Source organism: Coloeus monedula, assembly GCF_965178545.1.
Source record: "Coloeus monedula genome assembly, chromosome: Z".
In the NCBI taxonomy this organism is placed as follows: domain Eukaryota; kingdom Metazoa; phylum Chordata; class Aves; order Passeriformes; family Corvidae; genus Coloeus; species Coloeus monedula.
Window position 1 is genome coordinate 44429798 of NC_138822.1, and position 58285 is coordinate 44488082.

The 58285-nt window shown below is 42.6% G+C and overlaps 2 protein-coding genes across 5 annotated transcripts; one reads left to right on the forward strand and one right to left on the reverse strand.

Moving 5' to 3' along the window:
* The first annotated feature begins 219 nt into the window (after positions 1-219).
* IDNK (IDNK gluconokinase) lies at positions 220-7529 on the forward strand. The gene is made up of 5 exons (XM_082301839.1): positions 220-322; positions 458-488; positions 832-918; positions 4585-4628; positions 6592-7529. The coding sequence occupies exons 1-5, from the start codon at positions 282-284 to the stop codon at positions 6950-6952; spliced, it is 564 nt and encodes a 187-aa protein (XP_082157965.1). The 5' UTR covers positions 220-281; the 3' UTR covers positions 6953-7529.
* A 17554-nt stretch (positions 7530-25083) lies between these two features.
* UBQLN1 (ubiquilin 1) lies at positions 25084-55620 on the reverse strand. Of its 4 annotated transcripts, none has more exons than XM_082301019.1 (11): positions 55255-55620; positions 40789-40940; positions 36059-36174; positions 34460-34722; positions 33501-33659; positions 32671-32914; positions 32027-32169; positions 31039-31122; positions 28477-28592; positions 27992-28160; positions 25084-26329 (listed from the first exon to the last, which is right to left on the reverse strand). In XM_082301019.1, exons 1-11 carry the CDS (start codon positions 55408-55410, stop codon positions 26177-26179), a joined length of 1755 nt encoding a protein of 584 aa, XP_082157145.1. In that variant the 5' UTR covers positions 55411-55620; the 3' UTR covers positions 25084-26176. The 4 variants fall into 4 exon arrangements, with proteins under 4 accessions (XP_082157145.1, XP_082157144.1, XP_082157147.1 ...); XM_082301018.1 differs by having other exon boundaries at positions 25084-26332; XM_082301021.1 differs by lacking the exon at positions 31039-31122.
* Between the last annotated feature and the right edge of the window lie 2665 nt (positions 55621-58285).

Genomic DNA, 58285 nt, shown 5'->3' on the forward strand with positions numbered 1-58285 from the left:
AAAAGGAGCGAGAGATAGGACACGGGTGTCCCGGGTTCCCATAGACGGGGAGGGGATGACGGCAGCGTCGGGGCAGGAGGAGGCGCTTTGGCCGCTTCCCGCACGGCGGCGCTGGGGCCGGAGCGGGCTCGCACCCGCCTCCCGCGGCCGGGGCCGGGGCCGAGGGCGGGCCGGGGCGGCGGCGCAGGAGGGCAGAGGGGCAGAGGGGCAGAAGGGCAGAAGGGCAGAAGGGCAGAAGGGCAGAAGGGCAGAAGGGCAGCGGCAGAGCGCGCCGGGCCGCCATGGTGCTGCTGGTGGTGATGGGCGTCAGCGGCTCAGGGAAGTAGGTAGCGGGCGGGGGGCGGAGCAGCGGCGGCGCTGCGGCGGTGCCCGGGCGGGGGCTCGGCGGTGCCGGAGCCCGGCGGTGCGGGTGCGGTGGGGCGCGGGTGCGTAACCGGCCCTTTGTGCTTCCCCGCAGGACCACGGTCGGGTCGCGGCTCGCAGCTAAGGTAGGAGCGTGTGGGGGCCGCCGCCTCGGAGGCGTGCCGGGGCGGGCAGGCACCTCCTTGCGCCGGGCCGACGGCTTTCGACCGGGCTGCTGGTCTCCCGAGCCGGGTTTGCCTGGCGCAGTGTCGCCTGCACCGACTTCGGCTCAGTGCCGTGATGCAACAGCTGTTGTTGTTATCAAGCTGCCCTAGTACTGTTTTGATAATCATCATGGCATAAACGGTGATTCATACTGTGGTGCAAGAAGCCTGTAATTTCTTAGGTGTCGCCTTTGTAAATTCTGAAATCATTGTTACGCCACCTGATCTAGCTGAACGATCCATAATTAATTTATTTTTTTCTTAGTTGGGATGGAAATTCTACGATGCAGATGATTATCATCCTCTAGAGAATAGAAAGAAAATGGCAGAAGGGATACCACTCACTGATGAGGTACCTTGAATAAGCCCTGAAAGAACTGTTGTCCACACATTTATCTCTGTAACTTCATGCAGCTCTTGTTAAAGTAGATTGTGGTTTATTGCGTAGACTAGTTTGACTGTAAACATAGATCTGCATTTGGCAAGGTGAGGGAGGCTTCTTGTGTCAAAAAGGATTCTGCTTATAAAAGTAGTTTATTGGATGCTTGGCAGTTCACAAGGGGTATGCTGTGGTTTCAGGATTTGTGAGAAATCTCCCCCTCTACACTCCACACACAGAGTTGCAGTTTTGGATTAGAATCATAGAATTTTAGAATATCCGGAGTTGGAAAGGACCCACAAGAACCACAGAATCCATCACATGGCCCTGCACAAGAAAACTCAAACAATTTGTTATCCTTCTCTCAAATCACTTTTCATCATTTATCACCGCACCTGGTTAACTTGGGAGGTCCCAGATGACTGGAGGTTGGCCAATGTGATGCCCATCTACAGGAAGGGTTTGGAAAGAGGATCCAGGGAGCTGCAGGCCTGTAAATCTGGCTTCACTGTCAGGGAAGGTTATGGAACAGATTGAGTACCATCACGTGGCATATGCAGGACAACCAGGGCATCAGGCCCAACCAGCAGGGGTTTGGGAAAGGCAGGTCCTGCTTGCACAACCTGACCTCCTTCTACATTCAGGTGAACTACCTAATGGATGAGGGCAAGGCTGTGGATGTCATCTTCCTGGACTTTAGTAAAGCCTTTGATGCCATTTCCCAAAGCATCCTCCTTGAGAAACTGGCTTCCCATGTCTAGGATGAGTGCACTGTTCACTGTGCAGATGGTCAGGCCCAGAGGGTGTTGGTGAATGGAGCAACAGTTGATTTTTGGTCACTGGTATATTCCCCAGGGATCAGCATCACAGCCAATCCTGGTTAACACCTTTATTGATGATATGGAGGGGACTGACTGCTTTCAGTAAGTCTGTAGGTGACACCAATTTGGATGGAAGTGTTGATATGCTGTAGGGTGGGACGGCTCTGCAGAGGGATCTGGACAGGCTGGATCAATGGGCTGAGGCCAATCACGTAAATTTCAACAAGGTGGAATGTCAGGTCCTGTCCTTGGGTCACAACAGCCCCAGGCAGGACTACAGGCTTCGGGCAGAAAAGCTGAAAGCTGCCCATCAGAAAAGGGCATGGGAGTGCTGGTTGGCAGCAGCTGAACATGAACCAGCACAAGCTCAGATGGCCAAGAAAGCCGATGGCATCCTGGCCTGTATCAGCAGTAGTGTGGCCAGCAAGACCAGGTCAGTCATTGTCCCTCTGTAGTCAGCACTGGTGAGGCTGCACCTCGAATGCTGGGCTCAGTGCTGGGCCCCTTAATTCAGGAGGGACATTGAGGTGCTGGAGCATGTCCAGAGAGGGGCAACAAGGCTGCTGAAGCATATGGAACACAAGTCTCTGAGGAGTGGCTGAGAGAGTTGGGGGTGTTTTTACCCTGGAGAAAAGGAGGCTCAGGGGAGACCTTATCAGTCTCTACAATTACCAGAAAGGAGGTTGTGCTGAAATGGGAGTCAGCCTCTTCTCCCAGGTAACAAGGAATAGGACAAGGGAAAATGGTCTCAGGTTGTGCCAGGGGAGGTTCAAGTTGGATGTTAGGAAAAGTTTCATCACTGAAAGAGTGGCTAAGCTTTGGAACTGGCTGCTCAGAAAAGTGGTGGAGTCACCATCTCTAGAAGTATTAAAAAAACCCCAAGTAGACACTTAATGCTATGGTTTAACTATCATGGTGGTATTCACTCAAAAGTTGGACTTGATGACCTTGAAGGTCTTTTCCAAGCCCAGTGATTCTATGATTCTGAATTGCAGCATGTGCCTGAGAGTGCTGCCCAAACAACTTCGGAACTCTGTCAGGCTGGTGCTGTGACCACTTCCCTGGGGAGCCTGTTCCAGTGCCCAGCCACCCTCTGGGTGAAGAGCCTTTTTCTAATACCCAACCTAAACCTCCCCTGATGCAACTTCAGGCCTTTTCCTTGGGTTCTGTCACTGGTCACCGCAGAGAAGAGATCAGTGTCTGCTCCTCCTCCTTCCCTTATGAGGAAGTTGTAACTGCAGTGAGGTCTGTCCTCAGTCTCCTCCAGGCTGAACAGAACAAGTGACCTCAGCCACTCCTCATAAGCCTTCCCCTCAAGGTCCCGCAGCATCCTCATTGGCGTCCTTTGGATGTGCTCCAATATATTTATATTCTTATATTGTGGTGCCCAAAACTGCATATGGCACTCGAGTTGAGGCTGCCCCAGTGCAGAGTGGAGCTGGACAATCCCATGGACTGGCAATGCTTGAAGTACTAATAGCTTAATGGTACAGCTTGAAAAAAAGGATTTTTCCATTTGCCATCAATTAGGACAGTGGGTTTACAGTTAAAGCCACTTGTCCTGTAAAGAACCAGGAAGAACTTAAAAAGTTAATGTCTACTGCTTCTAGAGAAATATGCACTTATAAATGTAGGTAAAGACTTTTAAATGAAGAATATAAACTAAACAATGCTGGTGAACACATGTAATCAATCTAAAAACATACCAAGCTTAGAAACAGGGCAAGAGGCAGTAACGGGATCTTTTGAAAAAGACTTTAAGGGTTTAGCTGTAATAGAAAAATCTTGCAAAGCTCCTACTTTTTTTTCTTCTTTTTTTTGCAAGACTTCCACTTTTTCTTTTTAGTCCTTCAAATATTGTGGGACAAGTCCTTAGCTAGTTTAGATTGAAAAAAATATTCTAGATTCTGGTTAAAAACTTGTATCTTTCACTAGTGGTTGGAAGCCTGTATGTTGTCTGTAGCAGCGTTGTACACTTGAATGACTAAATCACTGGTGCGTGGTGCTCGGCAAGAGGAAAGCATCTCTTCTGAAAAATGAGAGGTGCAAAATTGTGAGGGCCTTCTTGAATGCCAAGGGTAATATATTCTGTAATGACAGTAACAAGAAATTGTTGCATTTATTTGTCTATGTTATAATTTGTTGTGCTCACCCAGCAGTAACAGCACTGAAAGATTAAATGGGAGCCGTTGTTTAGTGCTCATTAGGCATGACAAAAGTTTGCAGCAGCTTAAAATTTCAGATTAAATAAGCATCTGATCAATCACTCACATTGTGTTTGCCTAAGTAATGGGTAAAAGTTTTGAGAAATTGTGGCTATGGTTACATTTATTTGTGATTGCTACTGACATAATTACTGCAGATAACTAATTTAGATCTGTCTGTTCCTGAAACCTTCAACTTGGATCCAAAACAGGGATGGAGGGGTGTGTATGACACTATATAAGGGAAAAGAATTAATAACTCAAGCTGTACATTTGAATAGTGTAGTAGAAGCGAGATAAGCTAACTGTGCTTCAGAGGTTTACAGGGTGCATGCTACATCTGCATACATATTACTTCCTTCATATACTTGTAGGTACATGTAATATAAAAAGTACTATTCCACTAAAAGCATCTTATTCATAATATGACTAGCACTTCTTAGTAGCCTTCAGGCAGTGGTTGCAAATGTATAGAGGAAGAAAGAGATTCAAAACTGAACTTGCTGTACAGTTTAATGCTAATTTTTACCACTAGTTAAATATCTGAGATGCTAGAAGCAATAGTTTCAAATTAATTTCTAAAGAATTTTTAACTAACTTGTTTTTATTTCTAGGACAGGATTCCTTGGCTTTGTGCATTGCATGACATACTAAGGAGGTAAGAGAATACGGAGTTCTAAAAATTTTTAGCTGAAGACAGAAGTACCAAAAGTATTTTTCCCTGTTGCATTGCAAAGTAGAAAAGTATGTGGTAGTGTAAAGAAATACTGCAAGTAGTAAAGTCATTCTATTTTTACTAATCTAAACTGTCATCATAATTGCTGATGGTGAGCTAATCCCTGAGAAATAAAGTGGGAATTTGTTGCAGTGATGGTTGTTTTTCTACTATCTGTGTAAAAATAATTTCAAGGATCCAGTTTATTAATAAACCTGACATTAGCTACTTACAAAGAACGTAACCACAAAATACACCAATAATAACAGTAGGATAAAATACTGTTATTTTGAATAAGATACAGTGCCAAGTTCGTTTGACACAGTTTGAGTTTGCTTGAGTGTACTTTGCTGATTTGCAGATGACACCAAAATGGGAGGAGTAACTGATGGAGAGGTACCTTGAAATGCTGTAGAAGCAGATTGGTAGGAACCTTTTAGAAAGTGCAAAATCCTGCCCCTGGGAAGGAACAACCCCAAGCACTAGTATGGACACTGAGGGGCACTCAGTTAGAAAGCAGCAGCAAAGGGCCTGAGGGAGCTGTGGGGGACAATCCAAGCTGGATATATGCCAGCAATGTGCTCTTCTGGCAAGGCGGGCCAGCAAAATCCTGGGCTATATTAGACCAAGTATTGCCAGCAGGTCAAAGGAGGTGATCCTTCCCCTCTCCTCTTGCACTGGTGAGCCACACCTCAGGTGCTGTGTCAGTTCTGGGCTCCTCATTATGAGAGGCATGGACATACTAGAGAGCATACAACGATGATGAAGGGACTGGAGCATGTTCCAAATGAGGAAAAAGGTTGGGAGGGAAGGGACTGTTCAGCCAGGCTTTACACTTGCTTGTGCACATTAGGTGAGCATACCTCATTGGAGCACAGGTTAATTCATTGAGAAATTAGACTGGATTATCTGCTGGATCCATTGCTTTATGTTATGTGATAGCTCAATGCCACTGCCCAGCTCTGGAAACTTTATAAAACTATACTTTAAAAGAGCCTAATGCCAATGTTTAATTATCAGTACTTATTAGTAGCTGAGGCTGTCACTGACCTACCTAGGTGGTAATGATAGGTATTAAAAGTTCTTACTTCCCTTTGAACCAAAGTCTGATGACCATAGTATGATTTTATCATTGAATAGGTTTATATAGATAGGTTTATACCTGATTTTAATTGTATTACAGAATATATTTTCTTAGGTAGGAATTTTACTTACTCTTCATAGAGACAACTAATTCTGGATTTGCTTTTTGGTGGAACAAGCACACCCAAAGTTAAATGCTTTATTTTAAGAAAGCTTGTCAGCAGAAAATACATGTGCAAAGCATTCACTGACCTGCAATCTCTTGTTTAATCTGAAGTAAGCATATATGCAGTGCTGCCAATGAGTTTCAGGAAACAAAATATTACAGTTAAATCTGAGACAGTGACAACAGGTATTGAAAATATGGAGTATTTAAGAACAGTGGTCTGTACTGTTTATCAGCCACTTACCTTTAGAGAGAATAGTATAGTAATTTTATAGATAATAGATAGGTGTTTCTATGGATATTTAGTTCCTGTTCTCAGCAATTAAGGAAATGATCTTGTCACTTCCTTGTGCTAGAATTGAATTTAATTTAGGAAAGAATGGTGGCTAGTATACAAGGTCCCTAAGACTGAGATTTTACCAGGAGGTTAGCTAGCCTGACCTCACTTTCAAATCATATCTTTACCTGGATTAGAAATTTGGTTTCAAACTCCTGTCAAAATTACTCAAACACCACTGTCAAAATGCCACTACTCCCATGGCTGTCGTTCTTGAGGAGCTAGGGCTTGTCTACCTTGTTCAGCAGAAGTAACAAGCCATTTTTGTTATACCACATGTAAATATGTAAAGACTTTCGCTTTTTTTTTCTTTTTCATAGAGAAGATGCATCTAGACAAGATACAATTCTGGCCTGTTCTGCACTGAAGAAGATGTACAGACGTGTGTTAATTAGTGGAGCATCTGCAACTGAAAGCAACCAGCCACAGCAACCAGGAGAAAACCCAGCACTGAAGATCCTCTTTGTTCATTTGGATGGACCTAAGGACATCATTGCTGGCCGCCTGGAGAAGCGGAGAGGTCATTTTATGCCACCTGAACTTCTCAAGTCTCAGTTTGATACTCTGGAGCCACCTAGTGCACCAGAAAACTTCATTACTGTCAGTCTAGAAAAATCTCTCCCTGAAATAGTGCTAGAGATTGAGAGTGCCATTCTTCGGGGTGAGGTTTTGCTGGAGTGATTTTCTGAATGACACATATAGAAATTCCCCGAAGGATATCAAGGCTATGAGACAGGATTTTAATTATTAAATTGATTAATTGATTATTAAATCAAACCAACTTACTTTTAAGAGCTGGTTTACTACTCGTTTTTTTTTATCATGGCTCTGAAAAAGACATATAAGATGTAATTTGCAAAAACTGTTAACTTTTTAAACCCTTCGCTCTATGAAGTTAAAATTGTCATTTTAGTAAGAGCCTGCTTTTGAAAATCCTGCCAAGGGTCACACAGAATAATTTATTTTCTTAATTTTAATACGTACCCTGTCCAACACTGAGATGGGCACGTCTGCTACTACAAGGTTAAATAATTTACAGCTTTGTTAAAAACAATATCATTTTTCTAGAAGAGGCAGAAATATACATGATGAAGTTCCGTACCTGACACTACCCCATCTCACTGCCAGATTGTCGTCAAGTTCTGTGTTTGTGTCCTTGTTGACCTCATCAGAGCACTGATGACTTCATAAGAACTTTTCTGAACTCTTACTGTATGCATTGACCACCAAGCTGAAAAATGTGTGAAAAGAAAGGTAGTGGTGGTGATGCAATATACAGAACTTGATTGAATGGAAAGTTTTTGAAATAAAGCATCATTCTGGCTCTGAACTTAGAGCTTTCATGTACAAAGCGTACACATTGTGTTCAAGTGTGAGTCAGCCAGTGATTTAAGGTACTGAATGCAAGGTTGATAGACATTTCCTTCTTTTTGAAGGCTTACTCGTTTGCAGTTGGATATTCTCCTTCGCTTCCCATTGCTGGTGGGCACCTCAGTGCATGTCTATACAACTGCTTTAAAGCTTTTGCTCAAACTATTCCTAATACATATTTTTCTCATATTTTTTGATGAAGTTGAGAAGAAAATTCCAAATACCCAATCAGTTGTCCAGCTCACAGAATTTGAGGATAAAGTCCTTTTTTACTGCCAAGGTGTTTTTCAAAAAGTACTTCATGTCATGTTACACAGACATGCCTTTTCAGCTTAGTGGTATGAAAACTTCAGATAGTTTCCGTAAGAAAGATTTGAGTCTTGTCTGAATGGAGACACCTCCATGTGCTGTCCTACATGGATTATTTTTAGTGTGTTATGCAATTTTTTTTTATTCCTGGCATGATGGATGAACTCCTGTAGAAGAACACCTCATGTTTATAAGCATCTTTAAGGTAATTTCTACCCGGGTAAGAAGTTGAAAAACATTAGTCATGGTTCTCACTATGTATGAAAATAGTAAGGGCTTTATGGTTTACTAGACAAACTACTGTGCTTAAATTAGTGCAATAAATAGGCATTAGCTTACTGAAAGCAGCAATTTTTAGACACAGAGTGGAGATTTTAGGCATTAACCTACCCAAAAGTGGTCTTTTCCTGTTTATTTGTGATGTGAAAGGAGAATAGCAGGCAGTTACCAGTTTTAGTCTGCTGCTGTACAATACAGGGTGCTCTCACCTCAGAGCCTGTTTGTTCCAAGAGCCAGGGTGCAAGTTTTAAGACACAGAGGCAGAGTTAACTGCAAGAGACAGGGATGTCTGTCTGCTTCTTAACACCCCCAAATTTCAGAGACCCCTTCAGACCAAGTGACTTGTCAGACCTGTACAGATTTAGTAGCTATGAAAATCATAGAGACAGCACCCTATTGTGGCACCTCTGCTGTTAATGAGGTCTTCATCTTTTCCAATACCCCATTTTACAAACAGTTGACTAATGTACCCATTATTAAATACAGATTTATGCTCACTTCTTTCACACACAATAAAGTCAGACCAAGACACTCTACAGCAGTTGCATCCTGTCACACACAGGATCAGACCTTTAAATAATTTAAAGGGACATTTTAAAGTGTGAGTTCTGAGAAGGCCAGACTGATTTTCAGATCTACTTGTCAGCATTTATAGGATGCTCACAAAGTGGCTTCACCAACAGAAAATTGTACTCAACAGTTAAAAAACATTCTCTTTTAGAAAATCTTATGTAAGCAGCTTGGGTTTTGGAAGGCTTCTAAACAAAGTAGCATGTTCATACTTACAGGCAGTTCATGCTTCTTCAAATTAGGATAGGGTATTTCTCACTCTTTGCTTCTATGTTGGGAGTATTTCCTTCCCTTACCCTTTTAATATATTTGCATTTTGCTTTTACTTAAAAGATACTGGGAAGAAGGTTGTTGTCAACTTAATCAGTCATCTGTTACCTGCTATTCCAAAAGACAAAGCATTACTTCTGTTACTTATATCCCATGCATGACAAATTAATAGATTAATATGTAAATTATCCAAATACTAAGCACATAAAACTACTGTCAGATTTTAATCAGGCTGTTCATGTGTGCAGTGGAAGAAAAAGGTAGCAGAACAATCCCTGCCCAAACACAATCCTACAACATTTCATTTACTTCATTTTGGTTTCATTTGGGTTTTTTGTTGAGAGGGTTTGTTCTTTGGTTTTGTTGTTGTTGTTGTTTTTAAACTAACACTACTATTCTAGGGATGTCATATTCAGGTTTGTTGGGCAGGCTATTAATATTTAGCACAAGTTATCTGGATGCAAGTGCTCTGTGTGTATTTTGAAATATATTTAGCAAATGCAGCAAAAACTGAGGGGGGAAACACCTGCAGTTAGAAATTGCTTTCTCTGTCTCTAAGCACAAATTTTCTATGCAAGGTACGTGCACTGTACATCCTCAAGAATTTGTGCTAAGCACAGTTAGTAACATGCTGTGTAAATACTGTACCTACTACAGCATAAGCATTTTTCAATGCTAAAATGAGGAAAAATGAAATGCTATCTATTCCAAACTGCACAAGTTATTTGTACAGGCAAAGGAACAGACTAGCTGCCTGCCACCTCAACTGTAAATTGAGATGGTTATTTTTTTTATTAATAATATTTATTTTATAATGCAGTATATTTGCTTTGTGTGGCCAGGTTGTGGTAGTGGGGGTTACAGGGGTAGCTTCTGTAAGAAGCTGCTGGAAGCTTCCTCCACGCCCTGTAGAACCAGTCTCAGCTGGCTCCAAGACGGATGTGCTGCTGGCAAACACTGGGCCAATCAGAAATGGTGGTAACGCTCCTGTGATAACAGATTTATGAAGGGGGGGAGAAAAAGTGATTGTGCAGATGTAATGCGGCCAGAGAAGAGAGGGTTAAGAACGTGAGAGGAACAACTCTGTAGGCATAAAGGTCAGTGGAGAAGGAGAGGGAGCTGGTGCTTCACGCACCGGAGCCAAGATTCCCCTGCCGCCCGTGGTGCAGCCCATGGTGAGGCAGCTGTGCCCCTGCAGCCCAAGCTGGTCCGTGGGGATGCAGAGATCCACCTACAGCACATGGAAGAGACCCAAACTGGAGCAGGTGCTTGCCTGAGAGGAGGCTGTGACCCCGTGGGAAACCTGTGCTGGAGCAGGTCCTGGCAGGGATGTGCACACCTGTGCAGAGAGGAGTCCATGTTGGATTAGGTTTCCTGTAGGACCCTGTAGGGGACCCACACTGGAGTAGCCTGTCCTTGGAGGACTACACCCCATGAACAGTGACCCACATTGCAGCAGTTTGTGGAGAACTGTTGCCCATAAGATGGACTCATGTTGGAGAAGTTCATGGAGAACTGTCTCCCGTGGGAGGGACCCCACACTGGAGCAGGGGAATGACTCCTCTCCCTGAGCAGCAGCAGAAACTTGTGATGAACTGACCATAACCCCATTCGGTGTCTCCCTGCACTGATGCGGGTAGGAGGTAGAGCTGGGAATGTGGGAGGAGTGGGTGGAAGGTGTTTTTAAGGTCTGTTTTTACTTCTCATTATCCTGCTCTGATTTTGTCACTAATAAATTCAACTTATATCTCTAATTCCAGCCTGTTATGCCCATGACAGTATTTGATGAGTGATCTCTCCAAGTCCTTATCTCAACCCATGGACTGTTTTTATATTTTGTCTCCCCTGTCCAGCTGCAGAAAGGAGGGATACATCGGCTTTGGTGGATGCCTGGCATCCAGCCAGGGTCAGCCCAGTACATGCAGTCACTGAACCAAGAAGAGAATTAGGCAGACCACATCCTTTACAAAACTAGCCATCTTGCAGTCATATTCCCAATAGTGAATGCACACATTTTAAGTCTTAAGTTATATCTGTCAGTTCACATTACCATAACTTTTAGATTTTTTTTGTTTTGGCATCAGTTATTTTTTCTAGCAGTCATTTGATGATCAGGCAAGGCAGTTTTGCAGACAATCCTGTCAGGTCACTTGGTCCACAGTGGAGGAAAAGAAGAAAGCAGGAAAATGAAGAGATGACGTTTCAGGCACACATGCCCTTCTGGTCCAAAATGCAAGCTGCAGATTTCAAATACAAGTTATCAAAGTGATCAGAATTAATGCTGGAGAGGATGAAAGTTTGGTAAGAAAGTTTCACAGATATGTAGGCTTGGCAGAAAGATCTCTGAATGTAGAAACTGAGGATGAGATAAAAATTAAAGCAGGTTCTGATATAAAAGATGTTTTGCTGAAACACTGACCACTGAATAACTGAGAAGGCAAAGGCTGGAGATGAGTTGGAAGGAGATTTTTATGATTAGGACAAAGGTATGTGACTAAAAACAAAGACATGTTTTTCACCAAGTAAACAAGTCTCAAGAAGAGCATAAGTAAATAGAAAACATGTTTTTACCAAAAAGAGCTATTGCAGGCAAACAAGAAATGTCGATGTAGCAAAAAGAAGAGAGATCTGAGAATTTCCCATTGTAAGCTTAAATTGTAACTTACTTACTCTTGTGATTGGAGAATAATGACCGTAATATGGTAATAGTAGTAGCTATGATAGGCTATAGGCAAATGTAAAGGTATGGTGCTGATGGGTTGTTATGTATTAAGATACTCTGCAAAGAAAAGTATAAAATGCTTTGTAACTTGAACAGAAAGTGGCTTCAGGTATGCCTACAGCTGGAGCTGACAGCTGTAGGGCTGGCTCTGGATAGCCACTCCCTGAAATGCTGTAATTTTGCCTATGCAATAAACAGCTTTCAAGAGAGCCACCTGAAGTCCAGACATCCTTCATGGACCATTCTCCTATAGTTAAGATTCCTTCTGAAAGAAGAGGTAGATGATAACTCTGAAGAGAAAATTTTAAAGAGAGATGGATAAAGGGGCAAGGAGGGGAAGTGGGGAGGGGTGTACAAACAGAAACATTGTAACATGTTCTTAAATCAGTAAGTGTGGGTTTTTTTTCATCATCACAGATGAAATAAAAAGTCTATCCTATCTATAAATCTTGTTGTGCTTGCTGTGTTTTTCAACAAAACTAAAACTTCTATTAAAAAACAGCTCAGTGTTTTTACCACTACTTATCAGGAAGTTACTTTAGCTGACAGTAGTTACTGATAAATACTGATTCTACTTCAAGAAGTAAGCTTAGCTGAAGGCTCAGCGTAGAATTCAAGTCAAACTTCATCTCTTCCTGAATTGCAATGAAATTTTACTTCAAATCTAGTGCCTCTTAGTTTGTAACATGCAACTGAAATACTTAAAAAAGGTGAGCTGAATGTTGTCTTGAGAAAGTACTTGTGCTAGTTAGATTCATTTATTTAGTGTCTTGGTAAGAACTGTTCTCTTCCCCACATCACCCTTGTCCTCCCATCTGACAGTAGACTTTTTGGATGTCATGGACTGTATTCTGAAAAAGATCTGCCTACTGAATGATGAGGGAATCTTAACTTTTTTTAACTCAAGGTCCCAGAAAGGCACACTTAAGTCGAATTAGTTTCTTTAGGGATCCTAATAGTCACTGAAAATAACTGTAAAAAAGTAGAAATTATTCTACAGAAACTAAAGGGTGCTCTCCACCCTTTCTTATCAGAGGGTCCTATAACTTCCCTCTGCCAGGCTAAAGGTCAGAAGGAAACAATGAACAGAGACAAGTCCTTGCTTGGGACAACAGGCAAGACGCCTCCTTGCCCATCTCACCCTCCCTTTATGTGCCTCCTGTGAACAATAGTTACGGATAAGGAAGTCGTGCAACAGTTGATGAGGATGAAGGTCCCTGTCCACCGGAGGTGTTATCAAGCCCAGGAAGGCCTACAGCTCATAACAAGATCAGTTCCATGAGTAGGAAAATAATGGTTGTCGTGGTAGATGGTTCCCTTCTCAGGGGAATGGAAGATACAATATGCTGGAAGGATACTCCCCTCAAGGAAGTCTGCTGTGCCCTAGGGTCAGGGTTAAGGACATGTTGGGGTTTTAGTTTAGTCTTAGGGTTTTTTTTCTGTTAAAGGAATTTTCTCCCATATGCATGTTGCTAGGGGACAAATAGCTGTACTTAAGAAAGACAAAAAGGGGAGTGGGGTGGGCCTGGCTACTCCTTTGTCTACACCTGGGTGTGGGGGCAGTTCGCTCTGAGCGTCCGGAGAGAGAAGCTGCAGAGAAAGGAGCTGCTGCTTCCTTCTTTTGGCTGTTTTTTTCTTCCTGCTGGAAACAACGCCGGGACCCCAAAAGCCGCTTTCCCTGCCCTGCTGGAGGCCGAGCTGTGGCTGCCCTGCCCCGCTGCTGCTGCTTCGAGTTTTCGCTACGCTGTAGCCCTGCTCGCCCTGCCTGCCTGGGCATCCGTGGGGTTCTCCCATCTGGATACATCTCGCCTGCCACCCGGGATTTGCGTTCGTCCCTGCCGCTCTAGCCTGCCGCTCTAGCCTGCTGCTCCCGCCTGCCGTTTCCAGCCTGCTGTTCCTGAGAGTCCGGGATCGGCTGCCCAGGGGTTTGTGAAGCCTTTGTCCCATCCCTTCCCGGGATCCCAGGGCACGGGTGCCGCGTGCTCCCCGAGCTCGCTCCGGAGCGCCCCCTGCAGCCGCGGGGGAACCATCGCACCTGCCCTGCTCACCGGGAGCCGCCAGCGCCCCTGCCGGCTGCGAGCGGAACTGCACCCGAGGGGAAAGGGCCCGACAGCCGAGAAGGCTGGCACTGGGTTTGTGTGTGCTGTTACTGCCAGAGTTGTTGTTGTTTTGTTTGACTGGTTATATACATATACATATATATATATATATATATATATAGTAAAGAACTGTTATTCCTATTTCCCACATCTTTGCCTAAAGGCCCTTGATTTCACAATATAATAACTTGGAGGGAAAAGGGGTTATATCTGCCACTTCAAGGGGGGCTTCTGCCTTCCTTAGCAGACACCTGTCTTTCAAAACCGAGACAGATCTTGGCGCTCAATGTGGGGCACGAGGGCATTAAGAGAGAGAGGTGAAAAAAAGGAATAACAGTTCTTGGATAACTTTATTTTGTGTGCCAGATATAGGAACCTTGTTAGGCTGCACTATGTGGTCTAGTTTACCCTGGTTCGGGTGGCATGTGGCCGTAGCTATATTCTTCCCCTTTGCAGCTCCTTACTTGAATATGGGTCCTCTGACTAAGGCTACCATTGCTGTTATCCAGCTTGCATTATGGGTTGAGAAGGTGAGGAATTCATGGGTTTTTAGCTTCCTCCGGAATGTGGGCACATGGATAAACGGCTATCACACACTGAGCACATGTTTTTGGGGTTATGTTAACAATGGTACCTTCTGTGAGGAAATGACACCAGGGGAAGTTTTCCCCCAACCCCTCAACCAGTTCTTCGGGCCCACCCCATCAATTTTCGAAGGGTTTAAATTCCCTCTGAATATTAACCATCTGCTGCTGATAGGCCTACTCTATTTAGCACTCAAGGATAAGTTGAGATTGGCTTGGATATCTACCCAGACACCAGCCCCAGAGACTAGAGATCCTGCCCCAGAACCTGACGTGGCCCCAGAGAGTAGAGTTCCTACCCCAGAGCCTGATCCTGCCCCAGAACCTGACACGGCCCCAGACACAAGAGATCCTACCCCAGAGCCCTATCCTGCCCCAGAACCTGGCACGGCCCCAGACACTAGAGACCCCGCCCCACAGACTGATACCGCCCAACAGTCCACCTCAGAAATGGACTACCCAAACTGGGTGGGGGTACTGGCAAAAGGGATGCAAGAGATGTGCCAGGAGATGGGTCAGGTGCGCCAGGAGATGTGCCAGGAGATGGGCCAGGTGCGCCAGGAGATGTGCCAGGAGATGGGCCAGGTGCACCAGGAGATGTGCCAGGAGATGGGCCAGGTGCACCAGGAGATATGCCAATTGCTAAGGGAATACACCTCCTCAGCTAGTGAAAAACCCTCTGCCTGCCCCAAAGAGGGTGAGTCCAATGGTGCAGCAGTAGAACCCACGGATGTTACAACCATCCAGGCTTCAGCTGAACCACAAGGACAACCACAGCCAGCAGCAGTCGCCCCTGTGCAAAGGAAGAAGTGTAAGACCAAATCAGTACGACCAGTTAATGATGATGGGCAACCAGGGCCCTCACAACCAGCAGGAGAGCCAGAGCCAGAAATCATCACTGAGTCCCTGTCGTACGACAGTCTCCGTGCTATGGGAAACGACATTGTGCGAAGGGGGCGTGAGCCTTATACCACCTGGCTGCTTCGGGTTTGGGACCTTATGGGCACAAGTGTGCAACTGGATAGTGGTGAGGCAAGGTATCTGGGATCATTGACCCAGGACCCAGGTGTGGACCAGATATTTGTGAGGGAGCCAGGGCCCCTTTCTCTCTGGGAGCGGCTCTTAATGAGTGTGAGAGAAAGGTTCATTCACAAAGAAAGAATGCAGGAGTATCATCATAGAATGCAGTGGAAGACACTCGAGCAAGGGATCCAACAGCTAAGAGAGGTGGCAATATTAGAGGTACTCTTTGGGAGGGATGGACAGCATGATAATGACCCCGATAAGGTCAGGTGCACAGGACAGATGATGTGGAACCTGGCAAGGCTAGGGCCATCGCAATACACCACCTTCATTGCAACGATTGATGCTGACAATACCCGAGAAACCGTGGGCTCTGTTGCCAGCAAGCTCAGGCATTATGACAGCATGATCAATGGCCCGCTGAAAGCTCATGTCTCTGCTGTGGTCCAGGACCTCAAAGAGGAGATGAAGGAGATAAGGAAGGAAATGAGGGAGGAGATGAGGGAGGAGATGAGGAGGGTCAGTGTGGCACCAGTGCGAGTCACAGGCCCCCAAGTCAGAGCCCGTTGTCCCCCTGCTAGAGAGAGAGGGTACACCCCATGAGCTGAGCTGTGGTTTTTCCTGTGTGAGCATGGGGAAGACATGAGAAGGTGGGATGGGAAACCCACCTCTGTCCTGGCAGCACGGGTGCGTGAACTCAAGGAGGGAGGCACTAACCGAGGGGGTTCCACTAAGGTGAAGGTAGCCTCAGCCTCCCGTGACTGAGCTGCCAGGTATTACAGAAGGGAGGATGATATGTTGGATCCCCTTGAAGGTACCTCGAGCATGTACGCCCAGGGAAAGAACGATAACCAGGGTTAGAGGGGCCCTGCCTCTAGCCAGGAAGAGGCACGGGAGAACCGAGTTTTCTGGACGGTGTGGATCCGATGGCCTGGCACATCAGAGCCACAAAAATATGATGCATTGGTTGATACTGGGGCACAGTGTACTTTAATGCCATCGGGACATGTGGGGGCAGAACCTGTATCCATCGCTGGGGTGACCGGGGGATCACAGCAGTTGACCCTTTTGGAAGCTGAGGTGAGCCTGACTGGGAAGGAGTGGCAAAAGCATCCGATTGTGACCGGCCCAGAGGCCCTGCGTATTCTGGGCATAGACTTCCTCCGGAATGGCTATTACAAAGACCCAAAAGGACTCAGGTGGGCATTTGGGATTGCTGCTGTGGAGGCAGAGGGCATTAGGCAATTGAACACCCTGTCTGGACTATCTGAGAATCCTTCTGCAGTTGGGCTCCTGAAAGTGGAAGAGCAACGAGTGCCAACCGCCACCTTGACAGTGCACCGCCGGCAGTATCGGACAAGTCGAGATGCTGTGATCCCCATCCACAAGATGATCCGCGAGCTGGAGAGCCAAGGGGTGGTCAGCAAGACCCACTCACCCTTCAACAGCCCCATCTGGCCTGTGTGCAAGTCTGGCGGGGAATGGAGACTGACTGTGGACTATCGTGCCCTGAATGAAGTGACTCCACCGCTGAGCGCCGCTGTGCCGGACATGTTGGAGCTCCAGTACGAGCTGGAGTCCAAAGCAGCGAAGTGGTACGCCACTATTGACATTGCCAATGCATTCTTCTCTATTCCTCTGGCAGCAGAGTGCAGGCCTCAGTTTGCCTTCACATGGAGGGGCGTGCAGTACACCTGGAACCGACTGCCCCAGGGGTGGAAGCACAGTCCCACCATCTGTCATGGACTGATCCAGACTGCACTAGAAAAGGGTGAGGCTCCAGAACATCTGCAGTACATTGATGACATCATTGTGTGGGGGAACACCGCGACCGAAGTGTTTGAGAAAGGAGAGAGAATAATTCAAATTCTCCTGCAAGCTGGTTTTGCCATCAAGAAGAGCAAGGTCAAGGGACCTGCCCGAGAGATCCAGTTCCTGGGAGTAAAGTGGCAAGATGGACGGCGTCAGATTCCCACTGAGGTCATCAATAAGATCACAGCAATGTCTCCACCGACCAGCAAGAAGGAAACACAAGCTTTCCTAGGCGCTATAGGTTTCTGGAGGATGCACATTCCCGAGTACAGCCAGATCGTGAGTCCTCTCTACCTGGTTACCCGCAAGAAGAATGGTTTCCACTGGGGCCCTGAACAGCAGCAAGTCTTCGCCCAGATCAAACAGGAAATTGCTCACGCCGTAGCCCTTGGCCCAGTCAGGACAGGACCAGAGGTGAAGAACGTGCTCTACTCTGCAGCTGGGAACAATGGTCTGTCCTGGAGCCTCTGGCAGAAGGTGCCTGGTGAGACTCGTGGCCGACCACTGGGATTCTGGAGCCGAAGCTACAGAGGGTCTGAAGCCAACTACACTCCCACAGAGAAGGTGTAATGGGTTGACCCTGAGTTGATGGACAGTCTTTAAGACCAATTACGCTTCTCACAATTTACATATTTAAACTGCACAGAAAGGCGGGACTTCCCCTTTTTGTCGGAGCTCGCCTGCTGGAAGGTGGGGGGGGGGGGGGCTCCGAGCCTCCCGGCCCCGCCGGGCCGGGCCGGGGCCACTGCCCCTTTCCCCCTTTCCCAACGCTGCGGCACAGTCCCTGGGTGGCTGGGGGGGACTGCCTCAGAGCCACAGGCAGCTAAAACCAGCCATGGACTGCTCACAGCTAAACCCATCCAGCGCGGCTTCTGGGACCAGCGGGTCCCTCTCCTCTCCATGCAGAGCCGGCGGAGTCAACGAGAGCCAGCAGAGCCTTCTGTCTGCAGCCAGCACACTTCGTGCTGAACTGAAGAGGACACCATGCAGCCAGCAGCACAAAGGGAGCGAGGCTTTCCCCACCGTAAAGCCTGAACAAGAACACCCTTCAGCATGGCGGCTTCAGTCAGAGAGAAAGAGAAGTGAGTCCCGTGGGACGGAGCTGGAAATGGCGACGGGAGAAAAGAGGGCGGTGCCGCGATTCTGGCGCACAGCTTTAAAGAAACCTTCTTGCATGCCGTGGTAAGAAACTGTAATACCACAAACTGTTTGTCTCTTTAATCCATTTGAAGAACATGGGGGGATGGAGGATCTTCGTGTGCCTGTGAAGATTGTGAAGAATGCCTATGCCAGGTTATATAGTAGTAAGAGGCTGCTAGAGACTTGTGGCGAAGAAAAAGCTTTTGTGTGCAGGCCAAAAGAACTTATCCTTAAAAAGATGAATAACCCCATGTGATGGCCCATGTTTTGTAGTGTGAAGGAACTGTGAGATTTTTCATGGGAGAGATGTTCTACACACAGCAGATTGTTTGTTTCCGGGCGGATCTGCTGTTAGTGGCAGTTTGGGAACCACGTGCAACTGAAGGAAAAACCCTTTTTTCCCTTAAGCATAAGAGAGAGACTTTTCAAGAACTGGAACACTGACTAACATCCCATGTTCTGTTATCCCTTGTGTGAGCTAGGTAAAAGGAGAGAAGTGCTGGGGGGGGGGGGATTTGCTTTAATTTTATTTTGTTATTGTCTCTTTACTTTTAATTCTATTAGTAATAAAACTCTTTCATTGTACTGCAACTGTTTAAGGTTTGTGCCTGCTTTGCTTTTCTCCTAATTCTTATCTCACAGAAGGAAAACAAGTAAGTAATGAATATTTTGAACCAAAACCACTACATTTAATTGGTGTTTCTGCCCGGTTTTGAACTCAACCCACTACAGAAGGAAATCCTGGCAGCTTATGAAGGAGTCCAGGCTGCCTCAGAAGTAATCAGCACAGAGGCACAACTCCTCCTGGCACCCCGACTACCGGTGCTGGGGTGGATGTTCAAAGGAAAGGTTCCCTCCACGCATCACGCCACCGACGCTACTTGGAGCAAATGGATTGCCCTCATCACGCAGCGCGCCCGAATTGGAAACCCAAGTCGCCCTGGGATCTTGGAAATAATTACGAACTGGCCGGAAGGTGAGACTTTTGGGTTATCTTCTGAAGAAGAAGAGGAGCAGGTGACACGTGCCGAAGAAGCCCCACCATATAACGAGCTACCAGAGAGTGAAAGACAATACGCCCTCTTCACTGATGGTTCCTGCTGAATTGTAGGCGCTAGCCGGAAATGGAAAGCCGCTGTATGGAGCCCCACACGACAAGTTGCACAGGCTACTGAAGGAGAAGGTGGATCGAGCCAATTTGCTGAGCTCAAAGCTGTCCAATTAGCTCTGGACATAGCTGAAAGAGAAAAGTGGCCAAAGCTCTACCTCTACACTGATTCATGGATGGTAGCCAATGCTCTGTGGGGTTGGCTGGAAAGGTGGAATAAGGCAAACTGGCAGCGCAGAGGAAAACCAATCTGGGCTGCTGAAGAGTGGAAAGACATTGCCACTCGGGTAGAGAAGCTATCCGTGAAGGTCCGTCATGTAGATGCTCACATCCCCAAGAGCTGGGCTAATGAAGAACATCGTAACAACAAACAGGTAGATCAGGCTGCGAAAATAGAGGTGTCCCAGATAGACTTGGATTGGCAACATAAAGGAGAACTGTTCCTAGCTCGATGGGCCCATGATGCCTCAGGTCATCAGGGCAGAGATGCCACCTATAAGTGGGCACGAGACCGAGGGGTGGATCTAACCATGGACAGTATCTCCCAGGTTATCCATGATTGTGAGACATGCGCTGCGATCAAGCAGGCCAAGCGGGTGAAGCCTCTGTGGTATGGTGGGCGATGGTCCAAATACAAGTATGGGGAGGCCTGGCAGATTGATTACATCACACTGCCTCAAACCCGCCAAGGCAAGCGCTATGTGCTCACAATGGTAGAAGCCACCACTGGATGGCTGGAGACCTACCCTGTGCCTCACGCTACTGCCCGGAACACCATCCTGGGCCTGGAAAAGCAAGTCCTTTGGAGGCATGGCACCCCTGAGAGAATCGAGTCTGACAATGGGACTCATTTCAAGAACAGCCTTATAAACACCTGGGCTAGAGAACATGGCATAGAGTGGGTGTACCACATCCCCTACCATGCACCAGCAGCTGGGAAGGTTGAGCGGTGTAATGGACTGCTTAAAACCACCTTGAAGGCACTGGGTGGGGGGACTTTCAAAAACTGGGAGATGCATTTAGCAAGAGCCACCTGGTTAGTTAACACCCGAGGCTCCACCAGCCAAGCAGGCCCTGCCCAATCCGAACCCCTACAAACAACAGACGGAGATAAGGTTCCAGTGGTGCACATGAGAGGTATGCTTGGAAAAACTGTTTGGGTAAAGTCTGCCTTGAGCAAAGACAAACCCATCCGTGGGGTCGTTTTTGCTCAGGGACCAGGTTGCACCTGGTGGGTGATGCAAAAGGATGGAGAGACCCGATGCTTACCTCAAGGGGACCTTGTTTTAGGGTGACTACCCATGGCTCTGTACTTGTATCACTATCAGCATGTATATTTGTATATAATTTGGGTAATGCATAGATTTATATGGTTAAGAAAAAAAAAGTTAAGTTTCATGTAACATGTTAGTATGGGAAAAAATTCGGGGTGGATAATGTTGGGGTTTTAGTTTAGTCTCAGGGTTTTTTTCTGTTAAAGGAATTTTCTCCCATATGCATGTTGCTAGGGGACAAATAGCTGTACTTAAGAAAGACAAAAAAGGGAGTGGGGCGGGCCTGGCTACTCCTTTGTCTACACCTGGGTGTGGGGTCAGTTCGCTCTGAGCGTCCGGAGAGAGAAGCTGCAGAGAAAGGAGCTGCTGCTTCTTTTTGGCCGTTCTTCTCTTCCGGCTGGAAACAACGCCGGGACCCCAAAAGCTGCTTTTCCTGCCCTGCTGGAGGCCGAGCTGTGGCTGCCCTGCCCCGCTGCTGCTGCTTCGAGTTTTCGCTACGCTGTAGCTCTGCTCGCCCTGCTCGCCCGGGCATCCGTGGGGTTCTCCCATCTGGATACATCTCGCCTGCCACCCGGGATTTGCGTTCGTCCCTGCCGCTCTAGCCTGCCGCTTTAGCCTGCTGTTCCCGCCTGCCGTTTCCAGCCTGCTGTCCCTGAGAGTCCGGGATCGGCTGCCCAGGGGTCTGTGAAGCCTTTGTCCCATCCCTTCCCGGGATCCCAGGGCACCGGTGCCGCGTGCTCCCCGAGCTCGCTCCGGAGCGCCCCCTGCAGCCGCGGGGGAACCATCGCACCTGCCCTGCTCACCGGGAGCCGCCAGCGCCCCTGCCGGCTGCGAGCGGAACTGCACCCGAGGGGAAAGGGCCCGACAGCCGAGAAGGCTGGCACTGGGTTTGTGTGTGCTGTTACTGCCAGAGTTGTTGTTGTTTTGTTTGACTGGTTATATACATATACATATATATATATATATATATATATATATATATAGTAAAGAACTGTTATTCCTATTTCCCACATCTTTGCCTAAAGGCCCTTGATTTCACAATATAATAACTTGGAGGGAAAAGGGGTTATATCTGCCACTTCAAGGGGGGCTTCTGCCTTCCTTAGCAGACACCTGTCGTTCAAAACCGAGACAGGACATCACTAGGAAATTTCCTAGCCTGGTACAGTGCTCAGACTACTACCCACTGCTGATCCTCCATGAGACTGGTGATGAAGTCACACGTAGCCAGTCCAACGGCCATCAAGAGACTTCAAGGCCTTGGGACAACTGGTGAGGGAATCAAGGGCACATGATGTGTGCACTACCAGCACACATCCATGTGCAGGTAGTGACTGAAAGAAACAGATGGATCCAGTCTATTAACATGTGGCTGTGAGACTCGTGTCACTGCCAAATTTTTGGGTTGTTTGACAACAGGATGGCTAAGATAGCACTATGCTTGCTGGTATCAGATGGGATTGGAAGTATCACCTCTCTCAAAAGGAGAAGAGGGTCTTTGGTCAAGGGTTAGCAGGAATCATTGATACAGCTTTAAATAAGACATGATTGGGAGGAGGGAGGTATCATGCTATTTAATAGTGATAAGGTGTGGGATGACTTGCCATCCTGTTTTTATCTGTTAGGTGCCAGAGCCAGCAAGAGACACCCAGAGTCTGGAGAGAGATTGCAGGTCAGCAGGAGAACACCTGGAGGCCAGCACAAAGGGATTCCAGCCACTCCAGAGAGAAAGTAATTTTCACTGGGGGCCCAACTTAAATGCCTCTATGCTAACACATCCAGCACAGGGAATATTGTAGAGACATATGCATGCCTGCAGGTCTATGATCTTACTGGCATCATGGTGGCAACTCCTATGACTGGACTGTTGGAATGGAAGGATACAGTCTCTTCAGGAAGGACAGGCATGGGGCATGAGGAAGAGGTGTCAACCTCTCTGTCAGTGACCATTTGGAGTGCATGGAACTCCACCTGGAATGGACAAGGAGCTAACTTAGAGCTTATGGGTGAGGATTAAAGGGATGGCAAGCCCAAGTAACTTTATAGTGGAGGCCTGCTACAGGCCACCCGAACAGGAAGACCAAGCCAATGAAGCCCTCTACAGAGAGGAAAAGCCTCACATTCACAAGCCCTGGTCCTCATGGGGGATTCTAACCACTGCGACAGCCATGTGGAGAACCAGGCATAAGCACCTTAAGTATGTTTTGCCTCCAGCATTCTGTTGCAACAGGAAAGTTTTGATTGGATTGAGAGGGTCCTGCAGAGGTGGGGCAGTCAGTGTTGTTCTGAGCCAACTTCCTTTTCGGTTGTTAAGCCTGCACTTCTGTCTGCCTTGAGACTTATGCTTAGTGCACCTGCATCAAGAGAACAGTCAAGTCCCAGACAGCTCACTGAAAGGGGCTCCAGGACACCACAGTCCCCTAACTCTCTCTGACTCATTTCCTGGAGGGCTCTAAAGACTGACTGTGCACATGTGAACAATACAGCATGAATGGCACCCAAAAAATCTATTTTACATGAGAGGCATATACCAGGTAAATTATAAAAGGAAGTGGATTGGTCCCCAGTGTGCTCTCTCCCTCTGTCAACCCCAGATCCAGACCATCCACAGCAGTAGGACCAACTGATCAGATCTAATGACTGACCTTTTTCTTTCTCTCTTTTCCATCTATTCTCTCCTGTTTCATCCCAGCAATCATATTTGACCACTTAACTCAATATCTGAAGTTTATTGTGAGATTTGGGAGCTAGTTTAAAAGTTTGTTGTAGAAGTTTGAGAGCTTGTCAGCCAACATTTTTACAGCTAAAACAGTGGGCTAACTGCTGGAGTTAAGGCTACTGTATAAATCAGTAAGAGCTCCCTGACAGGTGGACTTTGTTGAGACAGACAAGAATTTACAAGAACCATCACACCCACTTCCAGGTTGTGACAGCCTGCTGGAGGGACAGGACAGCAGAGCACATGTATTCCAGGAGGTTCATTGATGACAATTTCCCTCTCCAACTGATAAAGGAGCCAAAGAGGAGAGGTGATAGGCTGGACCTTGTTCTCAGCAACAAGGAGCTGGTGGGGAAGGTGGAGCCCAAGGGCAGGCTGGGCTGCAGTGACCATGAAACAGTAGAGACTGAGATCCTTGGGGCAACTAGGAGAGTGAGAAACAAGGACTTCAGAAGAGCTGAAGTTGGCCTCTTAGAGATCTCCTTGGTAGAATACCATGGGACAGAGCCCTGAGTGTAGAGGACTAGATGATATTCAAGGATTGTTTCCTCGAGGATCAAGAATAATGCATCCCAACAAAGAGAAAATTAGAAAAGAATGTCAGAGGCCTGGATGGATGAACAAGGAGCCCCCGGACAAATTTAAAACACAAACAGGTAGCTTACAGAGCACAGGAACAGGGAAAGGTAGCCTAGGAGAAACACAGAGAAATTTCCAAACAGCCAAGGAAATGGAATTGTTGTTGTTATTATTAGTATAATGAGGGAGAGAAAGAGAGAGAGGAGTAAAACCCAAGAGAAACAAATGATGCACAGTGCCCAGTGGCTCAGCACCCACTGACTGATGCTCAGGCTGTTCCCTTCACTGGCAAGTGTTCCAGCCACACTGCCCAAGTTGCAGAAGGTGAAAGCAGGACGATGGTTAGGAAAGCTAAAACACTGACAGAAGTAAATCTGGCCAAGAACATCAAGAGTAACAAAAATCTTCTTTAGGTACATTAGCAGTAAAAGACTAGGGAAAACGTGGCTCTTTTCAGGAGGGACCTGGTTATGCAGGACATGGAGAAGGCTGAGGTACTCCATGACTTTTTTGCCTCAGTCTTCACCAGCAAGTGCTCAGCCACACTGCTCAAGTCGCAGAAGTTGAGAGCAGGGACTGGGAAAATGAAGAACTGCCATCTGCAGGAGAAGATCAGGTTTGAGAATATCTAAGGAATGTGAAGGTGCACCAAGTCCAGTAAACTGACACAGAAGAGCAATAAAAAGCAGATTAATTTCATCTTTTGTTCTGCTATCCCCACTTCATCTAAGCTAGAAGTCTTCAACATCATCCATCTCTTCTCTCCTCCCTCCACCTCGTTCTGCAGTTGTTTACTAATTTTAGCACAGTGCTGGTATATATTCCCAGAGCTTGAGCTCACTCAAATGTTCTCAAGATAGGCAATAATCTTGATTTTTAGGTAATGATCAACTGCAAACACACTGAAACAAGATGCTTAAACATTTTTTTAATTCATTTATTAACTGTGCACAAGAGAAGTATCTACCAATAGAAACTCAAAAGCTATACAGTATTTTTTTACTTGGTGGTTAAACATAATTAGAGTATCACATGACCATGAATGAAAGTAATTTCTCCAATTACAAATTAGAATAAGTGTTAAAATCTCAGTGGAACAAGCCAAATAGCCATAGAAGCAATTCCAGAGCACAAGGCTATGGCTCTTTAATTTGCACAATGACAAAAGTAATTTACAGTTAACCTGTGAATATTGACATAATGTTATAATGCAAGTTTCTGTACAGTTAAATGTAAAGAGACAACCAGAACAATAATTCTAGTATATTTTAACTGAAGTTGCTTAAGCATTTTTTCTCAGATAGTTACCAAAGATCCTGGAAGATTCTACACCAAGTCCAAGTCCTATGACTTTTTTTTCCTATTTTTTTTTGTGGTTTTTTTTGGTTTTGTTTTTGGGTTTTTTATGGGTTTTGTGGGGTTTTTTTTTTTGTTTTTTTGTGGGGTTTTTTTTGGTTGGTTTTTTGGGGGTTTTTTTGTTTGTTTGTTTTTTCATTACTTACAATTTCACTCTATTGTAATGTGTAAATCTCTAGAAATGAGCTGTCTCTGTTGTATATATTGTATACAAATTAAAGCAAAATATGGTACATTACTCAAGTGGTATAAGTCTTCCAGCATTTTGCTAGTCAAGAAAAAAAAAACATGCCAAAATCACCATAAGCAGTATTGGTACCCACAGCTTCAATTAATTTGTTTCAGTTTTATTTTGTAATCTACATAAATTACTACTGAAGGATACTGTTTAAGTAGTAAATAAATTGGCCATTTGTAGGTCAGACAAAACTTGTTCAATCAACTGTGAAAGCTGATATTGTTTCCAAAAAATCACAAATAATGCAGAACAAAAGAACTGATGCACTCAAAGTGAAAATGCATTGATTCCCACTGTCTGAGGAAAATACTGCACTCCTCCTTCAAATGCATCAGACTGGTTTTAGTCATAACAAGACAATCCCAAGAGTCAGAATGAAATAAAGCAATTTGAAAGATTTAAGAGCTGTTATCAAAAATAAATTACATTTTTTCAAGTTAAAAGAAACACTGCTATGAAGGCTGAGAGCCAAGCAGCCTTTCAATAGCTGCATTGATGTCTCCTCCTGTTGCTATTAGTGCTTGTAAATTTGCTTCACGGTTCAGAAAGCCCATTGCGCTCAGCTGTTCCAGTTGCTGCTGAAATCGAACTTCTGGGTTTTGTAACTGCTAAGAACAAAATTTCAAGCTATAAAAGCATAATACATACTTAGCAAAATACAGGATTTAAACATAAGTGGGTTTCACATCACTCTGTCTTTTCCAATTTTTGACTACATCTTGTTCAAGTTCCAAAAAATATATTCAGACAAATTCAATTAACAACTGAAGCATTTTTTTTAACAAGTCAGCACCGTCAAATTATCTACACTTATATAACACTCCTGAACTCCAGGAAAAAGTGATTGTTTGATAGAGGAGGATTCAAATTAAATTGGGTACATGTATGTCCCATGAACAGTTTCTCAAAGATATGCATATAGGTGTTTTTTTAAAACAAAATAGAGCTCAACCAAGCAATGTGGAACAGCAAAGATTATGTTGTTGTCAACAATATTGAACATCACAGGCTTTATTTTCCCTCGACATAAAGATCACGTCTTTTGTAACACTCCCAAGTATTTGTTGACTGAAATTACCAAAATCCTAATTGTTAGAAAGTTTAAGGCAAACTGTTAGCTGTGCTTTATAGCAAGATTCTGTTTACACAAACTCATGGCGAAGTTCTGCATTGTCTCAATGGTATGACCTTCAGAGGCATGTTTTGAATCAGAACTATTACAGGAAAATTATATTCTGCAAAGTAACATCTTAAAATCAATGACTCAGTTTAGATTAGTACACAAAACTTTTGCCGCTACTGCTAAATTTCCTTTTGTTTTAATTCAGCAGTTTCATACATCAAGAAATTACCACCCAGATTTAAAGTTTGTATATGGTTCCATACCAATGAAACAAAACAGAATGTTGACTCAGAAGGGTAAGATTTGAAAGCCTAAGTGAAAATACATAAGAATCTGGTTTGCTACAGTAACATCCACCACTGCTTTCTCATTATTCTAAAACAAGAGAAAAAAGTCTGTCACAGCAGCAAAGCAGAACTAACTCAGCCCATGGTAAGAGAGGAGGAAAAAGCAGGACTGCCCTTTCCATGAGCAGTCTGACATTACACTGGGTATGCACCATGTGTGAAGGTGCTGTTTCACAGAGCACTCCAGAAAGCTAGCAGCATGGCTCCTTTAAAGCCAGTCTTGCTCACCACTCTATGACTACCGGCAAAGTTGCTACTGGAGCTCTCTGGAAACCCTTAATCCCACTATGGTAACAAAACACACTGCAGTCTGGACCTGCAGGATGTCAGGGAAGCCATACAAAAAATTCTGGCTCCAAATAGGCAATGTGGCTACTCTGAAGAAGGGGGACAGAGGCTTATTTATTGCTAAAGAATAACAGTCATCAATACAGGCAAAGAGCACAGAGGTAACAGTGTTCAATATGTTTAAGCTTTACTCTTGCCTGAACCCACACTACAGCTGTCAGTCAATCTTATCATCTCAGTCTGCCTCTATCTTTACCAGCATTTCAGAACTCAGTGGGATGAAGATGAGTATATAAAAATCAACTATTCAGAGGACACTTTTACTCAAACTGGATGGTTTTTCAGCATGTACTTGCACAGCTGCAATAGCACTTTTAAGCCTCCTCTACTGACCTTTGACCAGAAGCATCCAGTGGGCTGTCCCCTCAACTATCTGCCTCTTTCCAGTGCTTTATAATTAAAAATCAAGTAAAAAGTAAAAACAACTAGAATATAATTATGTACTTTACCTGAGTATTTGCACCAGCAAGTGCCTGCAACATCTGGTGGACAAACTGCTGATGACCAGGTTCAGTGGTTCCTGAAGCTGGACTTGTATTTTCAGTGGAAACAGAACTAGGTACAGTGGACGCTGTAGGAGCTCCACTACTTCCCACTCCACCCAAACCAGGATTAAATCTGTATAAATTACAGGAAAAGAAATACACCACTTGAATAATAAATACCAGTTTGTCTCTTCTCATTAATTAGTACATACAAATTCTGTCAAAGAGAGAGTAACAATTTGAGTAAAGTACAAAGACAAAGACCAGAGTTATCACTGGTTAGGATTGCACAGCAGACAAAAATGTGACAGATTCTAAACCAACTTTAATTAAACCAAAAAAGGCAAGAGGACAAATCTTTAATAAAGACTGTATAAATTTCCAAATCTAAAATGAATGAATAACACAAGGAAAGACTTCCTGTCTAAATTTGTAAGATCAATTCTTACCCTGGTATAAGCCCCGGTGCTTCTGTTGCTAATGTCTGCAAGCCCTGCTGAATCTGTAGCAGAGCCTGCATCGCTCTGGGGTTTGACATAGCTGATAACGTGTCAGGATTCTGCATCTAAGAAAAGGAAAGAAACTCTTCATTATATGTAGATGTTCCAAGGTAATTTTCATTGCTAGATGTCTTACAGAATCTGACATAATTTCAGAACTTGGCTTTCGATTTTGCAGTTGAAAATTACAGGAAATCCTTCAGTTATTTTTTCTTCTGTGAGAAAACTTCCATAGAAGATGATCAATGAACTCTCTAGATGCAGAAAAAGCCTTCCAAATGAGAATTATACAAGAAGTATTTTTCATTACAGATCTCAATTTTCCAAGGCCACAAGACTATATTAGTACATTATTCTAGAATTAGTCTCCTATATCATACTACTGGTAAGCAACAACATTGAACATGAGGAAATTTGACCAATAAATGCCAAAGAAAAAGTAGTAAGTTCTTTTCCTAGCTAATTTCAGATCACAGCAATTTGATTCTGACTATTCGTACATATCTTCTCATCTGTAGTGCCCTTACAGCCTGAAATGTAAAATAACACACTGCAAAATATACCAGCAAACAAATGTATAATATTCAAGGGTTCTCAGTCTACCGTGACTTCGATTACAAACTGGCTTTCACATCCACAAATAATTTAGAAGACAAATCCTTTTCACTTCTGAAATGAAACATCCAAAAACCTTATTTTAGACACAAACTCAAAACTAGCAGCTTATGCTCACCTTTGCACAGAGGCGGCAACAGGTAAGTGGAAAGTAATGTTTCAGTTAAAAATAGCACAGTTTTGGTAATCAGACCTACTTCAAATAGCAGATAGGCTTACTAATCTTAGCAGCTTTCCCCTGACAACTATACCGGATTACTTTTGCTGAAAGACCACATTTGATTCATGTAGAAATCACAGATTAAGGTGAAATCTCCTCTGGTGCAGAGCAGAACTGCAGAATAGGAGAACAACTCTGATCTGGAGTATGGGCGCCTAAAAAGACTTCAGAAGAGCAAGTTAATATTCTCCATTCATCTCTTGGACTTTTATCTTCATGACAGCTAGAAGTCAAAGAATAACTAAATGTATAGTAGATGGAAAAGATTACTCCAATTTTGAAGAGGTAAACATTTTGAGGTCTCCAAATAAAGCTGCTGCAACCACTTTATAAAAATATTTAAATCATGACTTACTGTCTGATATTTGAAGCTGTCTTACATAAATGGTGGCCCAACAATTCTTAGAGCCCTTAGGTGACCTGGATCTCATCTCTGTTAACTTTATTAATTCCAGTAGCAGCCATTCTTCCCTAGTTCTGCTGGGCAGGCAATTGCCCTTAATTGCAAAAGATGCCTTCCATTATGCAGATTCCATGGTTTCTATCTCCCAATCCCATAATATAAACACCAGTAGATAAGCAAGAAAACACAAACTGAAATATTACCAACACTGAGAATACCCAGATATTTCTCCACTTCACACCTCAACTGCTAATGCTGTTAATCATCTAACTTTAGACACTGAATACAACAAAGAACTATTTGTGCAGATAAACTCCAAAGCGATAGTAACATGAGATACCCAAAGGAAACAGAAATGATTCCTACTGCGCCTTCATTTATGTTTTGAAATCTGGGAGTAATTAATGTGGTACTAGTTCCTCAGATACTACGGAGTCATTATAAAGCAGGGGCAATACAAAACACCACAGCCATTCATGTGGTTCAAACAATATAAATAGTATCTTTTGAACACTGAACTTGCTACTATAATTCATGTATGTGCTCATTATTTTACTCATAAAAACTCCTGCATGCAGTCAGATCTTGGCAATGCATATTTACACTGATTTGCAAGGACTGCCTAATGACAGAACTCATGCAGTGGATTAGGCTTTCAATTCCTAAAAAAATCTTGCTTGCTACTATTTAGGGAACACAGTACTACTACACACTGTGGCAACTAATACCAAGCAGATACCTGGGCTGCAAACACAAAGCTGATATGAGTGGAAGACAATGGTAGAGCAGTCGTTACAGGAAAGACTTCAGAACCCACTTCTTTTAAATTAGCTAATGATTTGGGTCTTTCAAGGCATGCTGTAGGACCTTTTTTCCAAATATTTAAGGCAGGTTTGAAGAGGCATGAGAAAAGCATAGTGAAACGTTAACTAGTAGTGTGAAAAGTACTATTCCTTTTAATTTGTGAAACAAAACTTGTCACAAACAGGCGTTTTCCGGCTGGTGCACAGTAAGAGCATTTATTCTAAGCAAAGAAGCAATAACAAATCTTAGCGGTTGTGCTATTCATAGACAACAGTCAGGCTTAACTTTTGAAAGAGATGGAGACATTAAGCAAGAATATTATCAAGGGACAATCTAACTTAATACCTAAAGCTAATGAGAGTATATTACATAATATAGCTATTAGCCAAATCAAAGACAGGCACCAGTTTACTAAAAATATTGCTCATTGACTTGAAGACCTTTATTAAGAGCTAGTATCTCATCTTACTTGCTGAAGGAAAGTTGGAAGTTGTTGTCTCATTTGTTCCTGAAGTTGAGGATTTCCAACAAATAAAGGATTATTCAACATCATCTATAGGACAAAAATATTTAACTTCAAAGATCAAGCAGTAAAAACTACTGGAGGTTTTAAAACAACTACTGATAATACAGCAATGGTCTATGAAAATTATCTCACAGAGTAATAATCATCTACTACTTCGGCCAAAACTTTCTGGGGGTGTTTGTCTTTTTCTTTTTTTTCCAGTTTGTTTTGCTTTTGCTTGGTTGGGGTTTTTTATCTTGCAAATGAATGAATTTCCAGATACAAATGAGGTAGTCTTGCCAAGTGTTACAAGAAAGTCCTTTTCTGTTCAGCCTCCACTACAAATCTAAGTAACAGCTTTGCTGTAAATATCACCTGAAGTCAAGGATTTCCAAGTGAGTATTTAATACAGAAAAGATAGTATTTTTTCAATCTCAGTTCAAAATTTGGTTTTCAATATTACCGCTTTAAATAAAATTTGAAAGCACTTCTACAACACCATTCATAAAACAGCATCTCCATTTCTACAGTGAGCACAGGTTACAAACAAGAAGTTAAAACCAGAGTCATATCTAGATACAGCACTAAGTCTCCTCCCTTCACTTCTCCCAGACTAGTGGGGGTATTTATTTACTGTTAGCTCTACCCTAATTTATAATCAAAGCATTTTTTTTTGTCTAACTGTTTCTTATGCTGGATCACAAGTTTAGGGCTGCACAAAGGATACACAACCCTACAAGTTATTTTAGAAGCATGTCAGGCATGATATCCAACTACAAATTGAAGAAATTCACTGCAACAAATTGTTAAATGTAAGCAGGTAATAATTTCAGTGAGTTAGGAATTAACATTAAAAACTGGTCCATTCGCCACAGGCAATTGTTGAGCTTTTGGGTTTTATGTTTTTTTACTTTAATACACACAATATATTACTATACCAAATGCAATTTACCTGTACTGCAAGATCAGGATTCTGGCTTAATGACTGCATCATGCTTCTCATGTAGGGTGCAGACAACATATTCTGCATAAGTTGTGGGTTTTCTGTTATCTGCTGTAATAAGCTCTGCATTCCTGGTGTGTTGAACATACCAGCTTAAAGAAAAGATAAAAGGCACTTTAGTAAATATCCTGACTACCATAAGAGAAAGTAGACTATCTAAACCCAGAATACAGCTACTTGGTTTTCATGAGTTTAAGACACTGAAATATACCTCAGTGTGGTTCTGCTTACACAGACACATCTACCCTATAAGTTAAGAGAGACATTGTATCCAACACATACTCCCATCCAAGTACCCACATTATTAGCTGTTTTCCCATTTGCCTTAGAACAGAAAAAATACTACAATTCATCTACAGATTCATTACCTTTGTTATTTTAAGGCAGTATACAAGTATTATTATCACTCCGATTATTTTTCATATTTTTTTATTTTTCCTATTTTTTTTACAGAGGACTTCGATAATAGTAAAACATTCTACAAAAGTAAACAGCAATAAAAACTGAATCAAAAACTCTCTACCTAATGAAAGAATCCTTTCAGCAAGGTTCCAAGTATGTGCAAATATATACAGTTGCAGTAACAAACGCACCTCCAAGTCCAGGTCCCAAATTTGGTCCAGTTGAGCTCTGTCCTGTAGTGCCAGAAGTGCTATTTTCAGCATTAGTGCTGCTACTGCCCTCGCCACTAGGGCTGGTATTTCTTGTGGAAGTCTGTGAGCTGGACTGAGGAGCCCATGGATTTGGCAGAGGATCTCTATTTTCTGTACGAGACAGCTGATTGTCCCCTCCTGCTGATGCATTGCTTACTAAAGAAGCAAATGGGTTACCTCCAAACTACAGAGAAAGGAGAGGAAACACACATCATCTACAAATTTCTAAATGAGACATGCAAATAAAGGTTTATGGCTCTTAATCAGTTATACTCACCATTCTACAGTAATTAAATACAAATATTGCAAAAAGACACCAACACAGAGATACTAGGACCCCCCCAAAAAATTAAATCATGTTTCTTTTTGAAAGTAGTGCTGCTACTACATTGTATTTTGATCACAGTAATTCTGACTCTAAAGTCTTCTATTCTTCTCACCTTCAGTTAAAAGTTACTAAACACACACTTAAAAGGATTTTACTGGACCTCCAAATCTTAGGGCAATGAACTAAAGGAATTAAAAATTAAGTAATAAACAAATGTATTAACTTTAAAATAGCTTCTCATCATGCAAAGTGATAGCTGTATTTCTTCAGGCTCAGAATAACATAGTATTTTTAAGCTCTTTCCTCTCAAGAGTAAAAGGTTGCATAGCAAATTCAAGTTTCAAGAAGTGTTTTGTCAAGTAAACATCTGGAAATTTATTTAAATTCTTTTATTTCAGAAAGTAAGTATTTACTTTCCATGCCATTTGTAATCTTTTCTCACCTGCTCCTGTGCTGCATTCAATATTGGCTCCTGAATGTCTGTGTACATACGCCGCAAGGCATTGTATCCCCCTGGTATACTTTCAAGGTTGCTCAAGGCTCGGTCCTGGTTTCGCATCATTTCCTGCATCATTGCAGGGTTTCTAGCAAGTTCTAGTGTCTAGAGAAGTGGAACGTTTAATCTGTATTAATAAGAAATCCATTCTAAAGTGAAAACGTCAGCATTTGGCAGTATCTCAGTCATCCCTGTCTAACCCAGTTAAAAATTATGATTAAAGCTGAATCAACCTGTCAGCTTAGCATGAGTCAACACAATTTGGTATTTAGCCAGCATTCTACCACAACTGATTGGGTCAGGAAGACTGGCTAAATAGAAGAAAACCTCTGAACAAGCTATTCTTTTCTTTCTTCATCTTTTCCACACAACATACTCTTACCATTTCTAACATTACTACAGCCGGCAGACCATAGTATGCCATTTAAAATAAATACATACAATTTCAAAAGCACCTATTAATCTCTTTGGGTTTTAATACATTTTGCCACACAACGTATCTTATTTATCTTTTAATTTTAAAAACATTTAGAAGTACCCACAGTGAGACACAATGAAAATATGTAGTATCTTGGAGAATTACCACTTATGGTAGAATTGCTGGCTAGACAACAGGTTTCAAGGGCAGACAGGCACATCCAATTCTAGTCTCAGAAGACATGACTACACAGTATTCATTGACTTTCAAAACCATGCTGCAGATTTTCTGAATTATCAGTCTATTTTGGACATTAACAACTAGAAATGTACACCCTGGTTGTCTATGGCAACATTTTATGGATTTTGAGTAAGACTAAATACTTCAAGAAGGTTTACACGCTCCACTAAGCATGTCCAATTCCTGCTCTATTGTTAACAGTAACAGCAGAATCACAAGTCATGAACTAACAGATCTTTCTACATACCTGTCTCATTATATCTGGATTATTCAGCATGTGACTGATTTCTGGATTTCTCTGTATCAGTTGCTGCATTTGAGGGTTAGCCATAATTAACTGCCTCATCAGGTCAGGATTTGAAAGCATGCTCTGAACAAATGGATTTTCCATTATCTGAACCATCATTTCCGGGTTGGACATAAGCTGCCGTTGCATCTGACTTTGCAACTCTGAGAAGTTTGAAGTATTTAAGCCCAGGCTACTCAGGCCTGCCAAACCTCCAAGGCCACCTTTAAGAGAATGAAAAAAATGTGAGTGACTTTACTTCCAGCCACATCCAGATTCTTTCTAAATACAAAATACTTGACCATATCTCATACTTCAAAATAACAAAAAAGAATGGAAAGTCCCATCTTTGCAAGGCTGTTAAGAGCTTGCTTCCTTAAATAACAAGATACATAACTAAAAATCCAACAAACTTTATTCTTAAATAAAATTTGTTATAATTCTAACAATTTTTCTTCTTGTTTTCCAAAGCCAAGATACAAGAGATGTTTGAGTTTGGGGGCTTTAGGTCCATGTCCTACCCGCTCCAGCAACACTTAACATTTGCATTTGTAATAATCATTTATCTGTCTCCTCTTGGTTAGACTATAATCAAGAGAACTCCAATATGAGTTATATTCCCCATTCTAATTAAAAGCAGAGTTTCTCTTGGTAGCAGTGCACCAAGAGCTAATTATGTTTCGAATTCTTGTGCTTTGCCAAATCCAAATAAAAAATTTCAGAAGGTATTAGACAGACCGAAGAACCATTTAAACCTAAGAAATCATCTACTTACTATAACTGGCTTTTCCAATTCTATCTCTTCCCCCCTCCCAAATGCAAAAAAAAAGTACTAAAAAGAATGAAACAAAACCCCACCACAACTATGAAAATAGGTTATAATTTTTAAGTCAATAGACTGCAGTCTCTTCATTCATGAAAGCAAAGACTCATAATACTATCAGACTTGAAACCTGAGAAATACTTAATTGTAAGATTAACAGCAACTTTGTTGCTTTTACTGCAGATCTTGGCTTCATGTTACAGGTCCAACTTCTGTGATTCATCTATATTCAATTACAGGAACTCAGATACACTTTTAAGAAGCACAAGGACACTGGAAGGAATTTCATTATTTGTACCAAAATACAACATCAGTATCACCTTACCACTGAAGGTGAAACAGTACAAACCTGAAGTGGGTGGTGAAACACTGGCACAGTTTATCCAGGGAGGCGATGGAGGCCCCACCTCTGGAAACATTCAAAGTCAGGTTGGATGGGGCTCTGAGCAGCCTAATCTAGTTAAAGATGTCCCAGCCAATTGCAGAGAGGTTGGACTAGATCACCTTTAAAGGTATCCCTTCTAACCCAAACTGTTTTTTGATTCTATATAAAACTAACAAAACAACTTTCCTCTGGTAACTGAGTAATCAGAAACCTATCTGTAATAAGTTTTTTGGCAGGTGTTTTTGTTTGGGTTTTGTTTTTAAAGTTCTGTCTACATTGTAATAAAGCTTTGGGGACAATTACCTGAATCCAAGAGAAGATACCCACCATGCTACCTAACAAATATTCTTACCCAAGCCAAAAGGGTTACTATTTGTTGAAGCTGGTGTTGAGGTACTACTGCTTGATGTTGATGTAGTAGCAGTACTCCCAGTGGTGTTTGCCTGTTGAGCTGTGTGGTCTTGTGATCTAAAAAAGCAATTTAAAAACTTTATAGAGTGTAACAAGTTATTTTAAGTAGTGTCATTAAATGTAGGAATAGTATTATACTTGAGAATCTTAAAATACATTTTGATTCTTGGTCAAAACCCAGTTATCTCCAGACGGCTTCCTATAATAAATCTTTCTCAGATCCCTGTCATGTCACTGGAGTTTCAAACAGTAAAAAAACATATGGGTATCACTGCAGCCATTACCACCTTCTCATCCTACCCTGTGATGCCTGCCAATGAATTGTTTTCTCTGTCCTTATCTCGCTTTAAGGATGCATGCCTTATTTCACTATACTCACATACTACTGGTAACATGCCCATGCCTTGAAGAAATAAAGCCTAACAAATTTAATGCAAAATTTATTTCATGCCACATCTCTACTAGGATGCTTTACTGAACGTGAAATTCAGTTAATGTCACATTTTATTAGAAGACAAATATCAGACTCTCAATAACCTTTAAGACTTCAAGAACAGGGTGATAATGAAATTACATGAAGCTAAAGCCAGCATAATTTAGCACAGGCACTAAAGCATGTCCTGCTTGTAAAATCACCACACCCTTCTACTGCAGGCAGAAACACAGATGTTGCCATGTAGTTGTTGGGGTTTTAGTTTAGTCTTAGGGGTTTTTTTCTGTTAAAGGAATTTTCTCCCATATGCATGTTGCTAGGGGACAAATAGCTGTACTTAAGAAAGACAAAAAGGGAGTGGGGCGGGCCTGGCTACTTTTTTGTCTACACCTGGGTGTGGGGTCAGTTCGCTCTGAGCGTCCAGAGAGAGAAGCTGCAGAGAAAGGAGCTGCTGTTTCTTCTTTTTGGCTGTTCTTCTCTTCCTGCTGGAAACAACGCCGGGACCCCAAAAGCCGTTTTCCCTGCCCTGCTGGAGGCCGAGCTGTGGCTGCCCTGCCCCGCTGCTGCTGCTTCGAGTTCTCGCTACGCTGTAGCCCTGCTCGCCCTGCCTGCCTGGGCATCCCTGGGGTTCTCCCATCTGGATACATCTCGCCTGCCACCCGGGATTTGCGTTCGTCCCTGCCGCTCTAGCCTGCCGCTCTAGCCTGCTGTTCCCGCCTGCCGTTTCCAGCCTGCTGTTCCTGAGAGTCCGGGATCAGCTGCCCAGGGGTTTGTGAAGCCTTTGTCCCATCCCTTCCCGGGATCCCAGGGCACGGGTGCCGCGTGCTCCCCGAGCTCGCTCCGGAGCGCCCCCTGCAGCCGCGGGGGAACCATCGCACCTGCCCTGCTCACCGGGAGCCGCCAGCGCCCCTGCCGGCTGCGAGCGGAACTGCACCCGAGGGGAAAGGGCCCGACAGCCGAGAAGGCTGGCACTGGGTTTGTGATTGTTTGCTGTTACTGCCAGAGTTGTTGTTGTTTTGTTTGACTGGTTATATACATATACATATACATATACATATACATATATATATATATAGTAAAGAACTGTTATTCCTATTTCCCACATCTTTGCCTAAAGGCCCTTGATTTCAAAATATAATAACTTGGAGGGAAAAGGGGTTATATCTGCCACTTCAAGGGGGGCTTCTGCCTTCCTTAGCAGACACCTGTCTTTCAAAACCGAGACAGTAGTAAAAGAGATCAAGGAACTGAGCTTGAACAGAGCTAACATGGCCTCTCTGTTCTAAAGAAAAGAGACTACTTTGAAATCCAAATCAGTTCTCCACTGTGGTTCAACAATCAATAAATGCCTGTATTTGCAGTACTACAGAATAAAATAACTTTTAAAACTAAGAATTCAGACTTCACGAAAAGATTGGAGAATTTGACAGTACACTAGACTTCATACTTCAGTTCGCCTTGGAGAACCTTTCCCCCTGTAACAAAACTCTGCACTTGCCCCACTCAAGCAAACACCAGAAAAAAAACCCCAACCATACAAAAAAAATCTCAGAAAGATGCCTTAAATGCAGCAATTTTCCTGAGGTTTCTAAGAGTTCTTTAACTTCATTAACAGCAACTGCAAACTTTGAACACAAGATGACTATAATTAGCCAAGCAGCTGTAACTTGAATGAGGAAGATTATAGACTGTATCCTGATTGTGACTCTCCCACTAGAGATATTTGATTTTCTTTCATCTAGAAAACACACACATCTTTCCTCCATAAGCAAAAGAAAAATAACAAGCATATAAGCCTATTTGTATTTTCAACTGAGAAACTATTTTGAGAAGCAACTATGCTGCTTCATGTAATAAACATGAAAGGTTCTGCAATGTGTAACAGAAAAGTAGATGACACTGAAACTTGCAGTTCAACTTGCAGCTCCCATGGAAATTGGATATTCTCTGAAGATAATGGTTGGTGTGAGTGTCAACCCTGTTAGCCTCCAGTCTTCCAGTGATATTCCTGTCAAGTGCACATCATCTTTTATACCCATTTTGCCATTGCGTTTCTACCCAGCACTTGTGAACAAACGATACATGTTGACCTAGAACTCTATTCAGAAATTCAATGTATCTTCACTGCCCATGGCTAATCACTCACTTCTACTCTGACATCAGTTACAAGATTTCACTGAAAGTCTGTAACATTCAGAAAATATAGCACAGTAAAAAAAGTGATCTTTTTTTAACAAGGATTGGCTAGGGTATATGAAGACTCCTATTTTGAAGTTACACATCTAACATAGCTTAGAAGGGAAAAGATCATCTTCAGATCCAGTTTTGAAAAATAACTTTTATTTATTCAGATACATAGCAGCAACAGTCAACATAAAAGTAAATGGCACAGCGTAAAGTAGTTTTGAATGAGTCAATCTTGATACTCGTGGCCAAAAATCAGCACTTTCCAGACACTGGCAGGGTCTAAATCTTGTCTTTTGGGACAAGCATAAAATATAGATATTTTAGCAAGAATACTACTGAGATATTTCAGGACAATACTATCCTTTCTCAAAGGTGATTCTCATTATGCTGGCGATTCTCTCTAGCAGGTTTTAGTATGTTTTTAGTCTATTCAAGCAAAGCTAGTGCGTGAAAACTCTTAATACATACTTTGAGGACAGCACACGTACACGCAAAGGATCTGTAGTTTTTCATTCATACTTTGTTTTCTCAGATATGATTAAAACATTCTGCAGATAATAGAAACATACTCTTCTAAAATGATTCAAAAAAGGCAGGCCAGAGTGAAGACATGGAGTGCAATTCTGGTAAGACAGATGCAGGAACACCAAAAATTCCCCAAAAGCCACAAATGTGGCATTTGTGCTCCTGGGGGTTCCTCTGTCCAGAGGCAAAGTGCAAGCAGGGAGGCTGGCAATGGTATTTCAGTATGTATAGCTATAGTAGGTCCAAACTATAAACTCTCTGAAGACTCTGCAAGTCAAAAGCATCCTGCTAACACTACTCATGAAGCCTCTCTGCCACACTCAAGACCGCATGCAAAAAAAGCAATAAAAAAATAGCAACAGCAGAATACTCACTCAGATGCACAGAATTGCAGTATTACCTAATACTGTATTCAAGACTGGCATGGCTTGTATCAGCCTAAATTTCAGGTGGAGGAGGCACAGGGCAGGAAAGAGAGACCTCTGACAGTACAAACATGTATTTTGACTCCAGGACAGAGAACACAATCCTTTCAGGGCATGAATATGGAACAGAAGATATCAATTTCAAAAGGTAGCTACATTTAATGCTAATGCTACTAATTTCAACAAGAATTTATATTTAATGCTACTGTTACTAGCTAGCCTTTGTGTCTTGGTAAGACCTTGAAAGGGAAGGCCTATTTTTGTTCTCTCCTACACTCCATGCTCTTCAACATCTGACATTTTCACATCAGAGGTGATCCTCACCACAAACAAGAAAGACCTAAGTAGAACAGGAGCCAAAACCACTTTCAAGCTAAAATAATGAGCATGTTATTGACTAATAACAAACTGCATTCGAGGGATCTATTACTCTACTTGTTGGAAGGATTTTTGGGCACTTCACAGGAAGTGCACATGACATAGCTAACTGATACATCATTCTAATGCTTATTCACCAAAGGAAAAAACAACAAAAACAACCCACACATTAAAATCCAAAGTCTGTTTAGGCAGATAAATTCATTACACCAAAGCAGTTCTCAAAAATTTTCTTTCCTTGTTTGACCAAAACAGAGAGTCTTTACTACTGCATTGGTAAAACAAGGAAAGAAAACTCACTGCAGAAAAAGAAGAGAAAGAAAAGATTCACTGCAAGTTTTCATGTGTGAAAAGAAAATCTGCATAACATATATTAATGGAGAGTAAGAGATGGTTATCTAACAACTATGAAGCCAAAACAGCTGGAACTTAAAAAAAAAAAAAAAAAAGTTAAATAACAAAAAACCAAACCAACAAACAAAAAAACCCAAACAAACAAAAAACCCCCTCATGTATTTAGAAACATGAACCATATTAAAATAGAGGATAAATGAAAAAAACACTCTAATTTTATAATTTCACTGCTATCCTGCACCACCTGTAACTAAGGAACTGATTAAGGTGATTTAGTCAAATCTAGTTTGCCAGCAGAAAGCTATTAAAAATGCAGAGTACTTTTACTTCTCGAGAGGCAAACAGAAGACCACTCGTCATTAAGGTTACCTGTTTTGTGTTTTGATAACCAGGTGAACAGTGAGTCCATCATGAATTCCATGCTGAGTCAAAGTATCTTGATCTTTTAAAATTTTTCCAGCAAATATCAACACAAGCTGATCAGTGTGGGACTTGAAGCGCTTAGAGATTTCTTCTTTGAACTAAACAAAAAAAATTAATATACATTTATGTAATTAAATACTGAACTGTAATTTTTAGAAATCATTTAAGAACAATCTATTTTTTACATTTGCTATATTACCTCACTTGTACTGCATATTCTGTATTTCAAAAACTAGAAATAGTTTTGTTTTCTTAACTTTTTTTTGTCCATAGGAAGACGGGAAGTATTTCTTTGTCATACAGAAAAGGAAATCAGAAGAATTTCACATCTAGATCACTAGTTACGTAAGTCATGACAACAAAAATCTGATTTCTCTTGACGACTATTGTGACTTCAATCAGGCATGCATCCATGACATAAATACATGCTAGTATATATAGTACTTAACCACACCCATATGTATACACATGGTGAAGTATGCATATAATTATATACTAGCAAGTACACACATACAAATATGCACACCACTGAAGCCATCCACTGCTGAAGGAGTGATGACGCAATGTCACAAAGAGGATAAGTCTGTCTAGACTTTTGCTGGAACTACCTAACTAGAAGATAGTATCCTCTCTTCTTTGATATATTTTTGCTGCCTTCCTTCCATGTGTCAAAACCAGCATTCCTTTCCACACAGGCAAAAGTTATACCTTAGGTGGCTCTGCTTTGTCATTCAATGCACAACATAGCTACATGAAATGCATTTGCAGCCCAGGACACAGTGAATAAACACATTTTTCATTTCACTAGGAAATCATTCCCTCATTAAAACACTTGAACATGGAAGTCCACTCTATATCGTCTTGCTTTCCTAATCAAAAATAACCAAGTTATGCTTTCAATGACTTCTAATTGCAATTTATTACTCTCTGGAAAAATGCTCTCATTGAAAGCAGAATATTTACAAAATTTAAAAAGAAAGATGTCCAAAAAAAATGGTAAGAAATGACTTGGTTATAAGAATGCCAGATAAATTTATTCAACAAGACTTGTCAGCAAGCTAAGTATTTTTAAAATCTCAGGTAGTTAGAAAGTCCTTCAGAAGTTCATTGTGTTTAAAACTTTAAAATTAAGTTGACCATAATACTTTAAAAAGCATCCCAAACATATAACAGAATTCTCACTCCATATAGGAGAATAAAATATTAATCTTGCAACTAGTCATTAATAATTAGGCAGGACTAAAGAGTAAAATTCCAATGTATTATGCTTTGAAGGTGAGTTTCTGATTGCAAGGTTTTATAGCACAGGAAGAGAAAAATAAACAGGGCTTAAAAAAAAGAGAGAGTCCAAGAGACAAGAGTGTTTAAATCTCTGTGTTTGTACAGGAGGTTGCCCTTGGTTAGTTAAAAGTCTGCTCACACAGAGCTAAGTTTTGGTTGTTGCAGAAATAACTTACAAGTCAGCCTTTATACTGGCAATATTTAGACTTAAAAGCATTCCAGAAAGTCACTCAGGCCACTCCTTCCCCAAGCGTGTTACTTACCTGAATTATTTCTCTCATGTTTATCTAGTCTGTTCTCTGAGTTCCCCAGCAACTTTTTTCCAAGAAACCTGTTCCAGTGTTTCACTACCAGATGCCTTCACTGGCCTTCCCACAATGGACAACACAGATTGTTCTCTTTTGAACAAGGGACTGCAGTAAGGCTGATCTTTCCTTGACGGTTCTTCTCTAGTCCAAGCCTTCCCACCCCCCCTTTGGATTTTCAAAGCCAATTACTCTGTTATATAAGTGTGGGGATCAATGCTGGCCAAAATATTTCACACCAGCTCATCTACACTTAGTGGAAGATAAACCCCCCACCCTGCAAGCTATTTTCCAATTTGTAAGAAAAAGTGAGAAATTAATGTGAGAAAACATTAATGTAAGAGTACTGACTTATCTAATAGCTATAAACTCTAGACATTTTGTAGAATCCTAGAAGAGGTTAATGTGTACACCTCAAACACTGATACCTGGATGGCCGTGTAGCCAACCAAAGAGTGTTGGTAATAAGAGACAAGAATTTTTGGTAATAACCAAGGATTTTTGGTAATAATATGCTGTGGGAGAGAACAAGACGTGGCTGGTGAAGGTGACCATACAGAAGTAGGGCAGTACTTTCCTGGGACAAACATCCTTGCTGTAGCTTGTGGAGATAAGTTCAACACAGAACAGTGCAAGCACAGGAATGCAACCGAGAAGTGGGCATGGACTGTAGGGAGGGATGAAAACCGCCCAAGATCCCCAAAGCCCTCCAACCCATTTCCAGAAAGGTCTGAAAGAACAGACTGTGCATGATAACTAATTTGCATAGAAAGTCAGAAAGTTATATCCAAGTCAGGGAATGCCCATCTAAAAAAAGTATCTTTACAAAGCCCAGTCACATGCACACCCCCAGGACCCTGAACTCCTCATCAGCTGGATTGATGCTGGAGCCAGGACTGGTGATCTCTTTTATTCTCTTCTTTTCCTTTTTTCCTTTCTTTCTTCCCTTCTCTCTCACCTCTTTATATAAAACCCACTGCCATGTGCTTATATAGTAGGTCAGGAATTTAACATACCAATTTAACTTGCCAGGTGTGTAATCTAAAAATAAAATTTTCTGAGTTTTTGTGGACCCTCTGACTTTTGTCACTCTTTTCTGTGATGTCGCAGCCTGAAGGGGAAAGAAGCACCTACAAATCTTAAGCATGAAATGTCACACCTTGTTCTGCTGAGCAACTGCTCAGGCAGTTGCTTCCTATCCTGTATTCTTATGCTTAATTACTCTTAATATGCAAAGTAATGCAAAACCAGCAGAAATACTTAGAATGCGGGACAAAGCTAATGCATCAGAATAAAGGACAACCATACTGTGACAAATGAAAGACTGTCATTTACCTAAACTCACTTATTACCATATTTTCCACAATATGCTGTGACAGTGAGATCCACAAGTTAATTCTCATCAGAAGGCTGATGTTGTAGTATAAACAATATTCATGGAATCACAGAATATCTCAAGTTGGAATGGAACCATAAGGATCATCGAGTTCAACTCCCTGCTTTTCACCGGACTACCTGAAACTGAACCATATGACTGAGAGCATTGTCCGCAGGCTCCTTGAACTCTAACAGGCTTGGTGCCATGACTGCTTCGCAAAGGAGTCTATTCCAGTGACCACCCATCCTCCCAGCGAAGAACCCTTCCCTAAAGTCCAATCTGAACCTGATGCAGCTTCATTCCACTTCCTTGTCTCCAGTTGCTGCTCACCAGAGGGAGGAGACTGGCTGCTCTCCCTCTGCTGCCCCAGCTGGAGGAAGCTGTAGGCTGCCACGCAAAAACAACACTACAGCAGGACATAAATGCAACCATCAGTGTACCAGGACCCACAAAATAACCTCTACAACAACATCTGTGAATGATCTAAATGCACACTAGACCTATTTCCAGTCACAATAATAAAACTACTGAGAATAAGAAACCAGTTTTGGCTGAGACATATTTACGTAAAAAGCCTAGTCAAGATGCAATGAAAGTGTTATGTCTCTTCCTCAGCTTCACTGTCATTCAATATGACATTGGGACCCCTGAAATGACAAAGTGTAAGCAGGACCAAGCCCTCTGATAATTCATTCAGAGAAGACCATCATGTAAAACCTATATTACCATGGAAGACCATTTACAAATGAGGCTGTTTGCGAAGTGTTAAGTGTTAACTGTCAAAAACACCTTAAATAACAGATTAGCTTCATACACTTTTTATTTTTTGCAGAGGAAGAGAATCATCTACACATACGGAAAACAGAATCCTAAAAACACCGTGGAAAAGGAAAGTAAAGATCATCTAGTTCCAACTCCTCTGCCAAGGTCAGGGACACCTCTCCCTAGACCAGATTACTCAAAGCCAGTCTGGCTTTTTGAATGCTTCCAGCGATGGGGCATCCACAACTTCTCTGGGCAACCTGTTCCAGCATCCTCACATAAAGAATTTCTTCCTAATATGGAAGAGGGTAAAGTCATTACCCTTTTATCATCACCCCACGCCCTTGTAAAAAGTCTCTCACAATCTTTCATGTGGGCCTCTTTTGGCCACTGAAAGGTTGCTATGATGTCTCCCTGGAGCCTTCTCTTCTCCACAATGAACAGAAGTCTCTCAGCCTGTCTTTATAAGACATGAGCCCCAGCCCTCTGATCATCTTGGTGGCCTCCTCCTGACGCACTCCAACAGGTCCATGTCCTCCTGTGCTGGGGACCTCAGAGCTGGATGCAGCACCCCGGGTGGACTCTCACCAGAACAGAAGAGAGAAGCAGAATGTCCTCCCTCACCCTGCTGGCCACGATACTTTGGATGCAGCCTGGGATACAATCAACTTTCTGGGCTGCGAGTGCACGTTGCTGGGTCATGTCCAGCCTTTCATCCACCAGCACCCCCAAGTCCTTCTCCTCAGGGCTGCTCTTGATCCACTCTATCTGTATTTGTACTTGGGATTGCCCCAACCCAAGTGTAGGATCTTGCACTTGGCCTTGTTGAACTTCCTGAGGCACATGAGCCTATCTTTCAAGCTTGTCAAGGATGGCATCCCTTCCCTCCAGTGCCTCATTCACACCACACAGACTGGCATTGTTGAGGTGCACTCAATCCCACTGTCTGTGTCACTGACAAAGGTGTTAAACAATGCTTGTCCCTGCACCGATCCCTGAGGACACCACTTGACACTGGTCTCCACTTGGACAATGAACCGTTCACTGCAACCCTTTAAATTCCTTATTCACAGAGTAGTCCATTTGTCAAAACCATCTCTCCAGTTTAGAGACAAGCCACAGGGCACAGTGTCAAACACTCTACATATGTGCACGTAGATGATGTCACTCACTTTTCCCTCATCCACCACAACTGCAACCCCATCACAGGCAATCACCAAATTTGTCCTTAGAGAAGCTGTGTTGGCTGTCACAAATCATGTCCTTACCTTCCACGTTCCTTAGCACAATTTCCAGGAGGTTCTGTTCCATGATCCTGCCAGGCACTGAGGTAAGACTGGCCAGTCTGTAGTTCCCTGGTTCTTCTCAATTTCCCTTCCCAAAAATACACAGATGTTCTATTTCACCTCTTCCAGTCTTTGGGAACTTCCATGGGGTACTGCCACTACTTCTCAAATATGATGGCTAGTGGCCTAGCTACTTCCTTGCCCAGTTCCCTCAGGGGCCATGGGCATATCTCATCAGATCCCATGGAACTGTGCACCTTCAGGTTCATTAAAGGGTCTTAAACCTGATCTTCTACAGAGGATGGTTCTTCATTCTCCCAATCCCTGCTTTCACCTGGGTAGTGTGGCTGGAGCACTTGCCAGTGAAGGGAAGAGGCTGGGCATCAGTCAGTGGGTGCTGAGCCACTGTACTGTGCATCATTTGTTTCTCTTGAGTTTTACTCCTCTATCCCTCTCATTCATTACCATTATTGTTGTTGTTACTATTATTGTTGTTGTTGTTTTAAATATTAAACTGTTCTTATATCAACTTTTTTACTTTTTTCTTCTGATTCGCTTCCCCATTTCACTAGGCAGGAGAGATGTGAGGAAGCAGTTGCATGACACTTAATTGCTGGCTGAGGTTAAACCACAACAGATTATGATGATGGAAATTAATGCATATTTAGGCAGCTCTAAAAAATTTGATTTTGGTGCTGTTTAGGTCTTCAGTTTGCACAACATAACTAAATAATGGCATCAGTAAATTACAGTTAAAATACTTCGTCCACAAGGAAAATCAAAAGCAGAAGGAGTTCAGTGTTGCTGGCTGGAAATGATGAGCATTTCTGTCCAATTCTCCTACTTCAGTGACTCATCCTTTTAATTAACATGTAACAATCCAAGCAACAACATCCGCTCATTAGCTGTATTGTTCTAAAATACAAGTTTTACTTCACTGTAATAATACTACATCTTGTCGTATTACAAAGGTGTTCAGTCATATCTGTGCATAGGAAAAGACTCAAAAGCTGTAAAAATAATGTTTCAACTTACTTGACACCTAGTGTCAAGTCACCTAGTGGAAACTAGTTCATTGTACTCCTCTAGTAACTGAATACAGTAAAAATAATGTAAAATCATGTAAATTTTTTACATGATTATTAGAAAAATGCGTGGGCAGAAACACATTGGGAATCAGACTAAAACACAGGACCAATGTCTAGACAGAGGCCTGGTTTTCCTAGGGAGAAAAGTAAAAAGCGTTCTTAACCAGAGTGAGTTAATTCAAGGTTACATTCTCCTCAAAGCATGGCAGCTTGTAGATTTGACATGAATTAGAACAAATCTAAAGCTCATCTCATTGAAGCACTTTGCCCAAATTGCCATTTTACCTCAAGTTAACTTGTCTACATAAACTTTTTTTTTTGCTTTGAAATACAGGAGCAGTATAACTTTTCATATTGAGACCACTCATTGGCTTTTCAGCAGCACATCAGCACTTCTTGTTTATACCCTCAATTCCATGCCAAATACCCTTATCTTCATAGCACCTTTAAGATAATCACCATTAACAAAACTTGCCTTTTTTTGTTCTACGTTAAGACACATAGAAAAAAACCTAAACAACTCTCTGTGAAGCACGCTAGGACTTTTACTACACCTGCTCCACTTGATTGCCTCTGAAGTTTTTTGCAAGGTATGGGTGGACACTGTACAGTGTTGATGTCAGTGCTGAACACATGCATATTGGTACTCAAGCTAGCCAAAGTAAACACTTTGTCACCAAACAAAGCAAGTATCTGAATACACATGAAGTAGAACAGCTGACTAAACCAGATACTATTTTGCACTGTCACTTTGCAGAGCAGATCCATAATTTAAACATTAACCTATTAACATCTGACAAGCTGGCCTTGGAAGAACCTGCTAAAGAGTTATTCCAGGCAAAGTAAAAGTATTAACATTCAAACTCTCCTTTGACATGTTACCACCATATAATGATTCAAAAGCTTCTGCTGACTCATTTTATGACATCAAAACCAGCAACTGTAATAATCTTACTATCCACTCAAAAGACAAGATGTTGTGAAAAAGTAATAAAAAGAAGAAAACAAATAAATTAAAAAATACTTTCCCAAAAATCTCTCAAGCTCAGCTTAGTAAGTCATACTTAAAAATTAAATTACATTAACAACCTGGAAGAGTTCTTGGGCAATTAACATCCAAGTCCCATTGAAAGTAATAGAACACCGGCCCCTAAAATTCAACTACTTTGAAAATATTAGGCTACAGTTTTATCTAGGTGACTGTAAAAAAAAAGCGAGTTTGCTGACTCCCCACATGAAACCTTGTTTTGAACACAATAGAGGATGACATGGAAGCAAGCGTTTGTACATAGAGGGCTGAACTACAGTTCTCATTCCCAGCAGGCCCTCAAACAGTTCTACTACAAAGAAAGATTTTGAAACAGCATTACCTTGTTTGGCACCGCTGTTTCAAAACACACTCATAATATTTAAACTTTCAACTGTCTTTCCTAACAGCATACACAGTTAACCATATTGACCGCACTTCAGTCTGTCTTACATCCACATTGAGCAGTCTCAGAAGCAAACTTTGATGAGCTCCAGCTTTCTTTTATACAACAGAATTAATGGTTACAGGTCATCTTGACCCAAGAAGTAAGGAACCAAACACACAGCCATATATAACCGCTGATAGCTGTGGTTTCCTTTTGTGGTGAATCATGACCTGGTCATCTTATGACTGACTTACAGTGAATCAGTAAAAACAAGGTTTCATTGCACAACTCTAGGACATTATACAAGCAGGAATACAAGCCCTTTTGGCCCACAGCAGATAAAGCATAGCTAGAAACAACACAAAAATAAGTCTATGTAAGAGTATTCTGTCTTTCATGTCTCAATGGACTTACTATCTTCTGGTGGCTTTGCCAATGACCCACGCTAGTTTCACAATAAAATTATTTCCTCAGATGTCTGCACCGAAACCAAACTCACAAAAAAAAGCACACTTGAAAACACAAAGTCAGATTCTTGATGAGTTTACAAGGCTAGCAGCCCATAAAGGGTAAACGGCAGCAGTGCATAGTAGTGTAAAGGGCTCAGGACTCAAGTTCTAGCCATTTCTATTCCTTCCAGGGATCCTTCAGCAAGCCCCTCCACTTCTCCAAGCTTTTGTCTGAAGAAGCAATACTTCTCCATAAAAGCACTTGGCAATCTACTCTCTCCCTGTTTGTTATGTACATGATTGCTGGCAAAGTAATGCAAACTGAAAACTCCTTCATTTAGAGAAAACACTGTCCTGGTTCAGGCCAGAACAGTGTTAATTTTTGCAGTACCCAGGAGGGGACATGGCCAGGACCCAGAGGTTATACTATACCACCTCTGGTCATTGCCAGCAGCTGGGGAAAAGGAATCTCTTCCAGGGAGAAGGGATTCCTTCTGGTTAAGAAAACATGGTGGAGGAAAATATCCGGTATTGTCTGTTATCAAGGGGATTCTTCCCGTGTGAATCATTCATTTTCTTGCACCCTCTGTCATTAGAATTGTTGCTGTTAATATTTGTTTTCTTATCTCATTGCTGTTTGCAGTAAACTGTTCTTATCTCAACCTGTGATCTTGACCTTTTGTGCTTCCAACTCTCCTCTCCAGCATGCCTTGGGTTGACTGACCACTTATGAAGAGTGAAAAGAGAAAAAGCTTTATAAGTTAGAAGAAACTAAGATTCAACTCAACCCATTGAGGTTTTTGTGCTGCACAAAAATAGAAAATGCTTCAACTCCTCTCTTTTATTATTATTTTCATCTTGAAAACTCTCAACTGTATTATACAACTCTTAACTAATTTATACAACATTCAGTGTTATTTAACAAACAAATAAAGCCCTGGCTCAGAAGGGAGAGGGAAGGGAAAACATGGCAGAGAGAAGAAGTGGCAGTGTAGTTTGGAGAGTCTCGGTGGGGTTACTTAGTTAGGGAGTAACATTCCTAAAAAACAACACCACTGTTTAGCAACAACCAAAATCGGTGTGTTACCAAGATTATTCTTGCACTGAATACAAAACACAGCACCATATCAACTACTAAAAAAATTAGCTCTGTCCCAGTCAAAACCAGAACACCACATCACCATATATTCCAAATTATTAAGATTTTACCCTAACTTTACTCCCAGAAAATTACCATTTTTACAGAGCTAAAGTTTATAGTCACTAGATTGAAACATTGACTGGTTTTAAAAATCCTTACATGACACCTCTACCACAGCTAATTATTCATTAAGGTTTTCTGTGCTGTCACCAATTTTGAACTGAACACAGGACAATTTTTTAAAAACTGTGTGACACCCCTGACTGAGGGTGAGGGATTTTATCTAGGCAAACTCCCAGGACAAATGCAGGCCCTATCCAACATGGATAAAGTTTAAAGAAAAGAATTTAAAAATATATATTAATGTCTTACTTTTATGCAGAAAAGTATCTACACAGAAGACACTTTACACTACTACTCAAACAGGTTTTCTTATATTACTCTGTCTACCAGCCATTTATCAGCGAACACTTGTGGAGTACTATGGTCAGATAACTGATACCTTTGAGCTACATCTAAGCCAATAGTCAGGAAAGTCAATACACTTTTACTTCAGAAGGTTCTTCTATCAAATAACCACCTACCATTGCTCTAAAACAATTTTGAATTCACGAAATGAGGAGGAAAAAAACCCCACCTTAAGAAATATGTATAATCAGAGTATATCACAAGACAGACTCCATAAAGAATCACACAGACATGTTACAATGCACTGAGATGATGGAAAACCTAACACTAAATACTTTGTGTATTCAAGTGCCTGGGGCAACTGAAGAACAACAGAAACCTAAATTGCAATCATGGAAATGAAGAACAGACTGGATTCCATTACACAGTTTCAACCTATCTTGTTTGTACCATTCAGTAGTCCCTGGATTACAGAAAAACAGTGAGACAGAATTGGATCATGGTAAAATAATTGCTCTTATAAAGTAAAATTTCTTGTAAAGTAAAACTTTACATAAAATATTGACAGCATATGCAAGACAGGAAAGATGCTCCACTACAAAATTACCCAATGTTTTGACAATTTAACATTTACACCTGTGTGATCTTCACAAAGCAGAAGACTACCAATTTGGGATTGCGAGAACCAGGCACAAATATGAAACCCTGGATTTATGATTTTAAAGTTTCAATCACAAACTGTACTGCAATTATAATCAAAAAATACAGCTTTAAAGATCCCCACTTAACAAAAAATCAGAGTCTCAACACAGTGGATACAATTACACTTATAATTAAGTAACTCAGAGGTTTTATCTGTAGTTTAGTCTAGTACAGAAAGCACATCTGTGTTCACCTACTTTAAAAGCATACTAGTAGCTGTTAAATATGCTGTTACTGAAAACTGTATTCCATACTGAAGAGAAATTCTATTTAAAGGTTGAAGCTAAATAAAAATGGGGGGAAAACCCCTAAACCTGCAAAAGGATCTAATCTGTTTTCTGTGGAACTAAACTCAATTTCACTAACTTTTCCAGATGGGCATTCCTCTGAAATTTTTATATAATCAAAGGACTGACAACCATTCTCCACAAGAACTTCAAGTTTCTGAAATTATTAGCACAGATTTACTATATCCACTCTTTTGTTGGCCCAGAAGTTAGTAATACACAGCTAGGCATGTTACTCTGTTTCAGAGTTGTAATGTTCACAGAATGGACAACTCAGTATCCTTCAGTGCGCTACACACCCGCAGACACTAACTCTGAACCAGCTACAATAAACTCGTGAATACTTCAAATGTCAACACAGGGCACTAAAACAGCCCCATGAAGCACCAGCAAGCTTTAACTCTTCTAAAACTCCCTCATTCTAAATGATGAGGGTAAAAAACTGTTTTTCCATGTAACCAGTTCCAACACCTTAACAATCAAACAATTCAAGTCATTCACTAAGACATGAAGGCATGAGTCGTTCCTAAAATGAGCGCACTTTTTCTTTGTATACAGGCTTCACCAAAACACATTAAGTCAACTCTGCTAAGCAAGAAATTGCAAACATTGTATTGCCACGAACTCAGAAAATAATTGAAAGGAAAAAACATAAGACAAGAGACAAACAGTTTTACTGAGCTGGAGTATCAGCACTGTCAGGGTCAGCTAAAGCCAACAAGTTTATAGGTATTCATCTTTACCCACCACAGATTCATTAAGTCTCTGCACTGAGCAAGACCAGTATCATATCCAGTCAAGAATGCAAATATTTGGTACTTGTCCTAATACCGAGCCAAACTGTGCTCAGCACAATCATACGGTTTTCAGAGAATAAGAGACAGATGGACAGCAGTTGCAATCAACTGACCTCCCAGAGTGGCTTTGTACTTAGTTTATTTTCCATACCAACCTGCATACTCACTGTTTTAGCTGCACAACACAGGATCACAGTAACAAATCTATTCTGCTGAAGTCTTCCAATACAGGAAAAATCTTGACAGAAAAGTTGCAGACCTGATTTATATTAATGGAGCAACATAAAACATAATTTGTGTAGCCGTAAATTTGGCCCTGGTGACACAAAGTATTTTCCTAGAAAATCTAGGTTCATGTTCTGGCAGTATTCTGAAATGATTTTAAACAAATAATTCACTAAGTTCTAATGTTAGCTACAGAAATACACTGAGGGCGTTTCTTTTGCTGGGTTTTGGGGGTGTTTTTTTTAGCCTACAAGTTACTGGCCCACCTATCTCAACTGTACAAACCACTTGCTGATTCCAGATACATGTGAACAGATGTGCAACTTGTCTGGTATTTGAGATTAACCTATTTTCAAGGCTGGCTCTAGAAACATTACATCTACTGTTGATGCTTATTATCATCAACAGCTCATTTTTGCAGTTTAAGAGAAACAGCCAATATTAGTCACACTACAGGGACAGCGCATTTTTTAGTGCTGTTGCACTGCCTGGAACTTCAACCAAATGGTCAACCCACCAGGGCAATCTTACTTCACAGGAATTAAGATACAACTGCAGATCTAATCTTTTAACAACAGTTCCAAGAGAGACAACACTCGGACTTTAAGATATCTGTGGATAACAAAGACATTTGAAGTAGTGTGCTCTGGTAATTCCCTAAACTTGCATGACTGCTTTCAGTAAAAATTCATGCTCCTGCTACGTTGTACAACTGTTTCAGTTTATGACAACTATTTTTTTGAACACCTGGCAGCTCCACCGGTATTCAAATCTGGAACAAACCTGTTGAAGTCAAACACATTACAAAATTCACAGCTAAAGTAAAACTGCTTAAAATTTACGAAGGACCCAAACTAATGGCTGACTGCTTTTCAGGACAAACACAATCCTCAGGCTAGATTCCGTTTATGAATCTCTCTTTTGAAATATCCAAACAAAATAAAAGCCCCAAAACTTCAAAGACTTTTACAAAAACTGCATTGATGCTGCTCACAAATCTATGGAGAACAGAGAAGTGAAAAGCACCCCTTTCAGACTGAGATTGCTGGGAAAGCAGTGGACAACATTAAAAAGCAAACACAGTCATTTTACTTTTGGGAGAAATGCCTAGATCAAGCTTGCAGAGCGAGTACTGTACACAATACTGCAGCTGCCAAAAGACTGGAGAAGACAAGAGAGCAGACTCAATGCATTGGCAGCTGGAGAAAACCTCAATGGAACTCGCGTCTGGGACACTTCTAGCCGGCCCCCCCAAAAAACCTAAAAAAACCCCAACCCAAACTGAATGTAGACTACATGTAAGGATAAAAAAATTGAAAGAAATATTAGCACTTTCTCTATTCACAGCAACTAGGTGAAACAAAAATCTGACAATCTAGCTGAAGTGCTAGCACTACATTTGAAATCTCAGATCCTTTACTTCATCTTTTGTATCCTTAACCAAACAGTGTCATTCAGCTCACACATACGGAATGATGTAAAGTTCTGTATCTAGACATTAGTGGTGCTTTCAGACATGTAACCTTTTTTTGATGAGGTCTGCAATACCAATGACACCAAAAAAATTTGTGGAATAGCATGAAGTTGCCACATTTAGAACCATTTCAGGGAGAAAACTGGGAAATCCTACGGAAAATGAAGAAGGTTCTGAATCTAGCAATGTCTACATCCTTTACAAGCAGGAGACTCTGGGTTTTTATATTTTGATAGCACTTTTTCTATGATTTGTTGCTTTCTAACTGAAATAAATGAAGTTCTAGTCAATACTTGCACAGCAAACCTTCTACAAAACCAGAAGAAACTGGCAGGAAACAGTGTCGATGAATCAGCAGGTGTCACTAGTTTGAGACAGTCACATCTGGGGCACAGCCTTTCACAGGAATGCCCAAAATCCCTAATAACTTGGTTATCTGACAGTAGTGCCATGCTAAGTACTAGATCCATAACTAGCATATTTAAGTACAGCCAACTGTAGATTGTACACACACAGTACAAGGCTATGACTTCCCCAAGTTGGAGGCCTACTTGCTGTTTACAAAGACAGTGTTAGATCAAAATAACTGGAAATACAGATATTCAAGCAACTGAATATGTCTTCTACAGTCATGTTAGCCAGCCAGTGAGACAGCTGCTACCAAAACCAGTCAGCTCGACAGGACAACTTACAGTTAGAAAATGAGAAAAGAGAAGGCTTTGGGATGGCCTAACTGTGGCCTTCCAGTACTTGAAGGGAACTTGCAGGAAAGATGAGGCAAGGCTGTTTACAAGAACGTGTACTGACAGGACAAGGGGCAATGGCTTCAAACTGAGAGTAGGTTTAGAGAAGCAATTACGAAAAAATTCTTTACTGTGGGGGTGGTGAGGCACTGGAACAGACTGCACAGAGAAGCTGTGGATGGCCCATCCCTGGAAGTGTTCAAAGCCAGGCTGGATGGGGCTCTGAGCAACCTGGTCTAGCTGAAGGTGTCCCTGCCTACGACAGGGGAACGGGAACTGGATGATTTTCAGTGTCTCCTTCCAACCCAAACCATTCTATGATTCAATGACTTCATGAACGAGCTATATCCACCTTCCGAGCCGGCCCTCTGCAGAGCAACAGAGAGAGAAGTCGGTGAGGAGGGTACGAGGCGGCACGCTTCTCCACTACCCCTGCTAGCCTCAGATGGCATCAGTCCTCTCCTGGGCCGGGATCGGTGCTGGTGCTCGCCCAACAGCGCCCGGCGCGACCCGGGCCAGCAGAAGCTGCTTTGTCACCGGGAAGGGCCCTCGTCCCGCGCCGCCGGAGGCGGGAGCCGCGGGCTGGCGCTCCCCTCCCGGGCGGCGCTCCGCTCGGCCCCGGCCCCAACGCGGCCCCGCCGGCCCCCTCAGCCTGCTCCGCCGCCCCTCACCTGGCGGATGCTGCTGGTCTCGGAAACGGCGAACTCCTCCTTCTCCTTGGGAGTCTTCACCGTGACTTTGATGATCCGCGGCTCGGCGGCACTGGCGGAGTCGCGGGTGGGGGAGCCCGGGGAACCCCCCGCGGTCCCCTCCGCTCGGTCCGACATTGCCGTGTGCGGACGGGACGGGACGGGACGGGACGGGACGGGACGGGACGGGACGGGACGGGACGGGACGGGGCAGGGCAGGGCAGGGCAGGGCAGGGCAGGGCAGGGCAGGGCAGGGCAGGGCAGGGCAGGGCAGGGGGCCTTGCCGGCGGCTCCCGGCGGCTGCAGCCGAGCGCTCGCGCCGCGCCCGCGACACCGGTAACAGCCCGGCCCGGCCGCCGCGCGCCGTGATGACGCAGCTTAACAGGGAAGTTGCTAGAAAGGGGCACCGCCCGTGCGCGCGCCCGGCACCGCGCGCGCCCCCGAAGGGCTGAGCGTGCCCGCGGCGACTCGTCCCGAGCCGCGTGACTCAACCAGAGCCTCCTCCTCGGCTTTTTCAGCTTTAGGCTGTCACATCCCTGCCCTTTTGCATCTCCAGCCTCCACGGACATCGCTTTGTGAGGAGTGTGCCGTGTCCCGTTCTGGGTTTCTCAGTACAAGAGGAGAGAGGCAAGAGAGACAAGGAGCTACTGGAGAAGATCCAGTGGGGAGTCACAAAGACAATTTGGGGTTTGAAACATCTCTCTTATGAGGGGAGACTGCAGGAGCTGGGCCTGTTTAGTCTGGAGATGAGGAGGCTGAGAGGGGATCTCGTCAACACATAGAAATACCTCAAAGGCCGGTGCCAAGAGGATGGTGCCAGACTCTTTTCAGGGGTGCCCAGCAACAGGACAAGGAGCAGTGGCCATAAACTAAAACACAGGAAGTTCCACTTAAACATGGGGAAGAACTTCTACACTGAAGGTATCAGAGCACTGCAACAGGCTGCCCAAGAAGGTCATGGACTCCCTCTCTGGAGACATTCAAAACCCAGCTGGACATGTTCCTGTGTAACCTGCGCTAGCTGACTGTGCCTTGGCAGAGGAATTGGACTGGATGATCTCCAGAGGTCTCTTCCAACCCTAACAATTCTGTTACTCTGTGTGATTTTAGATTTTAGTCCTGTTTTTCTCTGTGTGCTTTAACCACTTAGTTGATGTGGTTAAAAGTGATATTTATTTAAGTGGTACACCATTAGTGATGCTAAGGTAGTACTAGTAAGTAGTAGAGCAAACCTTGTCAACAGCCTTTATCATGCTTTCACTGTGACAGGATCCAAGGGAATGGCCTGAAGTTGTGTCAGGGAGGTTTAGGCTAGATATTAGGAAAAGGTTTTTTAGCCAGAGGCTGGTCTGGCACTGGAGCAGGCTCCCCAGGGAAGTGGTCACAGCAGTTTTTGTGGTGACTCACACCTGCTTTTGCTGATGCCTTTGCTGGTGATTTTGTTGAGTGACATAAACTCAGTTGCAACAGCCCCTCCCCTGCTCTGCCAGGACCTTCCACCCCCACAGGCAGCAAAGTCCCTCACTGACACAAGCCACGGGAAAGCTTAATATTGTCAGATGCAAGGGACGTGTGCTTTGGATTTCCAGTAAATCCATGAGGAGGGTCACCAGGACTTTCCCAACTAGGATCTGGGAATGCAGGTGCCAGCCATGCAACGGTGGTTTGCTGGAGCTCCAGTCCATAAGACATGAGGTGTTACAGAGGCCTATAGTGTGATGCAGGGGTTTGATGTTGGAAGATGCAAGAAAATTAACTTGGCCCAGTTTGTGAACCTACATCAATGAAATAATTCGATACCTGTTGCTTTTAAGTTACTTGGCACTGGCTAAAGAGTAATAAATACTAGACATATACTACTTTAAAAGTATTGCTAAGGAGGCATTCCATAGCTGGAAATCACGTCTTCCTCAAACCTGGACCAAGAAAAGCTCAATCAGAAATTAAATTTGCATTACCAGATTAGGCATTCTCCCCAAATATTCTTGCCTCTCAAGAATGTCACAAGATGTCTGTTCCTGTTTTGGTGGAAAATACATATGTGGCTTTGAACTGCAGAATCAAATGTCCTTTTTTGCTTAGATGAGAATGGACTTTTCCCACAGTAGTCTGAATCACGAGATGATTTGCTGGTTTGGTCTGCTCTTGGGGTAACCTCTGAGAAGCCCTTTGATTCATCTAGTACTAAAAAAGGTGTAATACAGCATGGTAGGCTCCAAAACTCTTAACATTTTTACTAAAGGAATTTAAGACTTGCTAAGAGACCTTAATTAGGAATACCAAAGATTGGCTGAAGGGAATTCCAGGTTTTGCCTGTTCTAGAGTTTTTGCTTGTTGCAGATAAGAATTATTCCAGGCATATTCAAGTACTAAGCCTTTCTTTGGTCACACATGCTCCTTTTGCCCATTAGTTGTGACGCTACAAGGCGTTGAATTCTGCTGCAGCAGAGCACTTGGACACATGCCAGTGGCAATTATCTTGTTGACTGGTAGAGTGAGGTACATCATACAGTAACATTCTGCACTGCAATCAAGCAGTGATTTCAAGCAGAAGTTAGATCAAAGAGCAAGGAGATATTCCTCATCCCAGACTGTTCATAGTTTATAGAGATAACTCATGCTGACTGTATCATTACATGAGTAGACTTTGTACCAGAGTAGCATAACTTCGACCTGGTTATAGCTAGCAGAAGTTTACAAGTTAGAGGAATAATCATTTGCTTTATTTACTGAAGTATATTTCTTATAAGTGGCAAGGATACTAAAAATTTATAGAAAATAACTTGGAAGTTATTGTAAGTTCTTAACTAAGCAAAGATGCAACTTCAGCAAAGAATGTTTTTATCTTCATGTTAATTTTGGTACAGATGACAGGAATATGGGATCTCATTCGCCAGAACTGAAAGGGTCCAGATAGAAGATACCCTAAACCAGAACAACATGCATATGGGTTCTCAGTCAGATAGTTGAGAACAGAACTTATAAACAGTGCATGGAAAATTAAAACAATACA

Bases quoted from the DNA above. Each gene is read 5' to 3' on its own strand.
- IDNK (XM_082301839.1), top strand. From the start codon at position 282: ATGGTGCTGCTGGTGGTGATGGGCGTCAGCGGCTCAGGGAA. The intron at 489-831 runs GTAGGAGCGTGT...TTTTTTTCTTAG, and splicing joins GGTCGCGGCTCGCAGCTAAG to TTGGGATGGAAATTCTACGA. The intron at 4,629-6,591 runs GTAAGAGAATAC...TCTTTTTCATAG, and splicing joins TTGCATGACATACTAAGGAG to AGAAGATGCATCTAGACAAG.
- UBQLN1 (XM_082301018.1), bottom strand. From the start codon at position 55,410: ATGTCGGACCGAGCGGAGGGGACCGCGGGGGGTTCCCCGGGCTCCCCC. The intron at 34,723-36,058 runs GTAAGAATATTT...ATTCTCTTAAAG, and splicing joins TAGTAACCCTTTTGGCTTGG to GTGGCCTTGGAGGTTTGGCA. The intron at 32,170-32,670 runs GTGCGTTTGTTA...CTTTTCTTTAAG, and splicing joins TTTGGGACCTGGACTTGGAG to CTGGTATGTTCAACACACCA.